Raw genomic sequence first — 72,089 nt, forward strand, 5'->3', positions numbered from 1 at the left:
TGCGGATTACTGTGATTTTTTTTAAACTGAGTGTTTTTGGTTCTAACATGCTCTTTTGTGTCTTCAAGTTTCTTGGTGGTGTGTGAGCATGTTCCTACAGGCTTGTTCACTGTGCGAGTAGCCCATGTGTTCCTGTTTCCAAAACAAATCAGGAGTAGGAATCTTCGGTTCTAAAACAGGTGTTTGAACAATATAATCAGAAATACCCTGTGCCCTAGCAGCAAGCTGGTCTACACGAGAAGCTAATTCCTGAACATTCATGCTAGCACAAGGCTCTTCAGCCACCCAGAGATAAAGAGGGAGGAGAAGACAAAGTAGACTGAAGAAAAAAAAATGGCTCAAGATCTTTCTTGACCTTCTTCTGAGATGCATTTAACTAATTATTGGCCAGTTGTACTGTTATGATCAGGTGACCTTGGAGCAGCATGAAAACTTTCCCTGGAGTAGGTGGTAACTATACTGACCGCAAACCCTGATCTTAACACCGCAACTAGAAGTAGCCGTGGGGTGTGCCTAACAAAACCTAGACACCTCGACACAGCCGGAGGACTAAATACCCCTATAGATGGAAATAGGAATACTATCTTGCCTCAGAGAAGAACCCCAAAGAATAGGCAGCCCCCCCTCAAATAATGACTGTGAGTAGTAGAGGAAAAGACACACGCAGGCAGGAAACAGGATTTAGCAAATGAGGCCACACTGTTATGATCCGGTGATCTTGGAGCTGCATGAGAACTTTCACTGGAGAAAGTGGCCACTATACTGACCGCAAACCTGAACTTAACACCGCAACTAGAAGTAGCCGTGGAGTGTACCTAACACACCTAGACACCTCGTCACAGCCGGAGGACTAAATACCCCTAAAGATGGAAATCGGAATACTGTCTTGCCTCAGAGAAAATTCCCAAAGGATAGACAGCCCCCCACAAATATTGGCGGTGAGTCGGAGAGGAAAAAACATACACAGGCAGAAAAAACAGGATTTAGCACAGGAGGCCACTCTAGCTGGATAGGACAGGATAGGACAGAGTTCTGTGCGGTCAGTATAAAACCCTTCAAAAATCCACAGCAGAATATACAAAAAACTTCCTACATCTAACTAAAGATGTAGGAGCGTATATCTGCAACTCCAGTGAAACCAACCAGACAGAGAAAACACAGACACAGTCTAATCTGGACAAAAGACAAACAAACGAACAGTACTGAAAATAAGCACACTGCATGTGTGCCACAGGAAAAGAAACAGACACTTATCTTTGCTGAACTGGCAGATAAGCAGGAGAGGCCAGGCAGAGATCCAATACTTCCAAAGAAACATTGACAACTGGAAAGGGCTAAAGGATCCTGCACACCTAAATATCCCAGTCAGAATTGTAATTATCCGATACCCCTGGCCAGGACTGCGAGTCAGAGACAACTGCATTCCCACCAACAACCACTGGAGGGAACCCAAGAGCAGAATTCACAACACCACACTAGCTAAATAGGAAAGAATAGGACAGGATACTAAGCGGTCAGTATTAAAAATCCTTCCAAAAAAATCCACAGCAGAAAATACAAAAACTCCACCATCTAACTAAAGATGTGGAGTGTATATCTGCAACTCCAGAGAATCCAACAAGACTGAGAAAACACTGACACAGTCTAAGCTGGACAAGAGAAAAACAAATGAATAGCACGGAATACACGCACACAGCATGTGTGCCACAGAAAAAGAAACAGACACTTATCTTTTGCTGAATTGGCAGCTAAGCAGGAGAAGCCAGAAAGTGATCCAACACTTCACAAGAAACATTGGCCACTGGCAAGGACTAATGAGTCCTGCAAACCTAAATACCCCAGTCAGATTTGCAATCAGCAGATACACCTGTCCAGAACTGCAGGCCAGGGACAACTGCATTACCACCTACAGCCACCGGAGGGAGCCCAAAAGCAGAATTCACAACAAGGTCCATACCTTATATGGCTATAGGTCCATACCTTATATGGCTATGTGTCCATAAGTTATATGGCTATAGGTCCGTACCTTATATGGCTACAGGTCCATACCTTAGGGCTATGCGTCCATACCTTATATGGCTATAGGTCCATACCTTATATGGCTATAGGTCCGTACCTTATATGGCTATAGGTCCGTACCTTATAGGGCTATGCGTCCATACCTTATATGGCTATAGGTCCATACCTTATATGGCTATAGGTCCATACCTTATATGGCTGTAGGTCCGTACCTTATATGGCTATAGGTCCGTACCTTATAGGGCTATGCGTCCATACCTTAGGGCTATGCGTCCATACCTTATATGGCTATAGGTCCGTACCTTATATGGCTATAGGTCCGTACCTTATAGGGCTATGCGTCCATACCTTAGGGCTATGCGTCCATACCTTATATGGCTATAGGTCCATACCTTAGGGCTATGCATCCATGCCTTATATGGCTTCAGGTCCATACCTTATATAGCTACAGGTCCATGCCCTATATGGCTATAGGTCCATACCTTATATAGCTACAGGTCCATACCTTATATAGCTACAGGTCCATGCCCTATATGGCTATAGGTCCATACCTTATATAGCTATGCATCCATACCTTAGGGCTATGTTCACAGTTTTTTTTTTTTTTTGGGGGGGGGGCTATGTTCACACGTTGTGGATTCTCTACATTTTTTGCAGTGCAGAAACGCTGCAGATCCGCAGTTGATTTACAGTACAATGTAAATCACTGAGAAAAAAAAAATGCTGTGCACACTTTGCGAAAAATCCGCTGCGGAAACGCTGCGGTTTAAAAGAAGTAGCATGTCATTTTTTTTGTGAATCTGCAGCGTTTTTGTACCCATTCCATTATAGAAAACCGCAGGGGTAAAAAACGCAGCAAATCCGCAAGAAAACCGCAGCAAAAACGCAACAAATCCGCAGGTGCGTTTTCTGCCAGGAGAGGCAGAATCCGCACCAGAAATTCCTAAGGCGAATCCGCAACGTGTGCACATAGCCTAAGAAGAGATTTTTTCCCTGAAGATTTTTTTTGCCTGAAGATTTTTTTGCTGGTCTTTGGAGATCAGCTCCAAAAAAAATCTCAGTGTGACCTGAGCCTAAGGCGTTGTGTACACTTAGACTTTTCTGTGTTTCTGAAGTGAAAACTTGTAAAGGTATAAATTTCTTGACACCTGGGTGTGACCAATCCTTGCCGAAGGGCACATGGGCCACGCCCCCACCGGGTCCACCCAGTTGATCATTTTTTCATACTGTTCTTGGAGGGATAACAAAGGAGCGTAACAACGCACGGATTTATTGAGAAATGTCTGAACTGGTAAATAACACGAAATCCCAGGAGAAAACACGTTTCTTTGCTTCTTGTGTGATTCCCCCGCTGTGATTACTATTTCCACTTCCCTAAACAAAGATGGCCGCAACGGAAAAAATAGCATCACGTGACGCAATTGTCTTAGCTCCCAAGCAAGTCCCGCCTCTACTTTCATTACTCGCTTTCTGATTGGCTACACTAGGCGGTCACGGAATCCGTTCTTATTTGTCGACTCAGGGCGGGGTTTTCTCCGGGAGCCGGTTGTGATTGGGGAATTCGGCTGCCGGTCAGTGGTGACATCGAGCGACGTGAAGGTGCGCTGTCTGCCCCGAGCTGATGTGTCCCGTACCAGGAAGTGAAGTTTTTAAGGAGCTGAACTGAGAGTGGAGCAGGTGAGACCCGGAGAGGAGGGGAGCGCTGTGTCCGGGGGTTATGGAGGTGTTACAGGGTGGTCGTGTAGAGCGCCGGGGACACAGGCAGTTATCACGATCAGACATCTGTCACGATGGGTCTGTTATTGTCACAACATTCCAGGCATTCCTCCGAGAGATCGTCCTGACAGCGATGTGTCACTAATGGGGGCCTGAGACGTGGCCCTGGCCTCTGGTGGAAATGGCCTAGGAAGAAGCTGGTGGGGGGCCCCCCGGATGCGTGACGGCGTGGCTCCCCGGATGCGTGACGGCGTGGCTCCCCGGATGCGTGACGGCGTGGCTCCCCGGATGCGTGACGGCGTGGCTCCCCGGATGCGTGACGGCGTGGCTCCCCGGATGCGTGACGGCGTGGCTCTTTGGATGCGCGACGGCGTGGCTCCCCGGATGCGCGACGGCGTGGGTCCGCGGATGCGCGACGGCGTGGGTCCGCGGATGCGCGACGGCGTGGGTCCGCGGATGCGCGACGGCGTGGGTCCGCGGATGCGCGACGGCGTGGGTCCGCGGATGCGCGACGGCGTGGCTGATGGATGAGGTCACCGATAGCGGTTGTCCCTCAGATGGATGAGGGCACAGACATTGGAGCTCCCCGGATGGGGGGGCTGTGACCATCCGTCCTCTGGCCCTTTATAAATCCTGAGCATGGAGGAGCCGCCGCTCTAAGCCAGCAGTATGGCCTTGTCACTGATTCTCGGGGTGGATCTGTGCTGTTTCCATTCTATCAGTTTCCGGGGGCAGCTGACGCCTAGTGTTACCAGCACTGTATCTCGGGGGCAGGCGCTCCCTCACATTATCGTACTTTGTTTTGCTACTTAACAACGGGAATTCACACAATTGGGGAGGAGCCGACAACCAGCGGCACCATGTGTCTGACTCCCTGCTTTGTTTCCTTCCTAGAAAGGATGACCACTTTAATTCGGCGCGGCCGACGTGGAGACGAGGGGCAGGAGAAGAGGGCGGATTCCGATGACTCCAGCAAGGACAAAGAGGAGGAAAGCTCGGCGGACTGTAAGGACATGAGGCTGACGCTCATGGAGGAGGTCCTTCTTCTAGGACTGAAGGATAAGGAGGTACTTGGAGGAAATGACATCCCCCTGCTGTGCAGTATTTTTGACAAGATGCAAAATGATATACAGGTCCTTCTCAAAAAATTAGCATATAGTGTTAAATTTCATTATTTACCATAATGTAATGATTACAATTAAACTTTCATATATTATAGATTCATTATCCACCAACTGAAATTTGTCAGGTCTTTTATTGTTTTAATACTGATGATTTTGGCATACAACTCCTGATAACCCAAAAAACCTGTCTCAATAAATTAGCATATTTCACCCATCCAATCACATAAAAGTGTTTTTTAATAACAAACAAAAAAACCATCAAATAATAATGTTCAGTTATGCACTCAATACTTGGTCGGGAATCCTTTGGCAGAAATGACTGCTTCAATGCGGCGTGGCATGGAGGCAATCAGCCTGTGACACTGCTGAGATGTTATGGAGGCCCAGGATGCTTCAATAGCGGCCTTAAGCTCATCCAGAGTGTTGGGTCTTGCGTCTCTCAACTTTCTCTTCACAATATCCCACAGATTCTCTATGGGGTTCAGGTCAGGAGAGTTGGCAGGCCAATTGAGCACAGTAATACCATGGTCAGTAAACCATTTACCAGTGGTTTTGGCACTGTGAGCAGGTGCCAGGTCGTGCTGAAAAATGAAATCTTCATCTCCATAAAGCATTTCAGCCGATGGAAGCATGAAGTGCTCCAAAATCTCCTGATAGCTAGCTGCATTGACCCTGCCCTTGATGAAACACAGTGGACCAACACCAGCAGCTGACATGGCACCCCACACCATCACTGACTGTGGGTACTTGACACTGGACTTCAGGCATTTTGGCATTTCCTTCTCCCCAGTCTTCCTCCAGACTCTGGCACCTTGATTTCCGAATGACATGCAAAATTTGCTTTCATCAGAAAAAAGTACTTGGGACCACTTAGCAACAGTCCAGTGCTGCTTCTCAGTAGCGGACCTTTCCTTTTTGTATCTCTCGGCGGTGGTGTGCTTGCCTTCCTATTGCATCTCTCTGTGGTGGCGCACTCGACTTTCCCTCTACTGCGGCATCCTCCAATCTCACATCCTACTCTGAGTTACGTTAGTTTCTCCCCTCACATCTTCATCCTGGTGTCATGCTTTCCTCTCATCCCTTTGCTGTAACACACTCTTCTCCCATCCCTTTGCAGCACCGTATTTGCCTTTCCTATTTCATCCCTCTGCGGTTGTGCTCTCTCCTTTCCCATCCCTATGTGGCTGTGCATTTGCCTCTCTCTGCTGCAGCACGCTGACTTTTCATTTTTCTGCGGTAGCACCCTTGCCTCTCCTCTCCCATATTTCTGTAGAGGTACGCTCTCTTTTCCTATCCCTTTGTAACAACACTCTCTTCTCCCATCCCTCTGTAATGGCATGCTCGCCTCTGTTCTCCCATCCCTCTGTAATGGCATGCTCACCCCATCTCCCATCCCTCTGCGGCGGCACGCTCTCCTCTCTTCTCCCATCCCTCTGCGGCGGCGCGCTCTCCTCTCTCTCCCATCCCTCTGCGGCGGCACGCTCTTCTCTCTTCTCCCAACCCTCTGCGCGGCACGCTCTCCTCTCTTCTCCCATCCCTCTGCGGCATCACGCTCTCCTCTCATCTCCCATCCCTCTGCGGCGGCACGCTCTCCTCTCTCTCCCATCCCTCTGCGGCGTCACGCTCTCCTCTCTTCTCCCACCCCTCTGCGGCGGCATGCTCACCCCTTCTCCCATCCCTCTGCGGCGGCACGCTCTCCTCTCTTCTCCCATCCCTCTGCGGCGGCATGCTCACCCCTTCTCCCATCCCTCTGCGGCGGCACGCTCTCCTCTCTTCTCCCATCCCTCTGCGGCGGCACGCTCTCCTCTCCCATCCCTCTGCGGCGGCACGCTCTCCTCTCTTCTCCCATCCCTCTGCGGCGGCACGCTCTTCTCTCTTCTCCCATCCCTCTGCGGCGGCACGCTCTCCTCTCTTCTCCCATCCCTCTGCGGCGGCACGCTCTCCTCTCTTCTCCCATCCCTCTGCGGCGGCACGCTCTCCTCTCTTCTCCCATCCCTCTGCGGCGGCACGCTTTCCTCTCTTCTCCCATCCCTCTGCGGCGGCACGCTCTCCTCTCTTCTCCCATCCCTCTGAGGCGGCACGCACTCCTCTCTTCTCCCATCCCTCTGCGGCGGCACGCACTCCTCTCTTCTCCCATCCCTCTGCGGCGGCACGCTCTCCTCTCTTCTCCCATCCCTCTGCGGCGGCACGCTCTCCTCTCTTCTCCCATCCCTCTGCGGCGGCACGCTCTCCTCTCTTCTCCCATCCCTCTGCGGCGGCACGCTCTCCTCTCTTCTCCCATCCCTCTGCGGCGGCACGCACTCCTCTCTTCTCCCATCCCTCTGCGGCGGCACGCACTCCTCTCTTCTCCCATCCCTCTGCGGCGGCACGCACTCCTCTCTTCTCCCATCCCTCTGCGGCGGCACGCTCTCCTCTCTTCTCCCATCCCTCTGCGGCGGCACGCTTTCCTCTCTTCTCCCATCCCTCTGCGGCGGCACGCTCTCCTCTCTTCTCCCATCCCTCTGTGGCGGCACGCACTCCTGTCTTTTTCATAGGCTTCCCTTTTGCATCCCATGAGCTACCCTGTAGGCTAAAAGATGTCTGTCCATAACGCTGATGCCTCTATATAATGCTTCCTCTAATATAACTTCTGGCGCCTCTGATGTCCTCAGCAGGACGTGTATGTGGTCGGCAGATATCGTGATCTTTCCTTTACATTAGAAATCCTGGCCTGGTATGTGCAGGCATAGTGTCATCAGCGTCACGTGAGGAAGTAGGTAGCAATGTAAAACCACTTTAATTTTCCATGCAAATCTGAGGATCAGAAGTAGTAGACGGCATCCCTTTACCATCAATTCACAGCGTGTGTGATCTTGGGTTTAGGAATTGTTTCGGGTGGTGCAAAGTGAGGCCCTTTCTGGAAATAGGTGCAGGTCCCCGAGGTGAGACTCGCACCCACTACTTATTTATGGCATGTCCGACAGATCTAAAGGTACCGTTACACTAAGGGTATGTGCACACGATGTAGATTTAGTGCAGAACTGCAGCAGATTTTTCTGCAGCAGAAACGCTGCAGAACTGCACTGTGATTACAGTACAATGTAAATCAATGTGAAAAAAAAAAAGCTGTGCACATGGTGCAGAAAAATCTGCGCAGAAACGCTGCAGATTTCAAAGAAGTGCACTTCTTTTGTGCAGTTCTGCAGCATTTCTGCACCCTCCATAATAGAAATCCATTGGTAAAAAACGCATCAAAAACACATCAAAAACGCACCTGCAGGATTCTGCCAGGAGATGCAGATTTAGTGCAGATTTTATGCAGAAAATTCTGCACCAAATCTGCATCGCGTGCACACAGCCTAAACGATTTTCCAACGATCACGACCAGCGATACGACCTGGCCGTGATCGTTGGTAAGTCGTTGTGTGGTCGCTGGGGATCTGACTTCGGCATCGTTGAAACTGTCTTCAACGATGCCGAAGTCCCCGGGTAACCAGGGTAAACATCAGGTTACTAAGTGCAGGGCCGCGCTTAGTAACCCGATATTTACCCTGGTTACCATTGTAAAAATAAAAAAAACCAAACACTACATACTCACATTCCGATGTCTGCCGCGTCCCCCGGCGTCAGCTTCCATGCACTGTGTCAGCGCCGGCCGGCCATAAAGCAGAGCACAGCGGTGACGTCACCGCTCTGCTTTATGGCCGGCGCTGACACAGTGCATGGAAGCTGACGTTGGGGGACGCGACAGACATCGGAATGTAAGTATGTAGTGTTTTTTTGTTTTTTTTTACTTTTACAATGGTAACCAGGGTAAATATCAGGTTACTAAGCGCGGCCCTGCACTTAGTAACCCGATGTTTACCCTGGTAACAGGTGAACACATCGCTAGATCAGCGTCACACACGCCGATCTAGCGATAACAGCGGGTGATCAGCGACCAAAAAAAGGTCCTGATCATCCCCCACGACCAACGATCTCCCAGCAGGGGCCTGATCGTTGGTCGCTGTCACACATAACGAGATCGTTAGCAGGATCGTTGCTACGTCACAAAAAAGCGTGACGTTGCAACGATATCCTTAATGATATCGTTATGTGTGAAGGTACCGTACCTTAAGGATTTAAAAGATAAAGGCATCTCCAAGGTTACAGACTACAAACAAACCCTGTGTAGTCTGACCCTCCAGTCCCTTTCATCTTTTGCGGCTACTAATAATAATAATAATAATTTTATTTATATAGCGCCAACATATTCCGCAGCGCTTTACAAATTATAGAGGGGACTTGTACAGACAATAGACATTACAGCATAACAGAAATACAGTTCAAAACAGATACCAGGAGGAGTGAGGGCCCTGCTCGCAAGCTTACAAACTATGGGGGAAAAGGGGAGACACGAGAGGTGGATGGTAACAATTGCTTTAGTTATTCGGACCGGCCATAGTGTAAGGATCAGGTGTTCATGTAAAGCTGCATGAACCAGTTACCTGCCTAAGTATGTAGCAGTACAGACACAGAGGGATAATACTGCATAAAGTGTATGAGAACATGATGCGAGGAACCTTTTTTTTTTTTTTTTTTTTTTTTTTTTTTAATTATAAATAGGCCACACAGGGATCGTTAGGTTAATGCATTGAGGCGGTAGGCCAGTCTACTATGTGGTTAGTAATAGGAGAGGCAGGGTCGGAGGGTTTTCTTGGGAGACTCTTGGTGTGTGCATAAAGACCTGGGTGCACAGATCGACCAGTTAATGGAAGTGTCTTCAATTTCAGAAGCATTAAATAGTAGTAGTTGCTAAAGTATTCAAATCCTTTAATACCATTGTTCCCAGAAGGTCATAGACACCCGGGATACGTGGCTTCTCTTTTCTTTGGCACACAGAGATCCAAACAGGACTTCTCCTTCTGGAGCCTCATGGTCTGATGTGTCTGTGATGGATTTGTCCCATCAGTGTGACCCGGGGCGAGGTGATCCGTGACCTGGACAAACATCCCTGCTGGTGGATGATCTGCGGGCAGGACATGCAATGGTTCATGTCAAGCTTAGTGGTGTGCGGTCATTACCTCTGCTTTTATATCTTTGCTTCTTTGTTAATCTATACAGTGGGCAATTTGAACAGACTACGCTGCAGTGTAAAGCAGGAGGGACGTCGAGCGCTTCTGATGAACACGATTCAGCACTAGGACACTTTGTATACTGCTTTCTTTTACCAAGGTGCGATTGTCCAAACCAAAGGAACTCTGTCAGAACTGACTGTTCAAACAAAGCACATGAGCTTGGTGCACCCTTGGCATGGCTGAATAGTTCAGTGCACCTTCCTTGATCCCGCCGATCTCTGCCCTCTATCAAGCCGGAGCTATTAATTAATGAAGCGGGGTGGTGATAAAGGGGGGAAACCAGAATGCAGAAAGGTACACTTATGTGTTTGGCCACACCAAGAGTGCACGGGCGCCTGTGCTTGGTTTGCACAGTCATTCTGTGCAGATAGATTACCTGTAATGTCAACCTGCAGGCTCAGGAGCTGCTCCGCTACACATAGGACAATATATAAAACCATTGATCAAAATGTAATTCTCCCTATTTCCGGTTTTCCCATCCAAAAATACGCCACTGCGATATCCGTGCGTCCACAAAGTCCAACTTGTTAGAATATATTATTTCAGGCGTGTGGTAAACGTCATCAAAAAAATTAAAATGCAATAAAAAGTCATCAGTGTTTTTGTTTTTTTGTCTTACCAAAAATGGTACTAATAAAAAAGGACTGAGATTAAGGGGTTAACGTGATGATGACTTTGGGCTGGTGACGGAGGACATGGTGTGCCTGTGTGGAGGTTGTTGTCACCCGCCTGGCTTACAGCTTTGCCCCTCAGCGCTTTTCTCTCCGCTGATCAGTAGGGGGCTCCTTTACACTGATGTGTATATATGTATTTCCTTAGAAACAAGCCGCCGATATTTTTGAGAATTTTGGGGGCACCTCTGTGCCCCTTTTAGTGCACGGTAACCTTTTCCTCCTCTGTATCCTGTTGGTAAATGCTCCATGACACAACGTGTCTGCCAGACGCTCGGGTTTCTCATTTAATATTTAACCAGATGATGACTGCACGGCCCTGCGTGTGCTCACAGAGGCCACAGATATCCGGGGATAGGCTGCAAGTAAAGGGCTGTTCCCAGGTGCACAATGCTGTTTACAAGACTGAGCTGTTATACCACACGTGGCCTGTGAACAAGAGTGGCGCTATGTCTGGACAACCTACAGCAGATGACTCCCTGATGTAATAACCAGTGTTTGCATATGGCGGCCGGCTTGGTGTAATCCTCCGTCATTCTGTTATTGGTGTAGTGCAGTATTGAGAAGGATGACGTTAATCTTCTTTATGACATTGTCCTATTAATTGTCTCTCATTAGTTTTGGGATTATGATATAGTATGGCCGCCTTCTCCTAGCTGTGGAACGAGGCCGCTGCTTTACGCCTTGTAATGTCGTCCGACCGGCTGCCAGTGTTCATTCCCCATAAAATGAGGTTATGTGCAAAGTGTGGCTGCTACGTACGAATGCGGGAGGGAGTGGATGTGATTATGTGCGCGAGTATGTGGACATGTATAACCGAGACACAATCACACGTGAATTTCTTTTTTAATTGCATCTACACCAAAGAAATATTCTGAACATAAAAATTAAGTTACTGAAAAGGCAGAAAGTATGTGAATGAGCAAGGAGGAACAATCTTAGAGATCTGAAACCCGCGTGTATGAGAAGACGGTGGGGTCGTGACCTAGTTATGGGTGATCGGTGAAAGGGAATCCCCCAACGAATGCCTCCAACCACCTCGCCCTGTCAGGAGCCTTGTATATCTCAGTCCTGCAGTCTTGTGTGGCTTTGTTTGGGGTAAGGTCCTGGCTGATCCGGCATATTTCTATAGTCAGAGCTTCTTCACAAATAAAACCTGTAGAACCAGATCCTGCAATGTCTGGAAAGTGGCAGGTACTCTGTTATAATCTCGGGACCCACAAAAGAGAAGCCACGTTTTATTGCAGTGTCCACCTTTTGACCTTAAACATTGGGCTCATTAGGCTACTTTCACACTTCCGTCAATACGGGCCCGTCGCAATGCGTCGGGGCGACGTACCGACGGACGTTGTGAAATAACTGCAAGACGTGGGCAGCGGATGCAGTTTTTCAACGCATGCGATGCCCATTCTGCAGTCCAGGGAGGAGGGGGCAGAGTTTCGGCCGCGCATGCGAGGTCGAAAATGGCGGGCACGTCGCACAAAAAACCGTTACATTGAACGTTTTTTTGTGCGTCGCGTCTGCCAAAACACGACGGATCCGTCGCACGACGGATGCGACGTGTGCCCATCCGTCGCGATCCGTCGCTAATACAAGTGTATGGGCAAAAAAAGGTATCCTGCAAGCACATTTGCAGGATCCCTTTTCTGCCCATAAAGACGGATTGCGACGGAGGACAAAAGACGGAAGTGTGAAAGTAGCCTTACAGGGTTTATGGCTCCTTATCTATGCTGCTCTACATGAGGCCAAGCTTTCTTCTCTGGAGAGTTTGCCTCCATAAAACGTGCAGTTGAAGGGACTTTCGCAAACTAATACATATGTGTAGGAAAAGTTTGCCTTTGGTTGTAAGCTGATCCATCTCATTCCTACTAGATAGCTGCCAAAGGTTTTCACTGCCTGTTGACTAGATATGCCATATTGATAACATACACCTCGTAAAGCGGTCATTTTCTGTCTGTCAAACAAGAGTTCAGTCTCCATCTTCATCATCTAATGATTGGAAGAGTAGAGTGATTTAATCCTTTAACACCTTTTAACACAAAATTTAACAGTAATTTAACACCTTTGGCGGCTTGTCTCCCTCAAGAGTAAAAGGATTTGGCGTTGAAATTTGACATGGTTGATCCTTCTCTTCTCCTTGGCATTTGATGACACGAGGTTGGGTGTCTGTGGTTATGCAATAAATGATCCACTGGTCCTAACAAAATCGATAGATTTGGATACCTTTTTTTTTTATTTTATAAGAGGACAGCCATGGGGTCTTAAGTAGGCCCCCAATCACATTGGTGTCTCATTATCACCTTGCAATTGCCGTAAAATGTAACACAAAATTATATATATCTACGGTATCTGATCTACTCGTATTAAAATAGAAAATTAGGAACCCGACAGGTCCCCCATGTCCTCCAACCCGGCACCATTCATTTATGGATCAATAAATTCTCTGCCTAACCAGCCTTGTATAACGGATTTAGGTAAAAATTATGTTTAAAAAAAGCATTTCTATCGTCCCCATTTCCTATGATAATGAAGGCTTTGACTAATCGATAGGACGTTAGTTCCCCCAAACTAGTCAGCACTCTTTCCACGTTATCACACCCCTGTGGCCATAATAACATAATTTGCAGGTGTGGCATCATCGTCAGCCCTTGCAAATCTAGCCATGTGTGCCTCTCATTTTGGCAGCATCACTGCGTCTCTACAGCCAAGGTGTATGCTTCCTGGCTCCAGAGGCGTGCACTGCTGATGTTCAGAAGTTTAGAATACAGGTTCTGCTCATGCGCAGTGCACGCCTCTGAAGCCGGGAAGCATACACCTGGCTGTAGAGATGCAGTGATGCTGCCAAAATGAGCATGAGACTTGCGTAAGCTGCGATGACACCGCTTGTCCAAATTATGTTATCACACCAACAGGGGCGTAACAACATGAGAGGACTGACTAGTCTGGGGAACTAACGCCCCATCAACTAGTCAAAACCGTCATTAGCATAGAAAACGGGGATGCTAGAAATGCTTTTTTAAACCTAATTTTTTACCTAAAATATACAGGCCTGGTAAGGCAAGGAATTTACTGATACAAGGGTGAATGATGATGGGTTGGAGGGCATGGGGACGTGACAGGTTCCCTTTAAGTAAAACTAAAATTGAGATTTCCATTATAAACCGTTATTTAAAAAAAAAAAGTGATTATTAGGCCGTGTGCACCCAAAATGGTAACAATAAAACATCAGATCCATGTGGGAAAAAAAAACAAGCTCCAGCGATAAGAAAATAAAAATTACCGTTGTAGGAAAATGGCGACACAAACCACTTTTAGGGAAGTGATCGGTACCTGTTCCAAATTATATCTAGTTCATACAGGTCTACATTGGGATAGGGCGGTAAAGAGGTTGTACGAAGTTTGGAAGTTTTTTCCTATTGCAGGGGGTCTGTCTGATGGGACCCCCACTGATCCTGAGGAATGGGTTGCAGGTGGAGGATGCACACCTCCATTCGTTCTCAATGGTAGCCCCGGAGATGGTCGAGTGTCTGGCCTCCGGCACAATAACCGCAGAAAAAAAATGTTGCCGCCATTTTCTACAACCCTTAACTTTATCTTTCAATAAATAGAGCTGTGGGAAGGCTGCTTGTTGTTTGTTGTTGTTGTGTGGCGTTATTTTCCCACCCCCTCCCCCCCCTCCCCCCCGTGTCGGGCTCCTGTATTTTTGGTATCAGTTTGAGGTTCATACAATGTTTTGATCGATTGCATAAATTGACTGCAGACCTTTGCCACAAACCTGGACAACCCCTTTAAGGAGTTGATTACAATGTGATAGGACAGCATTATCAGATCGGTGGGGATCCGACACTTGTCACTAGAGATCAGCGAATGTTGTGAAATGCAATTTTGCTACCCTTTTGGAATTTTTCAAAATAATTGGATTTATAGTGAATTGATTTGCCCTGAATCACATTACATTGCAAAGCCTCCTATTGCCCTGAAAAGACATGTGTAGGATTGTATCCAACCCCTTTAAAGCTCTTTAACACCAACACAGCCTTAGTAATGTCACAGATACCTCTGTATCTGGCTAAACAGCTAGTAACGTTTTTCACTGCTGTGCTGTCACACACTATCTGTAATGTTCATTCAGTGTTTTATGGCTTTCTCATTCATCTCACTATCCAGATTCACCTTAAAGGGGCTACTGCATTCCCTGCCTCTGCTTTTATGCAGGCTGTGATAGTCCCTCCTGATGCCTTACGATGTGATGTAATAGCTGCAAGGCATTATGGGGATGCTCAAGGTCACGTGAGCCTTCTCTGGCTGATGCAGTCTTCTGCTTCGTGTAAAATGACAGTGGGCTTTTTTGTGATTTACACAAAATGAACATCAAATTGTTCAAGTAAGGCCGGAGTCACACACAATGTACAAAAATACGGTCCGTTTTTGATGGCCGAGATACGCAGAAAATTTCCTGAACAGTGATCAGTATTCAATGCGAGGATGCAATTTTTTTTTTCTCCAAAAATTATCCGTATGGCATCCGTATGGCGCTTTTTTTTTTTTTTTGCCGGCTTGCAAAATGGTTATAGAATGGATCCAAGGCCTCAAATATTCATAAAAAAATATATATCTATATACATAATTGTCTAAGGGGTACTTCCGTCTGTCTGTCTGTCCTTCTGTCACGGATATTCATTGGTCCTGGCCTCTGTCTATCATGGAAATCCAAGTCGCTGATTGGTCGCCGCAAAACAGCCACGACCAATCGGCGACGGGCACAGTCCGGAAGAAAATGGCCGCTCCATACTCCCCGCAGTCAGTGGCCGGCGCCCGCTCCCTGCAGTCAGTGTCCCCGGCGCTCCGCAGTCAGTGTCCCCGGCGCTCCGCTCCCTGTAGTCAGTGTCCCCGGCGCTCCGCTCCCCGCACACTCCATACTCCCCTCCGATCACCGCTAACACAGGGTTAATGCCGGCGGTAACGCATTCTGTTACCGCCGCTATTAACCCTGTGTGTCCCCAACCTTTTACTATTGATGCTGCCTATGCGGCATCAATAGTAAAAGAAAGTAACGTTACAAATAGTACAAAAACAAAAAAAATGCTATACTCACCCTCCGTTGTCCGCTGAGCCGCTGCCGCCCGCCACAATCTTCCTTTGCCACCGATGCTTTGCGAAATTACCCTAAGACCTAGCGGTCTCGCGAGATATGGGTAATTTCGCAAAGCATCCTGGGAACGCAAGATGGCGGCAGCCGCGCGCCCATCTGCGCAGGATCCCAGGAGGCGGAGAGACGGGACGCTGAGGAGCAGCGACGAGAATGGTGAGTATGTTCCACTACAAGGGGCCCTCGGATCGTTAGGTGAGTATGTTTATTTAATTGTCTAAGGGTCACTTCCGTCTGTCACGGAAATCCCAAGTTGCTGATTGGTCGCGGCAAAACAGCCACGACCAATCAGCGACGAGCATAGTCCGGCGGCAAAATGGCCGCTCCATACTCCCCTCCAGTCAGTGCTCACACAGGGTTAATGGCAGCGTTAACGGACCGCGTTATGCCGCGGTGTAACGCACTCCGTTAACGCTGCTATTAACCCTGTGTGACCAACTTTTTACTATTGATGCTGCCTATGTGGGCTGTGCAATATACTACGTGGGCTGTGCAATATACTACGTGGGCTGTGCAATATACTACGTGGGCTGTGCAATATACTACGTGGCAATAAGCATGGTCCCTCTCTAGGCTATTAATATCTGCCCTCAGTCACTGGCTTTCCCACTCTGGCGGAGAAAATTGCGCTGGAGCCCACGCCAGTTTTTTCCGTGATTTAACCCTTTATTTTAACAGCTAGCGCCCCCAGATTTTACACACAGACACTTCGAACATTACTAGTGAGGAATATGTAATATGTAAAAAATAAGGGATATGAAATGGTTTACAGTATGTAAACCATTGTCTAATATCCTCTCGGGTTTGATAAGGAGATGGCAAAAGCTGCCAATTGAATTACCGGCTTTTCTGCTATCTAGCGCTGTATGAAATATCTATCTAGCTATCTATATATCTATACTATGTGTAGACATTAATTTTATCTGTTCTATTCTAACCTGTCAGTGTGATTTTACTGTACACCGCACTGAATTGCCGGCTTTTTTATAGAACACCGGTGCGTATTTCTCGCAAGTCACACTGATGGTCCGTGTGTAATCCGATTTTTTTTTTTTTTTTTTTTTTTTTTCCTCGCACCCATACACTTGCATTGGCGAGTCTCGGCCGAGATATGCTGACAATCGCAGAATGTTGCAATTTCACTCGGATCCTGAATACGGCCGAGAAAACAACGGATAATAGGACCTGCCCCATAGATTAACATTGGGCCAAGTGCTATGTGATTTTATTCGGACTCCCATGACAGCACCACGAGAGAGAGGGGATCCGCCCCTTAGGAACAGGAAACCCACAGATACAAAAGGGCGGCACCTCTCCCACGTATTAGTTGGTTTCCTGTTCCTAAAGGGACGGGATCTTACAGAATTTACAAAAGGATCGCCGGCCGGCCGACTCAGATAGCGGGGGGGTCTCCTACCTCGGCCGGTGCGGAGATCCTGGAGATGTCACGGTGGTCCTGGCAGGGCTGCACGGCAGTGACATTTCGTCAGGGAGCGGTCACCGGTGGTGTCCTGTCCCTGGGACCAGCGCTAGGTGAGTATGTCCCCTGGGCTCCTCTTCCAGGTAGGATGGTGTGACTGGGGGCTCTGTGTTCGGTGGCGCCACCCGGTGTATTGCAGGCTAGCCGGTGTCCCACGCTGCTCTAAGCACCGACAGGAAGCGCTGGGAGCCGGGGTGACGTCAGAGGCGGAGCCGGCAGTCACTTCCGGGTTTTCGGGGTCCCGCGCATGCGCAGTTATCCAAGATGGCGGCGCCCACCGGTAATTGCACGCCGCTGAAATTCAGACTCCGGAGATGATCTCCTGCACCTGGGGGGAGGCAGGCAGCAAATCAGGGGAGCGCTGGGCATATCTGCTAACCGGAGGAGAGGTTATATGAAGAATCCCTTACTATGGCCGCAAGCCTGAAAGAGATGGTCAGGATGGAAGTTAAACAATCCATAAAATGCCCATCTCAAGCGGGAAGTTCTAAATATAAAGCTCCGTTGTTCTCCGATTGTTCTGCAGATGAGGATAGGGAGGAAGTTTTTTCCGGCTCAGCTGCATCGTCCTCTTCCTCGGACGATGACACCGCTCGCTTCTGTCTACCCCTTGAGAGGATAGATAAGTTAGTTAAAGCGGTAAGAGAAACAATGGGCATAACAGAACCAAAACCCCAACTTTCCAAGGAAGAAATTATGTTTAGTGGCCTTGAGCAAAAGAAGCGTAAGAGTTTTTCCGCTCAATGAAATAATTCAAGAACTTATTAATAAGGAATGGAAAAAGCCTGAGAAAAAAGGTTCCTTACCACCAGCACAGAAACACAGGTATCCCTTTAATGACCCACCCGGCAGTCATCAATTGGGAAAAAGCCCCTAAGTTGGATGCGGCAATACCCAAAGTGGCAATACGGGCCTCTCTCCCCTTTGAGGATAGGGGAACCCTTAAGGGCCCCCTTGACGGGAAGGCGGACACTTTTCTAAAGGGTACATAGGAAATGGCCGGTTCCTTAAGACCTGCGGTAGCTTCAACCTGTACAGCCAAATCAATGATGGTTTGGCTGGATCAGTTAGAGACCCAGTTGAAAGAGGGAGCTTCCAGGGACTCTATTCTTACTGCTTTACCGGTGATTCAGGAGGCGGCTGCCTTCTTGTCGGACGCTTCCATTGACCCCAGTTAAAATGGCTGCTAGAGCAGCGGGACTCTCGAATGCGGCTAGGAGAGCCCTGTGGTTAAAATGCTGGCCAGGTGATATACAAACGAGATCAAAGCTTTGTGCCATTCCGTGCAAAGGAGTATATTTATTTGGTCCCACCTTGGATGAACTAGAGAAAGCAGGGGACGACAAAAAGAAGTTCCCTAATCTATTTGGGTCCTATCGTCGTCCCTTTAATAAGAAGAGATTTGCTCGGGGAAGGAAGCGTGCCTTTTCATCTGTAAGAGATCGGTCTAGATGAGACAATAGACGTAGAAGAAGTACAGGATATATGTTCCGTCGTACCTCAAAGGAGAGAAAGGAGGAGGACAAATGACTAGGAATCCCGGTGGGGGTAGACTATTGCATTTCTATTCAGAATGGTCAGAGATCACAAACAGTGTTTGGGTACAAAACACTATTTCTTGGGGTCTCACGCTTGAGTTTATCTGTTCCCCACGAGATAATTTAAAATTAACTCCTTTACGTTCTTCTCCCCTGGAGCAATCTGCTTTAGAAGAAGAGGTGTGGTCTCTTTGTTCTAAAAATGTCCTTATAGAGGTTCCAAAGACTGATAGAGGAAAGGGATTTTATTCTCCCCTGTTTCTTATTCAGAAGCCTGATAAGACTTATAGGACCATTATAAATCTCAGACATCTTAATAGTTACCTGGTTTAACATAACTTTAAGATGGAGTCCATCAACTCAACAATAAAAATGCTGTTCAAAAATTGTTTTATGTTAGTAGTCGATTTAAAAGATGCCTATTATCATGTGCCCATTCATGAAGATTTCCAGCAATTCCTGAGGGTAGTATTAATGGGGGGAGTAGTTCACCATTTTCAGTACAGAGCTCTTCCCTTCGGTATAACTTTTGCCTCTAGAGTATTTACAAAAATAGTTGCAGAGGTTATGGCTCATTTGCAGGAATCTAATATTCTTATTGTTCCCTACCTTGATAATTTCCTCATAGCAGGGAACTCAGTGGAACACTGTTTGTCTCAATTAGAGGTAACTAAAGTTAAATTGGAACATCTAGGCTGGATAATTAATTGAGAAATCCCGGTTGCAACCCCTAAAAATTCAAAAGTTTTTAGGGTTATTAGATTCAACTACACAACAGTGTCTCCTTCCAGAAAATAAATTAAATCAGATTCAACATCAGGTATTAAAGGCAATCAATACACCCTCTATGACTCTTCGAGAATCTATGTCCCTGCTGGGGTCCCTTACAACATGCATCCCAGCAGTAAGATGGGCACAATTTGATTCTAGGCCCCTTCAAAAAGATGTGTTGATTAATGACAAAATCTTGAGGGGTGTATTAGGGGAAAAAATAACCTTGAAACCGGCAACTATTGAATCCCTAAAGTGGTGGCTGGATAGGGATAATTTATCGGCAGGAGTTCCCTGGGTATTAGATATATCCCGGGTGATAACTACGGATGCTAGCTCCTCAGGGTGGGGGGCTCACATGGATGACATGGTGGTTCAGGGACGATGGGAACCATACACCACATCTTCATCCAATCAGAGGGAATTACTGGCAATTGAGTTTGCAGTTAAAAAAAACTCCTCATGTATCTGAGAGGGCAACCACATCAGGATCCTCTCGGACAACTAGGTGGCAGTCGTCTATATAAATCATCAAGGCGGGACACGTTCCGAGACTCTGATGCAGGTCACAGATCGCCTTTTCCAGATGGCAGAGATGAAATTTCAGTGGTCTCTAAATGGAGACGTCTTCAATCAGTTTGTCTGCCGATGGGGTCGGCCAGTGGTGGACCTGTTTGCTACAAGAGACAACAAAAAAGTAAAAAACTTTTGTTCTCTGAATCCCAGGGAAAATCCGCTGGCAGTGGATGCATTCCTCATAAAATGGGATTTTACTCTGGCATACGCCTTCCCACCATTGAACCGGTTACCTCTAGTGGTGAGGAAAATCAGAGAGGATCATGCGAAGGTCATTCTGATTGTTCTGAGCCATGCGAACCAGGTTCTCCTGGGCAAGAAAAGAGCAATCTTGGTAGGTGATCCCTGGGTGCTACCAGACATTCCGAATTTACTTTTCCAAGGGCCGCTATTCCATCCACAAGTGAAGGGACTCCATTTAACGGCTTGGAGTTTGAACGGTCATTATTAAAAAATAAAGGCTTCTCCCCAAATTTGGTAGATACCCTTTTAAAAAGTAGGAAGCAGATAACCACAAGTATCTACTCCAGATCCTGGAGAAAGTTCCGGACTTTCTCAGATTTTGACATCAATGAAGGGGTACCAATACGCCAAATATTAGAATTTTTGCAGAGGGGGTTGGAGTTAAATCTCTCTACAAGCACTCTGAGAGTACAGGTGTCAGCATTTGGTGCCCTGTTCTCGTGTAATATTGCCAACAATTATTGGGTGTCGAGATTCATTAAGGCAGTCGGTAGAGCTAGACCGTTATATAAAAATAAAATGGTACCGTGGGACTTAAATCTAGTCCTTTCTTCTCTAACAAAAGACCCCTTTGAGCCCTTAAATGAAGCTTTAATCAAAATGTTATCTCTCAAAACAGCTTTTCTGATAGCTATAACATCAGCTCGCAGAATAGGAGACATCCAGGAGCTCTCTAGACTTCCCCCCCATATACAGAATTTTTACAAGATAGAGTTATCCTCAGGCCAAACCCAGCCTACTTACCAAAGGTAGCATACAGTTTCACAGATCGCAGGAGATAGTTTTACCTTCATTTATCCCTAATCCTTCTAACCCTAAAGAAAATGAGCTCCATACATTAGATGTCAGGAGATGCCTTTTACAATATATTTCAGTTACTAATGATTGGAAGAAAGATAATGCACTATTCCTATCTTTCCAAGGTCCTAGGAAAGGGGTTAAGGCCCCTTCAAATTAAAGTCCCCTTCACATTAAGCGACGCTGCAGCGATACCGACAACGATCCGGATCGCTGCAGCGTCGCTGTTTGGTCGCTGGAGAGCTGTCACACAGACCGCTCTCCAGCGACCAACGATGCCGGTAACCAGGATAAACATCGGGTAACTAAGCGCAGGGCCGCGCTTAGTAACCCAATGTTTACCCTGGTTACCATGCTAAAAGTAAAAAAAAACAAACACTACATACTTACCTACAGCCGTCTGTCCTCCAGCGCTGCGCTCTGCTTCTCTGCTCTCCTCCTGTACTGGCTGTGAGCCGGAAAGCAGAGCGGTGACGTCACCGCTCTGCTTTCCGGCTCACAGCCAGTACAGGAGGAGTGCAGAGCGCAGTGCTGGAGGACAGACAGCGGTAGGTAAGTATCTAGTGTTTGTTTTTTTTTTACTTTTAGCATGGTAACCAGGGTAAACATCGGGTTACTAAGCGCGGCCCTGCGCTTAGTTACCCGATGTTTACCCTGGTTACCAGTGAAGACATCGCTGGATCGGTGTCACACACGCCGATCCAGCGATGTCAGCAGGGAGTCCAGCGACGAAATAAAGTTCTGGACTTTATTCAGCGACCAACGATCTCCCAGCAGGGGCCTGATCGTTGGTCGCTGTCACACATAACGATTTCATTAACGATATCGTTGCTACGTCACAAATAGCAACGATATCGTTAACAATATCGTTATGTGTGAAGGTACCTTTAGCGACGCTGCAGCGATACCGACAACGATCCGGATCGCTGCAGCGTCGCTGTTTGGTCGCTGGAGAGCTGTCACACAGACGGCTCTCCAGCGACCAACGATGCCGGTAACCAGGGTAAACATCGGGTAACTAAGCGCAGGGCCGCGCTTAGTAACCCGATGTTTACCCTGGTTACCATCCTAAAAGTAAAAAAAACAAACGCTACATACTTACCTACCGCTGTCTGTCCTCCAGCGCTGTGCTCTGCTCTCCTCCTGCACTGACTGTGAGCACAGCGGCCGGAAAGCAGAGCGGTGACGTCACCGCTCTGCTTTCCGGCTGACCGACGCTCACAGCCAGAGCAGGAGGAGAGCAGAGCACAGCGCTGGAGGACAGACAGCGGTAGGTAAGTATGTAGCGTTTGTTTTTTTTTACTTTTAGGATGGTAACCAGGGTAAACATCGGGTTACTAAGCGCGGCCCTGCGCTTAGTTACCCGATGTTTACCCTGGTTACCAGTGAAGACATCGCTGGATCGGTGTCACACACGCCGATCCAGCGATGTCAGGAGGAGTCCAGCGACGAAATAAAGTTCTGGACTTTATTCAGCGACCAACGATCTCCCAGCAGGGGCCTGATCGTTGGTCGCTGTCACACAGAACGATTTCATTAACGATATCATTGCTACGTCACAAAAAGCAACGATATCGTTAACAATATCGTTATGTGTGAAGGTACCTTTAGAGCATCAAAATACACACTAGCTAAATGGATTAGGGAGGCTATATCTCTGGCTTACATGGCAGGTGGGGGTCCGGCTCCGCAGAATCTGAGGGCGCATTCCACCCGAGCCATGGCATCATCCTGGGCGGAAAGGTCTGGAGTGTCAATCGATCAGATATGTTAAGGCGGCCACATGGTCATCCCCCTTCCACCTTTTTCAAACACTATCGGTTGGACTTGGGGTTCTCCTCAGATCTCACCTTCGGGTTAAGGGTGCTGCAGGCTGTGGTCCCTCCCTAAAATGGCTTACATCTCCGTAAATCTCTTGTGGTGCTGTCATGGGAGTCCGAATAAAGCATTAAGCTACTTATCGGTAGCGGCATTTTTCGGAGGCCCATGACTGCACCCTTAGATCCCTCCCTATTCACGTGGGGGTTGCACATCCTTAGAATGTAAAAAAAAAAAAAAAAATTTCTCACGTGTGATATCTGGATTGTTACTTTATTAAAGATATTGTATTTAACTGTATATAATGTTGTGTTTGCTTGTCATTAACTGCGGTAGTCCTCTCAGGCTCTGTAATGCAACTGATACGTGGGAGAGGTGCCGCCCTTTTGTATCTGTGGGTTTCCTGTTCCTAAGGGGCGGATCCCCTCTCTCTTGTGGTGCTGTCATGGGCCTCTGAAAAATGCCGCTTCCGGTAAGTAGCTTAATACTTTTTTATCGCATTGGACTCGTCCGTATTATGGTCTAGTGTGACTCCGGCCTAAGCCAGTGTCTATAACACATTTTTCTAAAATGTGATACATTCAATTGTTTTATGTGTTGATCTCTAACTGGCCACCCCAGCAATCAGAGCAGCAACAGCACAGCTGCCAGTGGCCACTTCAGCACAACTGTGTAATGGCTGTTTTGGGGCTCTGTGGCTCGGGTCCTATTCACTATAATAGGAGTTTCAATAGCGCTGTCGTTAAACTGCTAAAAGCTTGCTTCATTGGGAATGTATTCTTCCCAGTCCAGAAGAGCTCATTTACCCCTGAAAAAAAGGCGTGTCACTTGCCATCATTGTTGTGTGTGTAAATGCTGCTGTCCTCCAGAATCTGGCGTTGTTTCTGTTTTGTTCCTGCGCCTCTCCATTCCCGAGATATGGCCTCCTTTTCCCTGCGTGTAAATCTGGTCTAGTTACCTCAGTGGGCGTGGTCCTCGGCTCTTCTGTGGGTGTCTTCTTGAGGACCACGCCCAACCACGCCCACTTAGAGAACAAGACCAGATTTACATGCAGGTCAGAGGAGGCCATATCTCCTGAATGGAGAGACGCAGGAACGAAGCAAAAATAACGCCGGATTCAGGAGAACAGCGTGATTTTCATCAGGTGAAAAAAATATACATATTAATTGCAAGCGACATGTCCCCTTTAAGACCTAGCTCAGTAGTAGTGATGAGCTAATATGCTCAGATAAGGTGTTATTGGACCATGTTCTGGTGCTAAGTGACTTCAGCATTCTCATAAAATATGTTCGAGTCCCTTCACCTACATGTCTCACGGCTGTTCAACAGCCACAACACATGCAAGGATTGTTGCGACTGTCGAACAGCTGTGAGATATGCTGCCGCGGGGACTCCACCATATTTTTCGAGCACGCTGAAAATACTTGGCTAGCACCAGAGCATGGTCTGTTAACGTCTTTCCCGAGCATATTCACTCATCACTACTCAATAGGAATCTTAAAGGTATTACACAATTTTCTCATAATTGCTGTCATTGCTGTAGTCCGTTGAACGCAGCTGACTGAAGTTTCGGGATGACGCAGGTCCCTCCTTGCTGACTGACACATCCGGGACAGGTTGGAGTGATCTGTGTGGCTTGGCACATATGAATAGCACAGGGTTTTGCAATTAACACTGGGACTATTTACATAGTAAAGACCAGTCTGTACTGGGAAATGTCCAGTTAACTATTCATCCTCCTGGGTGTAAAATTTTTGCTCCAGTGGTTTAACTCTTTGAACCCTTTAGTAAAGCAGCAGTATAGCCTCTTGCTTGGGAGTTTACAGCTATGATTTCTGAAAAAGATATTTTCGCTAGAGGAGACTGTGCACTAGAAAAAGTAAAAAAAAAAAAAAAAAAAAGTGTTTGTGTCACTATTCTCCAGGACCTAAAACTTTTTTTTTTTTTGTACTTTTTTATGGCATTTTTTTGTGGGGGGATTCTATGTATCAAACTTTTATAGACCATTTTTTTTTTATTAACATTTTTTACAAACTAGAAGATTTGAATCCCCAAAATGAATATTGTGTTAGGAACTGCTTTAGTTTGGCGACCCATCAGCACTTCATAAAGTCATAAATGCAGATTGAGCTTCGGAGCAGGCGCCTTTCTGGTATCGCAGCATGAAGATTCCGATGTCATTGACTGATGGCAGTGATTGGAGCTGGCTCTGATCGCTGCTTATTGAGGCAGGGTCCGCTAATATAACTGTGCGTGGGGGCTTCATACATCCGCTCTACGTGTACGCTGTATGGTAGAAAGGCCAGAGTTACTATTAAAGGAGATCCTTATTTTGGGAGAACGGGGGCCATGTTTGGGGACCCCAAATGTCAATATTGGACAGTCGCATGCTCAACCGTCTCTGATGAACGCTGTCATGTATAGAAAGCTTGGAGCATGTGCTTGCTAGGAATGGGCAAATTGGGTTCACCAAGCCTGGGACCCTGGCCCATCAGGAATTTCATTCTTTAGACCATCCTTTTTAATGCTTCCCCCTTGTCTTTTTGGTGCAGGGCTACACATCCTTCTGGAATGACTGCATATCCTCAGGGCTACGTGGCGGGATCCTCATTGAGCTGGCTCTCAGGGGGCGCGTAACTCTGGAACCAGCTACTTTGCGGAAGAAACGCCTACTGGACAGAAGGGTAAGATCTGCTATTCGGCTCCGTTTTTTTTTTTTCTATTTGTGTAATTTATATGACTTGTGCCATTAAAAACTGCAACTCGAGCCCTTGTTACGGCCATGTGGACGGCAAGAAAAAGAAAAGTTTATTTTAGAGTAACGCAAAATTGCCTGTTCCTTAAGAGGTTAACGGAACAAGCCCCCATTTAAAAGAAATTGTTCTTTGGATAAGGCACGCTTTTTTCTTTAAGTGATACAGTCTCGATATTTCCTGGTACAATGAAACAATCTATGGAAAAAATGGGCAGCGTTCCAGATAGTCCACACCAGAGTGTGCAATCTGCCAAGGTCGCCTTTATTTCATCCTGAGAAGTCACAAGGTTCATGTCACACTTCTTAAAGGTGTTATTCAAAGTCAGCTGCGCAAATACCAGAATCCACTGGAATTCCTTTAATCCGTCATCTGACAATCCAGAAAGTCTAATCGGCACTTGCGTCCACCAATTAAAAATTTGTCAAACTTTTCAGATGGATTATAATACTAAAAGCTTTTGCAAATGACACATTCCAGATAATGACACTTTGGAGATAAAAAAAGAAAAGTGTCGGTGATGTATACACACTATAAACATTAAACACACTATAGTGTATTCTCAGACTCCAGCCCTCCTTCCCCAGGCCCGCTCCCGGAGCCTGCACTACTGTGTCCCGGCTCTGGGTGTGGCAATGTGACCTAAGTCCTGGTATTTACTTGTGTGCACAAAGGAAGGCATAAAGTGTATCCGGCAGCGCAGCCACCTGTCCTAACGACTGCACCCTTCTCCTATCACACACGTACTCTTACCCTTATACAAGGGACCAGGGGGCATTATAACCCTGTATGAAGTAGAAGTTTTAACACCTCTCAAAGTTTGGGACATGCTGATCTAGACGATACAATAACTCCGATTGGAATCACTACTGCAGTATAGGCCTCTTTACATATTACCACCACCACAGTTCCATTTCCTAGAAGTTCTATTAAGGGGGATGGAAGATGGTTCTGCTTAGAGGGGGGCAGGAGGAGAAAGTCTGGCCCTCTTTTCAGGAATGGATGCCCCTGCAAATTCACCCCATGATTAAAATGTGGAATGCTCAGAAAAACTGCAAGAAACCCAAGAGCCACATCTCCGACTCTAAAGGCCTCAGCATGTTAGACGTTGAAGTTCATGATTATACAGATGGTTAAAGGGAACCTGTCACCCCCCCCCCCCAAAATCGAAGGTGAGCTAAGCCCCCCACCAGCATTAGGGGCTTATCTAGATTCTGGAATGCTGTAGATAAGCCCCCATTGTATCCTGAAAGATGAGAAAAAGAGGTTATATTATACTCACCCAGGGGCGGTCCCGCTGCTGTCCGCTCTGATGGGCGTCGCAGTCCGGGTCCGGGGCCTCCCATCTTCTTAAAATGACGTCCTCTTCTTGTCTTCAGGCTGCGGCTCCGGCGTACTTTGTCTGCTCTGTTGAGGGCAGAGCAATGTACTGCAGTGCGCAGGCGCCGGGAAAGGTCAGAGAGGCCTGCGAACTGCAGTACTTTGCTCTGCCCTCAACAGGGCAGACAAAGTATGCCTGCGCCGGAGCCGCAGCGTGAAGACAAGAAGAGGACGTCATCGTAAGAAGATGGGAGGCCCCGGACCGCCCGCCCAGGTGCGTATAATCTAACCTCTTTTTCTCATCTTTCAGGTTACACCGGGAACTTATCTACAGCATTCCAGAATGCTGTAGATAAGCCCTGATGCCGGTGGGCTTAGCTCACCTTCGATTTTGGGGGTGACAGGTTCCCTTTAAAGACTGAGCAAGTATGGATTGTTTGAAAGGTTGGCCGGAGAAAACCATTTCTTTGTGTAATGATAACTGAATCAAGAGAGGGTAGTTATTCTTAGACCCTTTCACAAGTATTGATTACCGGCCATACAAAATGCTCGTTCATCAGCTGCTTGGTTCTTTGATATGCAAAACGATGACCAAACAATGATATTGAACTGCCCATGTCAAGTCCTCTATATAATATTTCAGCTGAGCGTTCATTGTCTGTAGGTGCTAGAACATCATATCTTTAAAGAAACCTTCAATTTACTTCTTAGGTGCTACTAAAGTCAGAAGCCCCAACAGGAGACGTTCTGTTAGATGAGACCCTCAAACACATCAAGGCAACTGACCCTGCGGAAACTGTACAGAGCTGGATAGAGTTACTTACCGGTAAGATTTATGGAGGTGTTGACAATCCCAAGACAATGGGGGTACTTAGATGTGCCAAGGGGTTTTAACAAGTGATTCTTTGCCTGATCATTACAACCACTACTCGGGTAATAAGTATGTAGGTAGGCTGTATGAGTGACCTACCATAAAACAGCTTGGGATACTCCAACCTGCAGGGGACTACATGCATAAAACTTTAAGGCTGGGTAGGACACCTGATGTATATTCAGTGTTTGCTTAGAGTATCACTGGTGCTTTTGTAATATTGGTCTTTTGATTTTTACCAGGTGAAACGTGGAACCCGTTCAAGCTTCAGTTCCAACTGCGAAACGTTCGAGAACGCATCGCCAAGAGCTTGGTGGAGAAAGGAATCTTGACCACGGAGAAACAAAACTTCCTGCTCTTCGACATGACAACCCACCCTGTCACCAACACCACAGAGAAGCAACGACTGGTGAAAAAGCTTCAAGAATCAGTTTTAGACAAGTGGGTGAACGACCCACATCGCATGGACAAACGGACACTGGCCCTCCTTATACTAGCCCATTCCTCTGATGTCCTGGAGAACGCCTTCTCCACGCTGGCGGATGACAAGTATGACATGGCCATGAACCGATCCAAGGACCTCCTAGATTTGGATCCAGATATGGAAGCCACGAAACCAAACTGCACAGAGATGATCTGGGCCGTACTGTCTGCTTTTAACAAATCCTAAGATTTGTGGCTGGCGAGTGGTGGAGTTATAACTGCATTGAAGAATTCACCCATTCTCCAGGACGGTCAGTTGGGTGGGGGAATACAAAGATCGAAAACATTGCTCGAACAATGACTTTGAACCTCCAGCCCCCTGGATATCCTCTCATCCGGTACCCTTTAAAAATAGCTGGTGTCGGTCAAGCACATAGAAGCAGTGAACTGTTCTATATTTCGTTTTGTTTTTTGGAGGGGGTGGAGTAAAATAATAATAAAAAAAAAAATAGGAGTTGCTCAAGAACTGAAACATCTTGGATAATTCTGAAGTCTCTGGTGATTCAAGTACCAGTAATACCATGGCACTGTGCGCTGGTACAAATATCTTCTAGATTAGGCAGTGGAGTACCCACCTCTCAGTCCATCTAGTCTCCAGTCAGTGACCGATGTATGTAGTTTATGTCTCATGCTCACGTTTTCTATGATGAAGAATCAAAAAAAATTAAAATTCTGTAGACTTTTTGAAGGCTATGCTCCAGTTACACCGATGTGGCCCATGAGATTTTTCTTTGTACTTTTTTGTTTTTAGGCCAACCTAATCTCATCAATTATTTACCATGTAGCTTTAATAGACAGGAAAAAATAAACAGATGTCTCCAATGGGACCTTTGTGATTTATTTATGGTCTCCATGAAAGTCTTACCTTTCCAGTCTCTTGTAATGTAGGATTCAGGACCATTTGTTTGTTTATATCCAGAATCTACTAGTTGGCTTCAGTTCCCACCAATTGGACCACAAGTATCAAGTGGTTGGCTTTTGTATCACCCTACTATTGAAAGTTCTACACCCCCATTCTCTTGTGGGCTTTCTATGGATTTCTTACCAGGTTTCTCTATGGTGACCAGTTCCTAGTGGAATTACAAGTATGGATCATCCACTGGTTAGATACATGAATCTTCCTAATTTCCAGCAAATTGAATAGTCACAGCTTCCATAATTTTCTTCTAGACCTTGGCTTGGATTATCTATGTATATCACTGTTCAGGATCACACACAACCCAAGAACCAGGTCATCAACTTTTGGAGGTTATATTCCATTAATGGTCCTTTTTTACCTGCTACTGGAAATAAAATTCGGACTGGCTTCTGAATCATGTTGCTGGCAACTAATGTCTAGAGTAGTCTTGTCCATCCCTGTTTCTGTCTAAGGCCGGGGTCACACTTGCGAGTGCAGTGCGAGAAACTTGCACAAGTCTCTCGCATCAATACCCAGCACAGCCACCGACACTAGGGAACGGAGCGTTCAGCTGCATAGAAATACATATAGCCGCACACTCCGGTCCCGAGTGCCAGCGGCAGTGCCTGGGTATCGATGCGAGAAACTCGCGCGAGTTTCTTGCATTGCACTCGCAAGTGTGACCCTGGCCGAAGACCAACTCTCACTTGCAGCGGGTAGGTTGTTGGGAGACTCTCCCTCTTCCAGGTGGTTGGACTACTCTCTGTGGCAGAGGGTTGGGTGTCTCTCTCTGTGGCCCTGTTGGTCTACCCTCCCTATGTTACTTTATTTTTGGTATCAGGATGAGAACAGAATAACTGGATATTGTCTGATTTCATCACCCTTTTTAAGAATATCAGAATTTACCCCTTAACACCCAACTTGTGACCATCTGACATAGCAGGATCCAGTGTTATGATGCTTCTATTTTTTGGCGATTGACCTGAGAAACATGTGCTACCGCAACCATATATGACTTGTTGCATCGGTTATTATTGTGGTGTAACTTGAAGCTTGTGGGCCCCAGTGTAAAATCTTCAAAGCCCCCATCTATCATGGAGCTTCATTCCTATTAGTTCCCTATATCCCTAATCCCTATATGACCTTTTGGGACTAAAGGTTCCAGGGCCTGGGGTGCAGAACCAACCCCTGTACCCAGTCTAGGTAAACTTCTGGTCTCCTATCATAATAAAGGGTTCACTCTTTTAATTTCCAATGCTCTGGAAGAAACGTTGAAGCTTTTTTGTGAAGCTTTCTTTATCAAACTATTATATCGTTATTGCATCAATTTTCGTTAACTCTTCTGTATATTCTTTTAATTAGATTTAATATTATGTTATGATCGAAAACCTTGAAAAATATTTTGTTTTCTCCTTTTGTAAATCTTTCACACAGTGGAACGAGAAATCATTGCACAAGGATTATTTATGTAGAGTTTTGTGTTGGCTGGCCGGGACTATGCCTATGGAATTCTAAGGCCTAGGTGCCCAACGTGGTGGCCGTTGGCTGATGAGTATGGTTTGGATGATGGCATACGAGGATAATCGTGTACACAGGACCAAAGTGATCATGTATTTGTTGCATCTATGAATTAAGTATCTTTCAAATAAAACTATAATATTTTAACGTCCGAGTTTGGGGTGTCGGTTATTTTACAGTGATATTTTGGTGGTGGTTGTTTTTACTATGCACTATGGGCCTAAACACCTACCTGCCTGTTGTGCCCAGCGCCAATCTCTGCTGGCACAGAGCAGTCACAGACTGCTCTTGCTGCTGAGTCAGTGGCTTCCGCTGACATCTTGTAAGGGCAATGGCTTCTCTTCTGCTCTGTTGACTGGACATGACTGTCGACATCATGCCGATTGACAGCTGGCTCCCTGCTGTCTAACTGCAGAGAGCCAGGTGTCAATCAGCAGGACTTCAGCAGAAACGCCCTGTCGGCTGAGCAGCTCAGAAGTGGAAGAACTGCTCTGTTGATGTTGATCAGCTGAATCACCGGCAGGCGCAGTCGGTGACCAATATATGACGGTGCCGTCTAGAACAGGCACGTAGCTAACCACTACGTTCCTGTTAGTTTTAGGGCCCAAAGTAAAAAAATAAAATGTCCTGGATAGACCCTTTAAAGGGTACTTATTGGAGATGAGCAGATTGCTTCTCGCAGCCATGGTCAGTGCTACCCAGCAGAGAACAGTAGCTTATCGAATTTCCTTGCCCTTCAGGATGCAAGGTTCGATTTATGATTTGCTGGTCGGGCACATCGTCGCTTGTCCCTGGCACGCAAGACCTGACCTGGACATCATATCACAATACAACGTTCTCTCTGACAGCACAATAGAGATGATGAGCATTTGGAATTCAGGTCAAAATTTACATTGCTCAAACCCAAAAATTAGTTGTGAGGAAGTTGGCAAGAAGCTTCTGCTTCTTGACCAACTCAACTTTGCATATGCGACATGGAGGTGTGGAGAGAGTATATTAATGCTATCCTGGAAGAAGAGTAAGTAGAAGACATGGCCAGTGTAAGCTATCCCGACAAATGGTGAGTGCTTCTCTCGGAGCCTGGAGGTCGTTCAGCTTTAAGTTCCCTTAGGGGACAAACAAGTGCAAAAAGTGAAGAAAAAAAAAGTTTTAAAAATATATAAAAGCTCATATCACCCCCTTTTCCCACATTAAAAAGTAAAGAATTAAAAAAAAAAAAACTGCACATTTGGTATCACTGTGTCTTGTACAAGCCAGATCTATAAAAATATACAATAAATCCGATCTGTAAACCGTGTAACGAGAAAAAAAATCCAAACTCCAGAAATTAGTTTGGCAGCAGCCGCAACATTGCAGTAAGGTCCAATCGCAACATCGTATTTACCCAAAAATTGTATTAGTAAAAACATCATCTCGGCTCCAAAAATATTCCTCTTCCCCTAGATCTTGAAAATTGAAACCTTTACAGACTTCGGAAAATGGCGACACAAGAAAAATGTTTGTTTTTTTAATGTCCAATTTTTTTTCACCAATTCGTTAAAAAACATGCGGTAAATATTTGGTGTCGGTGTACTCATACTGACCTGGGGAATCATGTTGGCAGGTCAGTTTTACCATATAGTGAACATGGTATATATGTATGTGTATATATATATATATATATATATTGGAATTGCTCTGTTTTTGCTAATTTGCCACACTTGAAATTTGTTTCTCGCTTTCTAGTGCATCACATGATAAAATAAATGGTCCCACAAAAAACAAGCCTTCATACAGTTATGTGGACGGAAAAATAAAAAAGTTATGATTCATGGAAGGAAAAAAAGAAACTGCATTATACTCCTGTGGTGGGTGCATTATACTATAGGGGGCTGCATTGTACTATATGGAGGACTGGGGTGCATTATACTATAGGGGGCTTTCATTATACTCTGGGGCTATATTATACTCCTATGAGGCAGCATTATACTATAGGAGGCTGCATTATACTATAGAGTGGCTGCATTGCACTCTGAGGGCTGCATTATAAACCTCTGGAGGCTGCAGTATACTCCTGTGGGGGCTGCATTGCACGCTATAAGGGCTGCATTATACTCCTTGGGTGTTGCAGTATAGTATGGGGGGCTGCATTATATTCCTTGTGTGCTGCAGTATACTCCTATGGGGTGGCAGTATATTCTAAGGGGTTACATTATACTATAGGGGGGCTGGATTACACGCTATGGTGGCTGCAGTATACTTCTGTGTGGGGTTGCATTATACTTCTGCGGGGGATGCATTATAGTCTATGGAGCTGCATTATACTCCTGTGGGGGTAGGCTGCATTATACTCCTGTGAGGAGCCGCATTATACTTCTTGGGGGGCTGCATTATACTCCTGTGTGGGGCTGCATTGTACTATATGGAGGACTGTGGGAGGTGCATTGTACTATATGGAGGACTGTGGGCGATGCATTGTACTATATGGAGGCCTGTGGGAGGTGCATTGTACTATATGGAGGACTATGGGGAATATATTATGCTACCACCCCTGGCAAAAATTATGGAATCACCGGCCTTGGAGGATGTTCATTCAGTTGTTTAATTTTGTAGAAAAAAAAGCAGATTACAGACATCGCACAAAACTAAAGTAATTTCAAATGGCAACTTTCTGGCTTTAAGAAACCCTAAAAGAAATCTAGAACTAAAAATGTGGTAGTCAGTAATGGTTACTTTTTTTTTAACCAAGCATAGGAAAAAAATTATGGAATAACTCAATTTTGAGGAAAAAATTATGGAATCATAAAAAACACTCCAACACATCACTAGTATTTTGTTGCACCACCTCTGGCTTTTATAACAGCTTACAGTCTCTGAGGCATGAACTTAATGAGTGTCAAACAGTATTCTTCATCAGTCTGGCTCCAACTTTCTCTGATTGCTGTTGCCAGATCAGCTTTGCAGGTTGGAGCCTTGTCATGGACCATTTTCTTCAACTTCCACCAAAGATTTTCAATTGGATTGAGATCCGGACTATTTGCAGGCCATGACATTGACCTTATGTGTCTTTTTTAAAGAAATATTTTCATAGTTTTTGCTCTATGGCAGGATGCATTATCATCTTGAAAAATGATTTAATCATCCCCAAACAGCCTTTCAATTGATGGGATACGAAAAGTGTCCAAAATGTCAACATAAACTTGTGCATTTATTGAAGATGCAATGACCGCCATCTCCCCAGTGCCTTTACCTGACATGCAGCCCCATAGCATCAATGACTATGGAAATTTGCATGTTCTCTTCAGGCAGTCATCTTTATAAATCTCATTGGAACGGCACCAAACAAAAGTTCCAGCATCATCACCTTGCCCAATGCATATTCGCGATTCATCACTGAATATGACGTTCATCCAGTCATCCACAGTCCATGATTGCTTTTCCTTAGCCCATTGTAACCTTGTTTTTTTCTGTTTTTGTTCTGTTTTCTTCTGATGGCTTTCGTTTAGCTTTTCTGTATGTAAATCCCATTTCCTTTAGGTGGTTTCTTACAGTTCGGTCACAGACGTACAGTTTCCACCCATTCGTTCCTCATTTGTTTTGTTGTCCATTTCCTGTTTAGGAGACACATTGCTTTAAGTTTCCGATCTTGACGCTTTGATGTCTTCCTTGGTCTACCAGTATGTTTGCCTTTAACAACCTTCCCATGTTGTTTGTATTTGATCCAGATTTTAGACACAGTTGTGAACAACCAACATCTTTTGCAACATTGCATGATGATTTACCCTCTTTTAAGAGTTTGATAATCCTCTCCTTTGTTTCAATTGACATCTCTCGTGTTGGAGCTATGATTCATGTCAGTCCACTTGGTGCAACAGCTCTTCAAGGTGTGATCACTCCTTTTTAAATGCAGACTGAGCAGATCTAATTTGATGCAGGTGTTATTTTTGTGTATGAAAATTTACAGGGGAATCCCATATTTTTTTCCTCAGAATTCAGTGATTCCATAATTTTTCCCCTAAAAAAAAAATAACACTGACTACCACATTTTTTGTTCTTGATTTCTTTTAGTGTTTCTTAAAGCAAGAAAGTTTCTATTTGAAAAGACTTTAGTTTTGTGCCATGTCTGTGATCTACTTTTTTTTCTACAAAATTAAACAACTGAATGAACATCCTCCAAGGCTGGTGATGCCATAATTTTTGCCAGGGGTTGTATATGGAGGAATATGGGCTGTACATTATATTATGTTGAGGACTATGGGGTGCATTATGTTATGTGGAAGACTATGGGGTGTATTATAGTATGTGTAGCACTATGGGGAGTGTATTACACTATATGGAAGACTATGGGGCACATTATACTGTATGGAAGACTATGACATGCATTATACTATGTGAAGGACTATGGGGAGTGTATTATACTATATGGACAACTACAGGGTGCATTATACTATGTAGAGGACTGTGGGCAGTGTATTATACTATATTGAGGACTGTGGTGCACATTATACTACACTGCTCAAAAAATAAAGGGCACACTTAAATAACAGAATATAACGCCAAGTAAATCCATCTTCTGTGAAATCAAACTGTCCACTTAGGAAGCAACACTGTTTAAAGGGACACTGTCACCTGAATTTGGAGGGAACAATCTTCAGCCATGGAGGCGGGATTTTGAGGTTTTTGATTCACCCTTTCCTTACCCGCTGGCTGCATGCTGGCTGCAATATTGGATTGAAGTTCATTCTCTGTCCTCCGTAGTACACGCCTGCACAAGGTAATCTTGCCTTGTGCAGGCATATACTATGGAGGACAGAGAATGCACTTCAATCCTATATTGCAGCCAGCGGGTAAGGAAAGGGTGAATCAAAAACCTCAAAACCCCGCCTCCATGGCTGAAGATTGTTCCCTCCAAATTCAGGTGACAGTGTCCCTTTAACAATCAATTTCACATGCAGTTGTGCAAATGGAATAGACAACAGATGGAAATTATTGGCAATTATCAAGATACACTTAATAAAGGAATGGTTATGCAGGTGGGGACCACAGACCACATCTCAGTACCAATGCTTTCTGGCTAATGTTTTGGTCACTTTTGAATGTTGGTTGTGCTTTCACACTTGTGGTAGCATGAGACGGACTCTACAACCCACACAAGTGGCTCAGGTAGTGCAGCTCATCCGGGATGGCACATCAATGCAAGCTGTGGCAAGAAGGTTTGATGTGTCTGTCGGCGTAGTGTCCAGAGGCTGGAGGCGCTACCAGGAGACAGGCCATTACACCAGGAGACATGGAGGGGGCCGTAGGAGGGCAACAACCCAGCAGCAGGACCACTACCTCAGCTTTTGTGCAAGGAGGAACAGGAGGAGCACTGCCAGAGCACTGCAAAATGACCTCCAGCAGGCGACAAATGTGTGTTATGGCTGGCAATCAGGCAACACAGCGTGCAGTAATCAGCGCACATACAGAGATCTGGCAATAACCAAAAACAATAGGACGAGCTCTGAGACGTGGAATCTCTGTAGACTGCAGTACCTGATCTATCCTCACACAACTATAAGCAGCAGTGGATTGCGCCTATCACTACCTATGCAACTCGGCACTGCCTGAGGAGCTGACTAGCCTGAAGATAGAAATACAAGCCTGACTTACCTCAGAGAAATACCCCAAAGGAATAGGCAGCCCCCCACATATAATGACTGTTAGCAAGATGAAAAGACAAACGTAGGAATGAAATAGATTCAGCAAAGTGAGGCCCGATACTCTAGACAGAGCGAGGATAGCAAAGAGAACTATGCAGTCTACAAAAAACCCTAAAACGAAAACCACGCAAAGGGGCAAAAAGACCCACCGTGCCGAACTAACAGCACGGCGGTGCACCCCTTTGCTTCTCAGAGCTTCCAGCAAAAGTTAATAGCAAGCTGGACAGAAAAAACAGAAAACAAACTAGAAGCACTTATCTAGCAGAGCAGCAGGCCCAAGGAAAGATGCAGTAGCTCAGATCCAACACTGGAACATTGACAAGGAGCAAGGAAGACAGACTCAGGTGGAGCTAAATAGCAAGACAGCCAACGAGCTCACCAAAACACCTGAGGGAGGAAGCCCAGAGACTGCAATACCACTTGTGACCACAGAAGTGAACTCAGCCACAGAATTCACAACAGTACCCCCCCCTTGAGGAGGGGTCACCGAACCCTCACCAGAACCCCCAGGCCGACCAGGATGAGCCACATGAAAGGCACGAACAAGATCTGGGGCATGGACATCAGAGGCAAAAACCCAGGAATTATCTTCCTGAGCATAACCCTTCCATTTGACCAGATACTGGAGTTTCCGTCTAGAGACACGAGAATCCAAAATCTTCTCCACAATATACTCCAATTCCCCCTCCACCAAAACAGGGGCAGGAGGCTCCACAGATGGAACCATAGGTGCCACGTATCTCCTCAACAACGACCTATGGAATACATTATGTATGGAAAAGGAGTCTGGGAGGGTCAGACGAAAAGACACCGGATTGAGAATCTCAGAAATCCTATACGGACCAATAAAACGAGGTTTAAATTTAGGAGAGGAAACCTTCATAGGAATATGACGAGAAGATAACCAAACCAGATCCCCAACACGAAGTCGGGGTCCCACACGGCGTCTGCGATTAGCGAAAAGCTGAGCCTTCTCCTGGGACAAGGTCAAATTGTCCACTACCTGAGTCCAGATCTGCTGCAACCTGTCCACCACAGAATCCACACCAGGACAGTCCGAAGACTCAACCTGTCCTGAAGAGAAACGAGGATGGAACCCAGAATTGCAGAAAAATGGAGAGACCAAGGTAGCCGAGCTGGCCCGATTATTAAGGGCGAACTCAGCCAACGGCAAAAATGACACCCAATCATCCTGGTCAGCGGAAACAAAACATCTCAGATATGTTTCCAAGGTCTGATTGGTTCGTTCGGTCTGGCCATTAGTCTGAGGATGGAAGGCCGAGGAGAAAGATAGGTCAATGCCCATCCTACCACAAAAGGCTCGCCAGAACCTCGAGACAAACTGGGAACCTCTGTCAGAAACAATATTCTCAGGAATGCCATGTAAACGAACCACATGCTGGAAGAACAAAGGCACCAAATCAGAGGAGGAAGGCAATTTAACCAAGGGCACCAGATGGACCATTTTAGAAAAGCGATCACAGACCACCCAAATGACCGACATTTTTTGAGAAACGGGAAGGTCAGAAATGAAATCCATCGAAATATGTGTCCAAGGCCTCTTCGGGACCGGCAAGGGCAAAAGCAACCCACTGGCACGTGAACAGCAGGGCTTAGCCCTAGCACAAATTCCACAGGACTGCACAAAAGCACACACATCCCGTGACAGAGATGGCCACCAGAAGGATCTAGCAACCAACTCCCTGGTACCAAAGATTCCTGGATGACCGGCCAGCACCGAACAATGAAGTTCAGAGATAACTTTACTAGTCCACCTATCAGGGACGAACAGTTTCTCGGCCGGACAACGATCAGGTTTATTAGCCTGAAATTTCTGCAACACTCTCCGCAAATCAGGGGAGATGGCAGACACAATGACTCCTTCCTTGAGGATACTCGCCGGCTCAGATAACCCCGGAGAGTCGGGCACAAAACTCCTAGACAGAGCATCCGCCTTCACATTTTTAGAGCCCGGAAGGTATGAAATCACAAAATCAAAACGAGCAAAAAATAACGACCAACGGCCTGTCTAGGATTCAAGCGCTTGGCAGACTCAAGATAAGTAAGGTTCTTATGATCAGTCAAAACCACCACGCGATGCTTAGCACCCTCAAGCCAATGACGCCACTCCTCGAATGCCCACTTCATGGCCAGCAACTCTCGGTTGCCCACATCATAATTACGCTCAGCAGCAGAAAATTTCCTGGAAAAGAAAGCACATGGTTTGAACACTGAGCAACCAGAACCTCTCTGTGACAAAACCGCCCCTGCACCAATCTCAGAAGCATCAACCTCGACCTGGAACGGAAGAGAAACATCAGGTTGACACAACACAGGGGCACAGCAAAAACGACGCTTCAACTCCTGAAAAGCTTCCACGGCAGCAGAAGACCAATTAACCAAATCAGCACCCTTCTTGGTCAAATCGGTCAATGGTCTGGCAATGCTAGAAAAATTACAGATGAAGCGACGATAAAAATTAGCAAAGCCCAGGAATTTCTGCAGACTTTTTAGAGATGTCGGCTGAGTCCAATCCTGGATGGCCTGAACCTTAACCGGATCCATCTCGATAGTAGAAGGGGAAAAGATGAACCCCAAAAATGAAACTTTCTGCACACCGAAGAGACACTTTGATCCCTTCACGAACAAGGAATTAGCACGCAGTACCTGGAAAACCATTCTGACTTGCTTCACATGAGACTCCCAATCATCTGAGAAGATCAAAATGTCATCCAAGTAAACAATCAAGAATTTATCCAGATACTCACGGAAAATGTCATGCATAAAAGACTGAAAAACAGATGGAGCATTGGCAAGTCCGAACGGCATCACCAGATACTCAAAATGACCCTCGGGCGTATTAAATGCCGTTTTCCATTCATCTCCCTGCCTGATTCTCACCAGATTATACGCACCACGAAGATCAATCTTAGTAAACCAACTAGCCCCCTTAATCCGAGCAAACAAGTCAGATAACAATGGCAAGGGATACTGAAACTTAACAGTGATCTTATTAAGAAGGCGGTAATCAATACACGGTCTTAGCGAACCATCCTTCTTGGCTACAAAAAAGAACCCTGCTCCCAATGGTGACGACGATGGGCGAATATGTCCCTTCTCCAGGGACTCCTTCACATAACTGCGCATAGCGGTGTGTTCAGGTACGGACAAATTAAATAAACGACCCTTAGGGAATTTACTACCAGGAATCAAATCGATAGCACAATCACAATTCCTATGCGGAGGTAGGGCATCAGACTTGGACTCTTCAAATACATCCTGAAAGTCCAACAAGAACTCTGGGATGTCAGAAGGAATGGATGACGAAATAGACAAAAATGGAACATCACCATGTACTCCCTGACAACCCCAGCTGGTTACCGACATAGAGTTCCAATCCAATACTGGATTATAGGTTTGTAGCCATGGCAACCCCAACACGACCACATCATGCAAATTATGCAGTACCAGAAAGCGAATAACTTCCTGATGTGCAGGAGCCATGCACATGGTCAGCTGGGCCCAGTACTGAGGCTTATTCTTGGCCAAAGGTGTAGCATCAATTCCTCTCAACGGAATAGGACACCGCAAAGGCTCCAAGAAAAATCCACAACGTTTAGCATAATCCAAATCCATCAGATTCAGGGCAGCGCCTGAATCCACAAACGCCATCACAGAATACGATGACAAAGAGCACATTAAGGTAATGGACAAAAGGAATTTGGACTGTACAGTACCAATAACGGCAGAGCTATCGAACCGCCTAGTGCGTTTAGGACAATTAGAAATAGCATGAGTAGAATCACCACAATAGAAACACAGTCTGTTCAGACGTCTGTGTTCTTGCCGTTCTACTTTAGTCATAGTCCTGTCGCACTGCATAGGCTCAGGTTTACTCTCAGACAATACCGCCAGATGGTGCACAGATTTACGCTCGCGCAAGCGACGACCGATCTGAATGGCCAAGGACATAGACTCATTCAAACCAGCAGGCATAGGAAATCCCACCATTACATCCTTAAGAGCTTCAGAGAGACCCTTTCTGAACAAAGCCGCTAGTGCAGATTCATTCCACAGAGTGAGTACTGACCACTTCCTAAATTTCTGACAATATACTTCTACATCATCCTGACCCTGGCATAAAGCCAGCAGATTTTTCTCAGCCTGATCCACTGAATTAGGCTCATCGTAAAGCAATCCCAGCGCCTGGAAAAATGCATCAACATTACTCAATGCAGAATCTCCTGGTGCAAGAGAAAACGCCCAGTCCTGTGGGTCGCCGCGCAAAAAAGAAATAATAATCAAAACCTGTTGAATAGGATTACCAGAAGAATGAGGTTTCAAGGCCAAAAATAGCTTACAATTATTTCTGAAGCTCAGGAACTTAGTTCTATCACCAAAAAACAAATCAGGAATCGGAATTCTTGGTTCTAGCATCGATTTCTGATCAATAGTATCTTGAATCTTTTGTACATTTACAACGAGATTATCCATTGAGGAGCACAGAGCCTGAATATCCATGTCCACAGCTGTGTCCTGAAGCACTCTAATGTCTAGGGGAAAAAAAAGACTGAAGACAGAGCTAAGAAAAAAAAATGATGTCAGGATTTCTTTTTTCCCTCTATTGGGAATCATTGGTGTGGCTCCTTGTACTGTTATGGCTGGCAATCAGGCAACACAGCGTGCAGTAATCAGCGCACATACAGAGATCTGGCAATAACCAAAAACAATAGGACGAGCTCTGAGACGTGGAATCTCTGTAGACTGCAGTACCTGATCTATCCTCACACAACTATAAGCAGCAGTGGATTGCGCCTATCACTACCTATGCAACTCGGCACTGCCTGAGGAGCTGACTAGCCTGAAGATAGAAATACAAGCCTGACTTACCTCAGAGAAATACCCCAAAGGAATAGGCAGCCCCCCACATATAATGACTGTTAGCAAGATGAAAAGACAAACGTAGGAATGAAATAGATTCAGCAAAGTGAGGCCCGATACTCTAGACAGAGCGAGGATAGCAAAGAGAACTATGCAGTCTACAAAAAACCCTAAAACGAAAACCACGCAAAGGGGCAAAAAGACCCACCGTGCCGAACTAACAGCACGGCGGTGCACCCCTTTGCTTCTCAGAGCTTCCAGCAAAAGTTAATAGCAAGCTGGACAGAAAAAACAGAAAACAAACTAGAAGCACTTATCTAGCAGAGCAGCAGGCCCAAGGAAAGATGCAGTAGCTCAGATCCAACACTGGAACATTGACAAGGAGCAAGGAAGACAGACTCAGGTGGAGCTAAATAGCAAGACAGCCAACGAGCTCACCAAAACACCTGAGGGAGGAAGCCCAGAGACTGCAATACCACTTGTGACCACAGAAGTGAACTCAGCCACAGAATTCACAACAAATGTGCATGTGTCTGCACAAACGGTTAGAAACCGACTCCATGAGGATGGTCTGAGTACCCGACATCCACAGATAGGTTGTGCTCACAGCCCATCACCGTGCAGGACGCTTGGCATTTGCCACAGAACACCAGGATTGGCAAATTCGCCACTGGCGCCCTGTGCTCTTCACAGATGAAAGCAGGTTCACACTGAGCACGTGACAGACGTGACAGTCTGGAGACACCGCGGAGAGTGATCTGCTTCCTGCAAAATCCTTCAGCATGCCGGTTTGGCAGTGGGTCAGTAATGGTGTGGGGTGGCATTTCTTTGGAGGGCCGCACAGCCCTCCATGTGCTCGCCAGAGGTAGCCTGACTGCCATTAGGTACCGAGATGAGATCCTCAGACCCCTTGTGAGACCATATGCTGGTGTGGTTCGCCCTGGACAGTCTGTGGTGCAATGAGGTTCCTCCTAATGCAGGACAATGCCAGACCTCATGTGGCTGTAATGTGTCAGCAGTTTCTACAAGATGAAGGCATTGAAGCTATGGACTGGCCCACCCGTTCCCCAGACCTGAATCTGATTGAACACATCTGAAGCATCATGTCTCACACCATCCGCCAACGTCACATTGCACCACAGACTGTCCAGGAGTTGGCGGATGCTTTAGTCCATATCTGGGAGGAGATCCCTCAGGAGTCCATCTGCCGCCTCATCAGGAGCATGCCCAGGAATTGTAGGGAGGTCATACAGCCACGTGGAGGCCACACACAGTACTGAGCATGATTTCCTTGTCTTGAGGCATTTCCACTGAAGTTGGATCAGCCTGTAACTTCATTTTCCACTTTGATTTTGAGCATCATTCCAACTCCAGACATCCATGGGATATTAGTTGTTATTTGCGTTGCTCATTTTTAGGTTCTATTGTTATCAACAGATTCTACTATGTAATGAAGGATGTGGGATTTTAGTGTTCCCTATATTTTTTGAGCAGTGTATATGGAGGACTATGAGATGCATTATATTATGTGGAGGACTATAGGGTGCATTATACTTAGCAAGCAAAATGCTGGCTATTCATCGAGTGAATGGACTGTTTATTCCGGAACAGAAATCATTGTTCTCGGCAGCACATCACCTGGTGTAAACTGCAGATATACTGCTGATAACATAGTAACATAGTTAGTAAGGCCGAAAAAAGACATTTGTCCATCCAGTTCAGCCTATATTCCATCATAATAAATCCCCAGATCTACGTCCTTCTACAGAACCTATGATACAATATTGTTCTGCTCCAGGAAGACATCCAGGCCTCTCTTGAACCCCTCGACTGAGTTCGCCATCACCACCTCCTCAGGCAAGCAATTCCAGATTCTCACTGCCCTAACAGTAAAGAATCCTCTTCTATGTTGGTGGAAAAACCTTCTCTCCTCCAGACGCAAAGAATGCCCCCTTGTGCCCGTCACCTTCCTTGGTATAAACAGATCCTCAGCGAGATATTTGTATTGTCCCCTTTTATTATTATTATACATTTATTATTATACATTTTTATAGCGCCATTTATTCCATGGCGCTTTACATGTGAATACGGGGCAAATATAGACAAATACATTAAACATGAGCAGATAACAAGGCACACGAGTACATAAGGAGGGAGGACCCTGCCCGCGAGGGCTCACAGTCTGCAGGATACTTATACATGGTTATTAGATCGCCCCTACATGATACTGTATGAGGACAGATTGATATTTCTGTCCCCATAATTCTTTCTCAGCCGCTGTACAGAGGCCGGGAACAAGCGTCGAACAATTTCAATATTGTCGATCACACTCGTTTAGTGGACTGAACTCAACGTTTGTAAATACAACCGAAATGTCTGTGTGATGGGGCAATATGTAAGCATTTGGGGCCGCACTCTAAATTTTTGCCCAGGGCCCCACTTTGAATCGGCTGTCCCCTATATCAGGTCTTCTCTTCAGCGACGGTATATGTATGCGCTGACTACAGTCCACGTGAGCAGCAGGATTCCCGGGAGGCGTTCACTTGCCTTGTATGTAGGTAAATCAATAGCAGGTCTTTATCATTCCAAGCAACTGACGTGGTGGATTCAGCCCTGAACATTTTCATTGACCGCCCGGCAGGAGACGCCATTACTGAGCAGCATGTAAAGATTTCTCAAGAAGATGAGAAATATTACAACTGCGCCAGCAGATCAAAGAAAGCAGCGGCACGGATACAAGCCAGACATGATAATCATAATCATCAGAGGCGTCCTCCAAACTTATTCTGTGCACATCTCCCATGCCTCTGCGCTGCCACCTTTCCAATGGGTTCTGCCTGGTATTACAAAAGAAAAGAGCTGCAATACTGTTCATGGACATATGTGGCGCTGTTTTAGGACAAATATTGACAGAGCCCTTTTTGCTAAGACTAGAAATTCTTTCAAGGAAATATTTGAAGGTTATCCTCTGCAGCCGACCCTCGTAGGCAACTTTACAGGTGCAATAGCATTTGTAAGCAACTTTAAGAATGAGATCCTCTTTGAATATAAATATGATCGCCTCCCCCATCAAAAAATAAAAGAAGCGAAGTCTATTTATAAAATGCCAGCATTATCTAGAGCTGCATTCATAATTCTGCTGCCTATAATTGGAAACAGCTAATGATCTTGTCTTCAACTAAGCTCAGTTACAGATGTTGAATAATGTCGTCTGTGCAGTGTAACAGCACCAGGGGCGAACATACCGCCTGTGCAGCCAGTGCAGCTGCACAGGGGCCCCGGAGGAGAGGGGGCACCGATCAGCTGCTGAAATGTCTTGTTCTCTCATAGAACGAGCGGTAGCATCTCCACTAAGATGAGAAGAAGGTCTTTTGCCGTCAGAGAGGGGTGTGCACTCTGCAGACTATGTCATGATAACACAAGACCCACTGAAATAAAATAAACACACAACTTAGTTATGGAATATAATGGCCGTGGCGTTTTATTTTGGGTTATCTTTAAAAAATTAATCATTCCTATAATAATACATAATAAAACCAACTGAATTGAAACATGACCAAGACATCCAATCCAACCGGGCGATTTTTCCAGAAATTAAATGACACAACATAAAATAAATGGGGAGGAAGGGCGGGATCTTCTTTCCTCCTGACAGGAATGACTCTGACCGTTAGAAACAGCTGCTATTTATAAACAAATTATTTCCCGCATTTTTTGTCTCTGCCAATCAGAATCAAAGAAAAAAGGCGGCAAGCCATCTGACAAAAAACCGGTGTGAACCTGCTCGTGCCCAGCACAGCTTACTCAGGAACTAAATTAACCCTTTCAGAAAAAACCTTGTAACATCATGAATCCATATAACGTAAATTAATTTTTATATTAACCTATAGGGGTCTGTGTTCTCATGAGACCCCCCTTGTATTTGCAAGGGGAGGGCTTCCAGGAGGGGCCCCCTTCCTTTCCTCCTAGTTGACGATGCTCCTGGCTTTATGATGCAGGAGCCCGGGATTCCTGGATGCCCCCGCTTCTCAGCGTTGTTTTGGCTCAGGCAGGATGACAGGCCTGGCAAGTATGGCTGACCTCAGCCACTCCGTCTACTGTCTCCTCACTGCCTCTGACTGCTGCTGGAAATAGCCTGAGTCATACCTCCCAACTTTTGAAGATGGGAAAGAGGCACAAAGTTTGCAGCGCGCAACGCGCGCCGTGGCAAATTTTAGGCCACGCCTCTGACCACACCCATTCATAATTAGTCACACCCATATCCATATCCTAACCACACCAATTTAGCACTGCTGATCACACTGTTTCATATACAAAAATTATAAACAAAAAATATGGCCACACAGTGCTCCATACTGTATAATGGCCACACATGATGCTCAATACTATATAATGGCCACACATGATGCTCCATACTGTATAATGACTCCACATGATGCTCCATACTGTATAATGGCCACACAGTGCTCCATACTGTATAATGGCCACACATTATGCTTCATACTGTATAATGGCCCCACAATGCTCCATACTGTATAATGACCGCACATGGTGCTCCATACTGTATAATGGCTACACATGATGCTCCATACTGTATAATGGCCACACATGATGCTCCATACTGTATAATGGCCACACATGATGCTTCGTACTGTATAATGGCCACACATGATGCTCCATACTGTATAATGGCCCCACAATGCTCCATACTGTATAATGGCCGCACATGATGCTCCATACTGTATAATGGCCACACATGATGCCCCATACTGTATAATGGCTACACATGATGATTCGTACTGTATAATGGCCACACATGATGCTCCATACTTTATAATGGCCCCACAATGCTCCATACTGTATAATGACCGCACACGATGCTCCATACTGTATAATGGCCACACATGATGCTCCATACTGTATAATGGCCACACATTATGCTCCATACTGTATAATGGCCCCACAATGCTCCATACTGTATAATGGCCACACATGATGCTTCATACTGTATAATGACGACACATGATGCTCCATACTGTATAATGGCCACACATTATGCTCCATACTGAATAATGGCCCCACAATGCTCCATACTGTATAATGACCGCACATGATGCTCCATACTGTATAATGGACCCACAATGCTCCATACTGTATAATGACCGCACATGATGCTCCATACTGTATAATGGCCACACATGATTCTCCATACTGTATAATGGCCACACATGATGCTCCATACTGTATAATGGCCACATATGATTCTTTGTACTGTATAATGGCGACACATGATGCTCCATACTGTATAATGGCCCCACAATGCTCCATACTGTATAATGGCTTCACATGATGCTCCATACTGTATAATGGCCACACATGATGCTCCATACTGTATAATGGCCACACATGATGCTTCGTACTGTATAATGGCCACACAAGATGCTGCATACTGTATAATGGCCCCACAATGCTCCATACTGTATAATGACCGCAAACGATGCTCCATACTGTATAATGGCCACACATGATGCTCCATACTGTATAATGGCCCCACAATGCTCCATACTGTATAATGGCCACACATGATGCTCCATACTGTATAATGGCCACACATGATTCTTCATACTGTATAATGGCGACACATGATGCTCCATACTGTATAATGGCCCCACAATTCTCCATACTGTATAATGGCTGTACATGATGCTCCATACTGTATAATGGCCACACATGATGCTCCATACTGTATAATGGCCACACATGATGCTTCGTACTGTATAATGGCTACACATGATGCTCCATACTGTATAATGGCCCCACAATGCTCCATACTGTATAATGACTGCACACGATGCTCCATACTGTATAATGGCCACACATGATGCTCCATACTGTATAATTGCCACACATTATGCTCCATACTGTATAATGTCCCCACAATGCTCCATACTGTATAATGACCGCACATGATGCTCCATACTGTATAATGGCCACACATGATGCTCCATACTGTATAATGGCCACACATGATGCTCCATACTGTATAATGGCCACACATGATGCTTCGTATTGTATAATGGCCACACATGATGCTCCATACTGTATAATGGCCCCACAATGCTCCATACTGTTTCATGACTGCACACGATGCTCCATACTGTATAATGGCCACACATGATGCTCCATACTGCATAATGGCCACACATTATGCTCCATACTGTATAATGGCCCCACAATGCTCCATACTGTATAATGACCGCACATGATGCTCCATACTGTATAATGGCCACACATGATGCTCCATACTGTATAATGGCCACACATGATGCCCCATACTGCATAATGGCCACACATGATGCTTTGTACTGTATAATGGCCGCACATGATGTTCTATACTGTATAATGGCCCCACATGATGCTCCATACTGTATAATGACCACACATGATGCTCCATACTGTATATTGGCCGCACATGATACTTTGTACCGCATAATGGGCACACATAGCTGCTCCTACACATGCGGCTGCGCTCCGTACACTTTGCACACACGGCTCCGCTTCGTACACACGCGCTCCGCTCCATACACATTGTACACACGCGGCTCCGCTCCGTACACCTCGTACACATTTAGCTTCGCTCCGTACACCTCATACACACATGGCTCCTCTCCATACACCTCTTACACACACGGCTCTGCTCCATACACCTCTTACACACACGGCTCCACTCCATACACCTCGCACACATGGCTCCGCTCCGTACACCTCATACACACATGGCACCGCTCCATACACCTCATACACACACGGCTCCGCTCCATACACCTCATACACACACGGCTCCGCTCCATACACCTCATACACACACGGCTCCACTCCATACACTTTCCACACATGGCTCTGCTCAATACACCTCGTACACACACGGCTCCGCTCCATACACCTCGTACACACGCGGCTCCACTCCATACACCTCATACACGCGGTTCCGCTCCATACACCTCGTACACACGCGGCTCCGCTCCATACACCTCATACACACGCGGCTTCGCTCCATACACCTCGCACACATTTAGCTCCGCTCCATTCACCTCATACACACACGGCTCCGCTCCATACACCTCATGCACACACGGCTCCGCTCCATACACCTCATACACACATGGCTCCGCTCCATACACTTCGCACACACGGCTCCGCTCAATACACCTCATACACACACGGCTCTGCACCATACACCTCGTACACATTCAGCTCCGCCCTATACACCTCATACACACACGGCTCTGCTCCATACACCTCATACACACACGGCTCCGCTCCATACACCTCATACACACACGGCTCCGCTCCATACACCTCGCACACACGGCTCCGCTCAATACACCTCGTACACACACGGCTCCGCTCCATACACCTCATACACACACGGCTCCGCTCCATACACCTCGCACACACGGCTCCGCTCAATACACCTCGTACACACATGGCTCCGCTCCATACACCTCGTACACACGCGGCTCCACTCCATACACCTCGTACACACGTGGCTCCGCTCCGTACACCTCTTACACATTTAGCTCCGCTCTGTACACCTCATACACACACGACTCCGCTCCATACACCTCATACACACATGGCTCTGCTCCATACACCTCGTACACATTCAGCTCCGCTCAATACACCTCGTACACACACGGCTCCGCTCCATACACCTCGTACACACGCGGCTCCGCTCCGTACACCTCGTACACACGCGGCTCCGCTCCATACACCTCGTACACACGCGCCTCCGCTCCGTACACCTCGTACACATTCGGCTCCACTCCGTACACCTCGTACACACGCGGCTCCGCTCTGTACACCTCGTACACACGCGGCTCCGCTCCGTACACCTCGTACACACGCGGCTCCGCTCCGTACACCTCGTACACATGTGGCTCCGCTCCGTACACCTCGTACACATTTAGCTCCACTCCGTACACCTCATACACACACGGCTCCGCCCCATGCACCTCATACACACAGGGCTCCACTCCATACACCTCATACACATAGGTCTCCGCTCCATACACCTCGTACACACACGGGTCCGCTCCATACACCTCATACACACAGGGCTCCACTCCATACACCTCATACACACACGGGTCCGCTCCATACACCTCATACACACATGGCTCTGCTCCATACACCTCATACACACATGGCTCCGCTCCATACACCTCATACACACATGGCTCCGCTCCATACACCTCGCACACACACGGCTCCGTTCCATACACCTCACACTGTGTCCCGGCGGCGTGCCTAGGGTGTGTGTGTGCGCACGCTCTGTTGTTTTAAAACAGCTGGGAGGCATATAGTTAAATGTATGTTCACTTGCAAAGCGTCTCCAATATCTTGGAGACATCTTGTATAAAAGGCATCCTCCCAATAAGGAGATGCCTGAGCAATCCCTAAAGTTACGTTAGGTGGTTGGTGTGTATGCAACTGTATGCTGCCAGGTCCCCCATCCCCAGACTGATATAGTATCCCATATCCCAGACCCTGTGTCCTGTTATTAGTGCTCACTTCCTGTGACCGGTGTCTGAATCCTGAAATCGCGTCTGCGGTACCGGTACCCTCCCGTGTCTTTTTACGTTACATCCTCTCCATTCACATATGACACCATCTTTTATTATATAGCGTCCTGTTTTGTGGAGCACCGTCCATTATTACATAGTATCATCTCTTGTCATTTACAGCAACGTCCCTTACATTGAGTATTCTCATTGTTTTTGTTATTCACAGCGCCTTCTCTTTATTACATAGAGTCCTCTCTTGTAAAATGACGGCTCAAGGGGCAGCATCTGACTAGAAGACCAGTCCATGAGCCGCATCAATCACAAAAGATGCTTTCCCATGCTCCATCAGCCATCATTGCATTATATTATCTAACAAAAGCGAACGGTATGTAATAAAGAACAGGGAGCTGTAAATAACAAAAATAACGAGAATCTTGTATGTAAGGGATGGTGCTGTATATAACATGAGGGAACTATGTAATAAGGGACGGCGCTATACATAAAGAGAGGGTGCTGTGTAATAAGGGATGGCAATATATATAATGAGAGGAGACTGGGAAAAAATATATGACTATATGTAGCTTGATTGCCGTAAAAGAAGGGGGGCCTAGACACAGTTCTTGCACAGGGGCCCCAAGCTATCTGTGTCCGACCCTGAACAGCACCTGGAATAAACTACAGGGAGGGCACATGCAAATCACTAAGATATCAGTGCTGAAGCCTTCAGAATAGAGAGTGCAGTCCGGAGTAAAATACAGCATGTAGCTCAGGATCAGTACAGGATCAGTACAGGATCAGTAATGTAATATATGTACACAGTGACTGCACCCCTGTGTGGGGTCGGCCATGAGGTCGGCGATCTTCTGATCTGGAATCGGAATTCCGATACCGAGTTCCAATATGTTTAAGATATCGGGAATCGGTATCAGAATTCATATTTAAGTGTAAAATAAAGAATAAAAATAAAAAAATATTGCTATACTCACCCTCGGACGCGCCCTGGTGCTCACCTGCAGCCCTCCTTCCTAAGAATGAGCGCCTAAAGGGCCTTCGATGACGTCGCGGCTTGTGATTGGTCGCGTGAGCGGTCACATGGGCGTCACGCGACCAATCACAAGCCGCGACGTCATCTAAGGTCCTTCAGGCGCTAATTCTATAGGATCGGCCGATTTCACTCGACCCGACTTTTGAAAAAGTCGGGTTTCGTGAAACCCGACCCGATCCTATAAAAAGAAAAGTCGCTCAACCCTAGTGAGTGCAGCTCTAGGGTATACAGTGCCTTGCGAAAGTTTTCGGCTCCCTGGAACTTTTCAACCTTTTCCCCCATATCATGCTTCAAACATAAAGATACCAAATGTAAATTTTTGGTGAAGAATCAACAACAAGTGGAACACAATTGTGAAATTGAACGAAATTCATTGGTTATTTAAAATTTTTGCATAAATTCAAAAACTGAAAAGTGGGGTGTGCAATATTATGCGGCCCCTTTAACTTAATACTTTGTTGCGCCACCTTTTGCTGCGATTACAGCTGCAAGTCGCTTGGGGTATGTGTCTATCACTTTTGCACATCGAGAGACTTCTTGCCCATCCTTCCTTGGCAAACAGCTCGAGCTCAGTGAGGTTTGATGGAGATCGTTTGTGAACAGCAGTTTTCAGCTCTTTCCACAGATTCTCGATTGGATTGAGGTCTGGATTTTGACTTAGCGATTCTAACACCTGGATATGTTTATTTGTGAACCATTCAATTGTAGATTTTGCTTTATGTTTGGGATTATTGTTTTGTTGGAAGACAAATCTCCATCCCAGTCTAAGGTCTTTTGCAGACTCCAACAGGTTTTTTTCAAGAATAGTCGGTATTTGGCTCCATCCATCTTCCCATCAATTTTAACCATCTTCCCTGTCCCTGCTGAAGCAAAGCAAACCCAAACCATGATGTTGCCACCACCATGTTTAACAGTGGGGATGGTGTGTTCAGGGTGATGAGCTGTGTGGCCTTTACGCCAAACATATCGTTTGGCATTGTTGTCAAAAAGTTAGATTTTGATTTCATCTGACCAGAGCACCTTCTTCCACATGTTTGGGGTGTCTCCCAGGTGACTTGTTGCAAACTTTAACCCCTTTACCCCTAAGGGTGGTTTGCACGTTATGGACCGGGCCATTTTTTACAATTCTGACCACTGTCCCTTTATGAGGTTATAACTCTGGAACGCTTCAACGGATCCTGGTGATTCTGACATTGTTTTCTCATGACATATTGTACTTCATGATAGTGGTAAAATTTCTTTGATATTACCTGCGTTTATTTGTGAAAAAAACGGAAATATGGCGAAAATTTTGAAAATTTCGCAATTTTCCAACTTTGAATTTTTATGCAATTAAATCACAGAGATATGTCACACAAAATACTTAATAATTAACATTTCCCACATGTCTACTTTACATCAGCACAATTTTGGAACCAACATTTTTTTTTCTGGGAGTTCAGGGAGTTATAAGGGTTAAAAGTTAACCAGCAATTTCTCATTTTTACAACACCATTTTATTTTAGGGACCACATCTCATTTGAAGTCATTTTGAGGGGTCTATATGATAGAAAATACCCAAGTGTGACACCATTCTAAAAACTGCACCCCTCAAGGTTCTCAAAACCACATTCAAGAAGTTTATTAACCCTTCAGGTGTTTCACAGGAATTTTTGGAATGTTTAAATAAAAATTAACATTTAACTATTTTTCACAAAAAAATTACTTCAGCTCCAATTTGTTTTATTTTACCAAGGGTTACAGGAGAAAATGGACCCTAAACCTTGTTGTACAATTTCTCCTGAGTACGCCGATACCCCATAAGTGGACACATGACAGAGCTTGGAAGCGAAGGAGCGCCATTTGACTTTTTAATGCAAAATTGACTGGAATTGAGATGGGACGCCATGTTGCGTTTGGAGAGCCACTGATGTGCCTAAACATTGAAACCCCCCACAAGTGACACCATTTTGGAAAGTAGACCCCCTAAGGAACTTATCTAGATGTGTGGTGAGCACTTTGACCCACCAAGTGCTTCACAGAAGTTTATAATGCAGAACCGTAAAAATAAAAAATGATTTTTTTTTTCACAAAAATTATCTTTTCGCCCCAATTTTTTATTTTCCCAATGGTAAGAGAAGAAATTGGAACCAAAAAGTTGTTGTACAATTTGTCCTGAGTACGCTGATACCCCATATGTGGGGGTAAACCTCTGTTTGGGCACATGGGAGAGCTTGGAAGGGAAGGAGCGCCGTTTGACTTTTCAATGCAAAATTCACAGGAATTGAGATGAGACGCCATGATGCGTTTGGAGAGCCACTGATGTGCCTAAACATTAAAACCCCCCACAAGTGTCACCATTTTGGAAAGTAGACCCCCTAAGGAACTTATCTAGATGTGTGGTGAGCACTTTGACCCACCAAGAGCTTTTTTCCACAAAAATTATTTTTTAGCCCCCAGTTTTGTATTTTCCCGAGGGTAACAGAAGAAATTGGACCCCAAAAGTTGTTGTGCAATTTCTTTTTCACAAAAATTATCTTTTCGCCCCCAATTTTTTATTTTCCCAATGGTAAGAGAAGAAATTGGAACCAAAAAGTTGTTGTACAATTTGTCCTGAGTGCGCTGATACCCCATATGTGGGGGGAACCACCGTTTGGGCACATGGGAGGGCTCGGAAGGGAAGGAGCGCCATTTGGAATACAGACTTAGATGGAATGGTCTGTAGGCGTCACATTGCGTTTGCAGAGCCCCTAATGTACCTAAACAGTAGAAACCCCCCACAAGTGACCCCATATTGAAAACTAGACCCCCCAAGGAACTTATCTAGATGTGTTGTGAGAACTTTGAGCCCCCAAGTGTTTCACTACAGTTTCTAACGCAGAGCCGTGAAAATAAAAAATAAAAATTCCCCCCAAAATTATTTTTTAGCCCCCAGTTTTGTATTTTCTCGAGGGTAACAGGAGAAATTGGACCCCAAAAGTTGTTGTCCAATTTGTCCTGAGTGCGCTGATGCCCCATATGTGGAAGGGAACCACCGTTTGGGCGCATGGGAGGGCTCGGAAGGGAAGGAGCGCCATTTGGAATGCAGACTTAGATGGAATGGTCTGCAGGCGTCACATTACGTTTGCAGAGCCCCTAATGTACCTAAACAGTAGAAACCCCCCACAAGTGACCCCATATTGGGAACTAGACCCCCCCACGAACTTATCTAGATGTGTTGTGAGAACTTTGAGCCCCCAAGTGTTTCACTACAGTTTATAATCTTTTTTTTTCCCACAAAAATTATATTTAGCCCCCAGTTTTGTATTTTCCCAAGGGTAACAGGAGAAATTGGACCCCAAAAGTTGGTGTCCAATTTGTCCTGAGTACGCTGATACCCCATATGTTGGGGTAAACTCCTGTTTGGGCACATGGGAGAGCTCGGAAGGGAAGGAGCACTGTTTTACTTTTTCAACGCAGAATTGGCTGGAATTGAGATCGGACGCCATGTCGCGTTTGGAGAGCCCCTGATGTGTCTAAACAGTGGAAACCCCCCAATTATAACTGAAACCCTAATCCAAACACACCCCTAACCCTAATTCCAACGGTAACCCTAACCACACCTCTAACCCAGACACACCCCTAACCCTAATCCCAACCCTATTCCCAACTGCAAATGTAATCCAAACCCTAACCCTAACTTTAGCCCCAACCCTAACTGTAGCCTTAAACCTAACTGTAGCCTTAACCCTAACCCTAGCCCTAACCCTAACCCTAGCCCTAACCCTAGCCCTAACCCTAGCCCTAACCCTAAAGGGAAAATGGAAATAAATACATTTTTTAATTTTTTTATTTTTCCCTAACTAAGGGGGTGATGAAGGGGGGTTTGATTTACTTTTATAGCGGGTTATTTAGCGGATTTTTATGATTGGCAGCCGTCACACACTGAAAGACGCTTTTTATTGCAAAAAATATTTTTTGCGTTACCACATTTTGAGAGCTATAATTTTTCCATATTTGAGTCCACAGAGTCATGTGAGGTCTTGATTTTTGCGGGACGAGTTGACGTTTTTATTGGTAACATTTTCGGGCACGTGACATTTTTTGATCGCTTTTTATTCCGATTTTTGTGAGGCAGAATTACCAAAAACCAGCTATTCATGAATTTCTTTTGGGGGAGGCGTTTATACCGTTCTGCGTTTGGTAAAATTGATAAAGCAGTTTTATTCTTCGGGTCAGTACGATTACAGCGACACCTCATTTATATAATTTTTTTATGTTTTGGCGCTTTTATACGATAAAAACTATTTTATAGAAAAAATAATTATTTTTGCATCGCTTTATTCTGAGGACTATTACTTTTATATTTTTTTGCTGATGTTGCTGTATGGCGGCTCGTTTTTTGCGGGACAAGATGACGCTTTCAGCGGTATCATGGTTATTTATATCCGTCTTTTTGATCGCGTGTTATTCCACTTTTTGTTCGGCGGTATGATAATAAAGCGTTGTTTTTTGTCTTTTTTTTCTTACGGTGTTTACTGAAGGGGTTAACTAGTGGGACAGTTTTATAGGTCGGGTCGTTATGGACGCGGCGATACTAAATATGTGTACTTTTATTGTTTTGTTTTTTTTTATTTAGATAAAGAAATGTATTTATGGGAATAATATATATATTTTTTTCATTATTTAGGATTTTTTTTTAAATTTTTTTTACACACTTGTAAAAAAATTTTTTTAACTTTTTTACTTTGTCCCGGGGGGGACAGTACAGATCGGTGATCTGCCAGTTTGCACAGCACTCTGACAGATCACCGATCTGTCAAAGAGCGCTGCAGCGTTACCAAGTGCCTGCTCTGAGCAGGCACTTGGTAAGCCCCCTCCCTCCCTGCAGGACCCGGATCCGCGGCCATCTTGGATCTGGGACTTGCTGCAGGAAGGAAGGTAGGAGACCCCCGGAGCAACGCGATCACATCGCGTTGCTGCGGGGGTCTCAGGGAAGCCCGCAGGGAGCCCCCTCCCTGCGCGATGCTTCCCTATACCGCCGGCACATCGCGATCATGTTTGATCGCGGTGTGCCGAGGGTTAATATGCCGGGGGCGGTCCGTGACCGCTCCTGGCACATAGTGCCGGATGTCAGCTGCGATAAGCAGCTGACACCCGGCCGCGACCGGCCTCGCTCCCCCCGTGAGCACGGCCGATCGCCTATGACGTACTATTCCGTCCTTGGGAAGTAGGGCCCACCCCACATGGACGGAATAGTACATCTAATGGCAGAAAGGGGTTAAACAACACTTTTTATGGATATCTTTGAGAAATGGCTTTCTTCTTGCCACTCTTCCATAAAGGCCAGATTTGTGCAATGTACGACTGATTGTTGTCCTATGGACATACTTTCCCACCTCAGCTGTAGATCTCAGCGGTTCATCCAGAGTGATCATGGGCCTCTTGGCGGCATCTCTGATCAGTCTTCTCCTTCTTTGAGATGAAAGTTTAGAGGGACGGCCGGGTCTTGGTAGATTTGCAGTGGTATGATACTCCTTCCATTTCAATATAATCGCTTGCACAGTGCTCCTTGGAATGTTTCAAGTTTTGGAAATCATTTTGTATCCAAATCTGGCTGAAGGCTGTGTGCACACGTTGCGGATTTGATTGCAGATCCGCAGCGTTTTTTGCAGCACAGAATTGCATCAGATCCGCAGTGTAGTGCACAACTAATGTAAGTCTATGGGAACCGCAGACTTGATGTGCACATGCTGCGGAAAAAGCCACACCGAAACGCAGCTTTTTTTCCCTGCAGCATGTCACTTCTTTTGTGTGCGGCGCTGTGCGGATGTGTGCGGCGCTGTGCGGGTGTGTGCTGCGCTGTGTGGGACTGTTCGGGTGTGTGTGGGGCTGTTTGGGTGTGTGTGGCGCTGTGTGGGTGTGTGCGGGACTGTTCGGGTGTGTGTGGGGCTGTTTGGGTGTGTGCGGCGCTGTGTGGGTGTGTGCGGGACTGTTCGGGTGTGTGCGGGACTGTTCGGGTGTGTGCGGGGCTGTTCAGGTGTGTGCGGGGCTATGCGGGGGGTCTTTGGGAGTGTGTGTAGGCATCGTCCAATGGGACTACAAGTCCCATCGGGCTATGCCTGCTACAGTGACAGTGACTGACACATTAGCCAATGATGGGACAGTAGTAGTCCCATAATCCGGCTAATGCGTTGAATGTAAAAAAAACAAAAAACAAACAAACACATATACACATGTACAGTACATACACCATGCAACATGCACCATACAACTTGCAACATGCAACATACAACATACACCATACAACATACACCATGCAAAATGCACCATGCAACATACACCATGCAACATACACCATGCAACATACAGTACATACAATATGCAACATATGACATGCAACATACACCATGCAAAATGCACCATACAACATGCACCATACAACATACACCATGCAACATACACCATGCAACATGTACCATACAACATACACCATACACCATGCAACATACACCATGCAACATACAACATACACCATGCAACATACACCATGCAACATACACCATGCAACATACAACATACACCATACAACATACAACATACACCATACAACATACACCATGCAACATATACAACATACACCATACAACATACACCATTCAACATATACAAAATATACCATACAACATACACCATGCAACATGCACCATGCAACATACAATATGCAACATACACCATACACCATGCAACATGCACCATGCAACATACACTATACAACATACACCATGCAACATACACCATACAACATAAACCATCCAACATACACCATGCCACATACACCATGCAAGATACACCATACAACATACACCATGCAACATACACATGCAACATACACCATATAACATACACCATGCAACATAAAACATACACCATGCAACATGCAACATACACCATGCAACATGCAACATACAACACACACCATACAACATACACCATACAACATACAACATGCACCATGCAACATACACCATGCAACATATGCCATGCAGCATACAACATACACCATGCAACATGCAACATACACCATGCCACATACAGTACATACAACATACAGTACATACATACAGTACATATATACAACATACGTATAGACATATAGTACATACATACAGTACATACAACATACAGTAGATACATGCAGTACATACATACAACATACATATAGACATACTGTAGATACAACATAGAGTACATACTCACCATCACCTTGATCCCCGAAGCCATTGTCACCTGTAAAAAATATTAAAATAATAAACAAACAATATACTCTCTGATCCGCAGATATCCAATTAAAACGAGTGTTCCACAACGATCTCCCGTTGAGAGCTGCCACATCAGCTGATGTGACCGCTCTCCAGGGGCTCCAGGAATAGAATGACGGAAGGTATCATTCCGTAATGTATTCCTCCACCGCTGTGAGAAATAGACCCTACTCTCACTTGTGGCACTGCTGTGTGGGAAAATTCCCATGCAGTTTTGCCATAAAGTGAGACCCTGAACTACAGTAACCTCTTCAGTGATGCACTGCAGGAGCCATTGTTTCCTGTCAGTGTGTCACTGGAGGCCTATAGAGCAGTGACATCACCCGATGTCACTGTTCTATAGGGAAGATCGTCGTGGGACACTCGTTATTAATTGGACTGCATCGGGCAGGGAATATACGGTTGATTTATTATTTTTTATTTTTTGCAGGCGATCGAGTATGGTAAGTATGGTGAAATTAAGAATATTAAAATACTTTTTTCTGGCTGTGTCTTTATTTTTTTAACTCTTTCACTACTATAGGATTAATAATGGATAGGCGTCTTATTGACGCCGCTCCATTATTAACCGAGCTTAATGTCACCTTAAAATAGCAAGGTGACATTAACCCCTTATTACCCCATATCCCACCGCTACAGGGGAGTGGGAAGACGGGTTAAGTGCCGGAATTGGCGCATTTTACAAATGCGCCATTTTAGGGACAGCTGGGGGCTGGTATTTGTAGCCGGGGGGGCAAATATCCATGGCCCCTCTCTAGGCTATGAATATCAACCCGCAGCTGTCTGCATAGCCTTTCTGGCTATAAAATGTAGGGGGACCCCACGTCATTTTTTGGGGGGGTCCCCCTATTTTAATAGACAGTAAAGGCTATGCAGACAGCTGTGGCCTGATATTCATAGCCTGGTAGGGGGCCATGGGTATTACCCCCTTCCAAGGCTAGAAATATTGGCCCCCGGCCATCGGCTTTCACCCTCTGGCGCAGAAAATTGTGCTGGAGCCCACGTTATTTTTTTACCGTTTTTTTTTTTAAATTAAACGTTCATTAATAAACATTGGCCTTGCTATTATATATCTATGGATAATCTATCTATAGATATATTTATAGATATATCTATAGATACATAGACAAAAAAATTGGAACAGCACAATGCTCACTGGTAGGTACCTGGCCTCCTGGGTAGAATGGTCCACTCATCCACCCAAATTTTATACCAAATAGAAAAAAGAAGGCAGCACTCCAAATCCTTTTCAAGGTGAAAACATGTGTAGTTTATTCAAACCCACATCTCCGTGCGACGTTTCGGCTCACACTGAGACTTTCTCAAGCCAATAGTGCTGCCTTCTTTTTTCTATAGATACATAGATATATCTATCCATATATCTATAGGGTATGTGTCCACGGGCCGGATTGCCGGCGCTTTGGACGGAGCGGAAAACTTGCTCTGCTCAAAGTGCCGCCCCCTTCTGTACACGCAGTGATTCCGGATGTGTTCATTGCACACATCCGGAATCTCTGCAACCTATACATACAGGGTTGGACTGGCTCACCGGGACACCGGTGAAATGCCCGGTGGGCCCCGCCCCGGAGAGGAGAAGGAGGAGGAGGAAGGAAAAAAAAAATACGCGGGCCTTTTAAATCTTCGTGTGGCGCCGACCGTCGCCACGACCAGGAGCCCCCCGGTGCCAGTGCTGGCATCGGGCCCCCCTTCTAATACTCACCTCTCCTCGTTCCGGCAGCAGGTGCAGACGTCTTCAGCGCCCTCTGACTCTGCGATGTCTCAGGGCAGAGGGTGCGATGACGTCATCACTGCGTGCTCAGCCTCTCTGTCCTGAGCGTTGCAGAGCCAGAGAGATGCTGAAGACCTGGGGGGCATAATACTGTGTGGAGGAACTGGGGAGGGCGTAATACTGTGTGGAGGAGCTGGGGGGTATAATACTGTGTGGAGGAGCTGGGGGGGCGTAATACTGTGTGGAGGAGCTGGGGGGCATAATACTGTGTGGAGGAGCTGGGGGCCCATAATACTGTGTGGAGGAGCTGGGGGGGGGCATAATACTGTGTGGAGGAGCTGGGGGAGCATAATACTGTGTGGAGGAGCTGGGGGCATAATACTGTGTGGAGGAGCTGGGGGGGCGTAATATTGTGTGGAGGAGCTGGGGGCCCATAACACTGTGGAGGAGTGGGGGGCCCATAATACTGTGTGGAGGAGCGGGAGGCCCATAATACTGTGTGGAGGAGCGGGGGTCCCATAATACTGTGTGGAGGAGCGGGGGCCCATAATACTGTGTGGAGGAGAGGAGCGGGGGGTGCATAATACTGTCTGGGGAGCGGGAATACCATAATACTGTGTAGAGGTGTGGGCTCCCATGATACTATATGGAGGAGTTGTGGGGCATAATACTGTTTGGAGGAGCGGGGGGGCCCATAATACTGTATCGAGGAGCGGTGGGGGCATAATACTGTGTGGAGGAGTGGGGGGCATGATACTCTATGGAGGAGCGGGGGGCATGATACTCTATGGAGGATCGGGGGGGCATAATACTTTATTGGCGGGCGGGGGGCATAATACTGTGTGAAGAGCGGGGGGCCCATAATACTCTGTGGAGGAGCTGGGGGGCGTAATACTGTATGGAGGAGTGGGCGGCCCATAATACTGTGTGGAGGAGCGGGGGGACCATAATACTGTGTGGAGGAGCAGCGTCCCATAATACTGTGTGGAGGAGCTGGGGGGCATAATACTGTATGGGGGAGCGGGGATCCCATGATACTGTGTGGAGGAGTGGGCTCCCATGATACTGTATGGAGGAGTGGGGGGTATAATACTGTTTGATGGAGCGGGGGGCCCATAATACTGTCTGGAGGAGCGGGGGGGCATAATACTGTGTGGAGGAGCAGGGGGGCATAATACTCTATGGAGGAGCGGGGGCATAATACTCTATGGAGGAGCGGGGGGGCATAATTCGGTGTGGAGGAGCGGGTGGCATAATACTGTATGGAGGAGCGGGGTCCCATAATACTGTATGGAGGAGCGGGGGGGGGGGGGCATAATATGGAGGAGCCAGGGGGTATAATACTCTATGGAGGAGCAGTGGGGGGGCAAAATACTGTGTGGAGGAACGAGGTCCCATAATACTGTATGGAGGAGCGGGGATGCATAATACTGTATGGAGGAGCGGGGTCCCACAATACTGTGTGGAGGAGCTGGGGGGCATAATACTGTGTGGAGGAGCACGGAGCACACAATACTATATGTAGGAGCAGGGGGCCCATGATGTGCTGTATGGAGGAGCATTATATGGGGTCCATAATACTTTATGGAGGACTATGTGGTTGGCCATAATACTGTATGAAGAGCATTATATAGGGCCAATAATACTGTATGGAGGAGCATTATATGGGGCAATAATTCTGTAATACTGTATGGCAGACTATGTAGTTGGCCTTAATACTGTATGGAGGACTAAGAGGTACCCATAATACAGTATGGAGCTCTATGTGGTTGCCCATAATACTGTATGGAGGACTATGAGGTGCCAGTAATACTGTACGGAGCACTATGTGTTGACCATAATACTGTATGGCTCACTATGAGGTGCCCGTAATACTGTACGGCGGACTATGTGTTGACCATAATACTGTATGGAGTACTATGAGGCGTGTTGTGAATTCCGCTCTTGGGCTCCCTCCGGTGGTTGTAAGTGGCACTTTTGTGAGTTCTGCTCTTGGGCTCCCTCTTGTGGTTTCAAGTGGTATGGCTGCTCCTTGGAGTTAGCTGTCATCAGCTGCCTCCACTTATCTTCTCTTCTGCTCGGCTATTTAGGTCTGGCTGTTCCTTCAGCTAGTGCCACTTGTAAATGGTTTCTGGTTGGATTCACATCTCTTTGGATTTCCCTGTTTTCCTGACCAGTTCAGCAAAGCTAAGTTCTTACTTGCTCTGTTCTGTTCACAGATTGTGGACTTATCCGTTCAGTGCTTTCTATGTTTGTCCAACTTATCAGTATGAATTAATTCTGTCTTGCTGGAAGCTCTGGGAAGCAGATTTACCCTCCACACCTTTAGTCAGGTGTGGAGATTTTTAGTAAACTCTGCGTGGATTTTTGTAGTGTTTTATACTGACCGCACAGTATTCCATCCTGTCCTATCTATCAAGCTAGACTGGCCTCCTGTGCTCATCCTGGTTTCATTCTGTGTATGTCTTCTCCCTCTCCACTCACAGTCATTATTTGTGGGGGGCTGATCTATCCTTTGGGGATTTTCTCTGAGGCAAGATAGTTTTCCTGCTTCTGTCTTTAGGGGTAGTTAGCTCTTAGGCTGTGACGAGATGCATAGGGAGAGTTAGGAGCATTCCACGGCTGCTTCTAGTGTTGTGTTGAGCTTAGGGACTGCGGTCAGTACAGTTACCACTTCCTTCAGAGCTCGTTCCATGTTGCTACTAGACCACCGCATCATAACAGAGGTGCCCGTAATACTGTATGGAGGACTATGTGGTTGCCCATAATACTGTATGGCGGACTATGTGGTTGCCCATAATACTGTATGGCGGACTATGAGGTGCCCATAATACTGTATGGAGCACTATGTGGTTGCCCATAATACTGTATGGAGGACTATGAGGTGCCCGTAATACTGTATGGAGCACTATGTGTTGACCATAATACTGTATGGCGTACTGTGTGGTGCCTATATATTGTACTATATCTGTTTTTTTATCTGTGCATCAGGAATCGTGGCATGTGTTATAGGGGCCCAGTGATACTCTTTCGCCCGAGGCCCATGAAAACCTGGAGCCGACCCTGGCGACAACGCACATCAAGATGAATGCCGGCTGCAGCTGTGACAGTGCGCTCTGCTCTGTGACAGGCCATGTGTTGAAGTCACATAGCAGTTTTGTTAAATGACTCCTGCAGCCTTTGATAGGCCAGCGGCCTTTCAATGTTACTGCTATGTGATGTCAGCACGCGGCCTGTCACAGAGCAGAGTGCCCTGTCACAGCTGCAGTCGGCAGCCATTGTAACGACCACGCCGAATATGAAGCCACAAGCGGATGCTGGGAGCGCAAGAAGGTGAGAAGAATCCCCCCCTCTGTAGTTGGGCAAGGTAGTGGCCATAGGGACGAACATAGGGGCCCAGGGAGGGTACATTAAATAAAGGGGCCCAGGTTGAGGACATTTATTACTGGAAGGGGCCCAGGATAGGGACCTTATTAAGGTGGACATTGGGGTCCAAGATGGAGACATTAAATAAAGGGGCCAAGGATCTGGCACCTTATTAAATAAAGGGGTGACATAATTACTGTATTGAGGTGAGGATGAGGAACATACATTATTGGTTTATGTTGGCAAGTGGGGACATAATTACTGTAAGGGCCAATCAGGGGACATTATTACTGCTGTAATTTACTTTTGAGCTTACTGTCTTCCATGGGGAGAACAAAAGGGGATCCTGCTACTGTGCAGGGTGGCACTATGTCTTTTTTTTTCTTCATCTGACATAGTATAGAAGTCGAGGAAAATAGTGGGGAATGTGCTCTGGAAGCGATCAGCTATAGCTAACTGTGTTATTTTCTGCAGAGAAGAGTCTTTGCTGGAAGAAGTAATGGCGGTCTGCACTGGATGAAGAAAAAAGACTTCAACTACAGATGTCACCGGTGAGTCAGTGTGTTGCTTGTTCACTTACGCTATATACTGTATACTGTGTACAGAGCTCCTTTGTATATTGTCACTGATGATCACTGTATTATGTGTACGCTGACACTATATACAGAGCTCTTGTGTATAATGTCACTGGTGATCCCTGTATTAGCTGTACACTGACACTGTATACAGAGCTCCTGTGTATAATTTCACTGGTGATCACTGTATTACCTGTACACTGACACTGTATACAGAGCTCCTGTGTATGTCACTAGTGATCACTGTGTTACCTGTACATTATACACTATACACTATATGCAGAGCTCCTGTGTATAATGTCATTGGTGATCACTGTATTACCTGTACACTGACACTATATACACAGCTCCTGTGTATAATGTCACCAGTGATCACTGTATTACCTGTACACTGACACTATATACAGTGCTCCTGTGTATAATGTCACTGGTGGTCACTGTATTACCTGTACACTGACACTATATACAGAGCTCCTGTGTATAATGTCACTGGTGATCACTGTATTACCTGTACACTGACACTATATACAGATCTCCTGTGTATAATGTCACCAGTGATCACTGTATTACCTGTACACTGACACTATATACAGAGGTACTGTGTATATTGTCACTGGTGGTAATAACAGTGTTGTTAGTATTGTGGTTTGTATTCATAATCAATATTGTAGTATTCGGTCACTATGTGTTGGTAATTTGTGGTCTGGTCACGACGTGGCAGTATATCTCCTTGTATGAGATATCATTTGGTCCCTATAAGCTGGTAATATTTATTTTTACTCATTTATATAGCGCTAATAATTTCACAGCGCTTTACAGACATTATTGCCACTGTCCCCAATGGGGGCTCACAATCTAGATTCCCTAGCAGTATGTCTTTGTAAATGTGGGAGGAAACCAGAGTACCTGGAGGAAACCCATGCAAACACGGGGAGAACATACATTGCAGATGTTGTCCTTGGTGGGATTTGAACCCAGGACCCCAGCGCTGCAAGGCTGCAGTGCTAACCTCTAAACTGTGCTGCCCTAATATGTAATATTATTCAGTCACTATGTGGTGGTAATATGTGGTCTGGTCATGGTGTGGTGGTGTTTGTCCCTTGTATGTAGTATTATTCGGTCACTATGTGGTCTGGTCATGGTGTGGTGGTATTTCTTCCTGTATGTAGTAATATTGGTCTTGGTATAGTGTATTGTGTTGTGTATGGAGGTCATTTGTTCTCTCTGATATTAATTAGAAGATTCTTTATTTCCATTAGAGTTTTAATGCTTTGTACACAGCGGCGGAGATGCACTTACCTGTGGAAAAAAGTAATCACCTCTTCACAGGATAAGTGATAACGTATTGATTGGTGGGGGGGTCTGACTGCTTGGACCCATTCAGCAAAATGTGGAACTTTTTATCCCCATTAGACTGGAGTGGCATGTTCAACTAGATCACTGATCCATTCATTCCCTCAGTGGCTGCACTTGTTTTTTTCTGGAAGCCCCAAAGAGAATGAATAGAGCTGCAGTCAGACATCCCACCTGCCGCTGCATTTTAAAATAGGGATAAAAGTGTCCTGTCAGGGATAAAACTTCCCCATTCTTCCAATCGGTGCAGTTTCTAATGGTCGGACCTAAGCGATCACCTATCCTGTGGAGCCCATGCATCAGTGATAACGTGTTTTAACCAAGAACCCCATTAATGTAAACTATCGTGATTATACATCTCAGTTATGGGGGCACACAGTAGATGTGCAGCAGCCGCCTGTATTTTACAGCTGATGTGAGTCGCCCCACGGGCTAGGGGTACTCGGTACCAGGTCCTGCTATTTCACAGGGGGATGTCACGGTGGCTGCGACCCGGTCTGTGGCCCTGGGTGCCCATATAAAAGGGGAAATGTCTTTAAAGGGATAAAGTTTATGTTCGTGACGCCACCTGTGGTATTCGGTCAGGGTGACCGATGCTGCTTTAAGGGGTCCGCTGGAGTGATGTTATGGCAGCTAGATGGTATACCCTCCCACAGGTGAAGTATATCCCCAGGGCTTCCCAGTGTGTAGACGGTGGATGGTGCGAGCTCAGAGAAGAACGAGGACACAAGGTTGCAGTCTCTTTACCTTTACTGAAGACTTCAGCATCCACAGTCCAGAGCACCAGACCACAGGGTAGGCAGAGTTCGGCCGGTTTGGAGGCAAGTCCAGAGTTTGCTTGTCCAGGTGGAAATCAGTAGCCTTCCTTTGCGCTGCAATGGTCTAGTCCCTTACTGCCTATGGCTTCACATAAGGGTCTCACGGATGCGATGTCTCTCTCTCTGTCCCCCATATAGGATAGGACAAAACTTGTATGACTGGTGACTTGAGCCTGTTTATAGGGTCTCTTAGATAACCCGGCTCTATAGGTGTCACCATGCCTCCTGGGTGTAGGTGCGGACAGGTAACCTGCAATTAGCTGTCCAGCCGGTCTCTGAAATAAGGCGTAGAAGTCCTTACTGGCTACCAGGGTTTTGCGCCTCAGAAGGAGGCAGCCTGAGTGGGGCTGGTCCCCTTCTGGTATCCTCTCCTTTGCTTTGACTTCCTTCACGCTCACTGCAATACAATTCTGCCTTTCAATGTCTCTTTCTGGGAGCTGCAGCTCTGAGGGCATGCACAGCTCCGTGGACCCTCTATCCTCCTCAGACTACTGTTTGGAACTGACCTCTACAGAACCCCTGTCTGGAGCTCTGTCAGGAACTAACTAACTTTCCCTACAGACTATCTTTCTGGACAATAGCATGAGGTTTGGTATATACCTGGAAAGATTTTTAGCACCCTCTGTCTTCTTTTGGTGCTGCTTTTTGTTTTCTTTTATATATATATATATATGTATATATATATATAGGAAGTGGCCTGGGGTGTGAATGTGTGTTGCGTGTTTGTGATGCCTGGATGCAGTTATCCTTCCTTGCCTCCAAACGTAGCATCACTCTCCCTGAGAGCAAAGCAATACCACTGCGTTGACCAGGACCCTGGAGCGCCGCAGATGCTCAGCTATAATGACAGATATTTGCATATAGCTGTAGGGTGGGCCCCTAGAGTTCATTCCCCTGGTGGGCCCCAGACACCCCAATCCAACCCTGTATACATAGGACCCTGTGATTTACCTTGCGGCGACGGAGCATCGCCGCAAGGTAAACAGACATGCTGCATTCTAAAAAGACGTGCCCCATGTCCATAAACCCAGGGCCGCCGGATGCATGTTCGCATGCATAGTGCAGACAGGATTTCATAAAATCCCCTCCACTATGCGGTAACATCTGGACGCTGCGGATTGAACGCTGTGGTTGTATGCAGCATCCAATCCGCAGCTAATCCGGTTGTAATCCGGCCCGTGGACACATACCCTACACTATCCATACATCTATCAATAGATCTATCTATTCACCTCATTCCTTTTATCTGTCTGTCTGTCTGTGTGTGTGTGTAATGGAGTGTGGGTTGAACAAATGTAAAAGAGGAGGTTGGACAATAATGACATCACAAATCTTTTTTTTAATTCAATAATACATCTTTATTTAGCTTTCAAAAACGCATTAAAAACGCACAAAAAACATACAAAAACCGCACAAAAAAATGCATAAAAAACGCACCAAAAAGCGCATTAAAAACACAGCTGCGTTTTCTGCCAGGAGATGCAGATTTTGTGCAGAAAATTCTACACCCAAATCTGCAACGTGTTCACACAGCCTTAAGCTTCTCCACAACAGTATCACAGACCTGCCTGTTGTGTTCCTTGGTCTTCATGATGCGCTCTGTGCTTCAAACAGAACCCTGAGTCTATCACAGAGCAGGTGCATTTATACGGAGACTTGATTACACACAGGTGGATTATATTTATCATTATTAGGCAATTAGGACAACATTGGATCATTCAGAGATCCACAATGAACATCTGGAGTGAGTTTGCACTGACAGTAAAGGGACCGAATAATATTGCACGCCCCACTTTTCAGTTTTTGAATTTCCACAAAAATTTAAAATAACCAATAGATTTCGTTCAACTTCACAATTGTGTTCCACTTGTTGCTGTTTTCTTCACCAAAAATTTACATTTGGTATCTTTATGTTTGAAGCATGATATGTGGGAAAAGGTTGAAAAGTTCCAGGGAGCCGAATACTTTCGCAAGGCACTGTAATACAGGATGTAACTCAAGATCAGTAATGTAATGTATGTAGACAGTGACTGCACCAGCAGAATAGTGAATGCAGCTCTGGAGTATGATACAGGATGTAACTCAGGATCAGTACAGGATCAGTAATGTAATGTACAGTGGGGCAAAAAAGTATTTAGTCAGTCAGCAATAGTGCAAGTTCCACCACTTAAAAAGATGAGAGGTGTCTGTAATTTACATCATAGGTAGACCTCAACTATGGGAGACAAACTGAGAAAAAAAAATCCAGAAAATCACATTGTCTGTTTTTTTAACATTTTATTTGCATATTATGGTGGAAAATAAGTATTTGGTCAGAAACAAAATTTAATCTCAATACTTTGTAATATATCCTTTGTTGGCAATGACAGAGGTCAAACGTTTTCTGTAAGTCTTCACAAGGTTGCCACACACTGTTGTTGGTATGTTGGCCCATTCCTCCATGCAGATCTCCTCTAGAGCAGTGATGTTTTTGGCTTTTCGCTTGGCAACACGGACTTTCAACTCCCTCCAAAGGTTTTCTATAGGGTTGAGATCTGGAGACTGGCTAGGCCACTCCAAGATCTTGAAATGCTTCTTACGAAGCCACTCCTTCGTTGCCCTGGCGGTGTGCTTTGGATCATTGTCATGTTGAAAGACCCAGCCACGTTTCATCTTCAATGCCCTTGCTGATGGAAGGAGGTTTGCACTCAAAATCTCACGATACATGGCCCCATTCATTCTTTCATGTACCCGGATCAGTCGTCCTGGCCCCTTTGCAGAGAAACAGCCCCAAAGCATGATGTTTCCACCACCATGCTTTACAGTAGGTATGGTGTTTGATGGATGCAACTCAGTATTCTTTTTCCTCCAAACACGACAAGTTGTGTTTCTACCAAACAGTTCCAGTTTGGTTTCATCAGACCATAGGACATTCTCCCAAAACTCCTGTAACAACTCTGCTGGCATCACAGCATGGCCTCACATCTCTCACACAATCTTACCCACTGCTCCAGGCCATGATGTGCTCTCTCTTTAATGCCAGCTCCATGTTCTGTGTCTCTGCTCTCTGCATGCCTCATGGCTATGTGTATAGGGGGCCGGCGCCTGAACTCTCTGGTTCTTATAGGAATCAGGTGCATCTGTCTAATCAGTTTCTGACCAATGACCAAGAGGCCTCCTGTATATAGTGCAGCTCCACCCTGTGCTCTGGGCCTGTGCAATGTGTTAGCTCAGTTAGTGTTTAGCTGCTGAGTTTGCCTGGCCTTGCTCTGAGTTACTCCCTCTGAGCTTTTCTCTGTGCTTTTGCCTTGTTCTTGTAGTCCGCCCTCCAGGAGGCAGAATATCCTGGTCCCTGTGTCTTTGTCCCTGTGTCTTGTTCTATTGCCTTGTCTGTACTTTGTCTTTTCTCGGTCTCCTTGTCTGTGGCTTTCTTCCCTGCTTTCTTTCCTTGTGTTTTCTGTTTGCTTACACTCCGCACTCTTGCGGCTCTGCACTCAGACTTTACTTTGCACTCTCTGGCTTTGCTCTGTGGCTCCGCTCTTTGCGGTTCTATTTGGCTCCGCTCTTTGCGGTACTATCTGGCTCCGCCTCCTGTGTTTCTGCACTTGGCTGCGTCTCCGCTCTTGGCTCCGCCTCCAGCGTTTCCGGTCTTGGCCCCGCCTCCAGCGTCTCCGCTCTTGGCTCCGTCTCTAGCGTCTCCGCTCTTGGCTCCGCCTCCAGCGTCTCCGCTCTTGGCTCTGCCTCCAGCGTCTCCGCTCTTGGCTCTGCCTCCAGCGTCTCCGCTCTTGGCTCCGCCTCTAGCGTCTCCGCTCTTGGCTCCGCCTCCAGCGTCTCCGCTCTTGGCTCCGCCTCCAGCGTCTCTGCTCTTGGCTCCGCCTCCAGCATCTCCGCCCTTGGCTCCGCCTCTTGCGGCTCCGCCCTTGGCTCTGCCTTCTCCTTCTCTTCTCTTAGTTCCACCTTCTACTTGTTACTTTGTCCTCCTGTGTGAACAGGTCCCTACCTGTTTCTTCATACCTCATTCCTTTCTGCTTGTTTCCGTACCTGCATCTTCTGTGTGTACAGGTCCCTACCTGTTCCTTCATCACACTCACAATAGGACTGCACTCGGGTGTCATCTGAGTGCAGCCTGATTCATACACCACATCACCAGTCCTGTGTATCCTGTGTTCCTGCCAGTCCTGCCGTCCCTGCCTTCCAGTCCTGTGTTCTCTGCAGTGCCTCCCAATCCTGTGTTCCTGCCAGTCCTGCCGTTCCTGCCCTGCCTTCCAGTCCCAGGAGAAGGCTCAACGTTTCGCTAATCGCAGACGCCGTGTGGGTCCCCGACTTCGTGTTGGGGATCTGGTTTGGTTATCTTCTCGTCATATTCCTATGAAGGTTTCCTCTCCTAAGTTTAAACCTCCTTTCATTGGTCCGTATAGGATTTCTGAGGTTCTTAATCCTGTGTCTTTTCGTCTGACCCTCCCAGATTCTTTTTCCATACATAACGTATTCCATAGGTCATTGTTGCGGAGATACGTGGCACCTATGGTTCCATCTGTTGACCCTCCTGCCCCGGTTTTGGTGGAGGGGGAATTGGAGTATATTGTGGAGAAGATTTTGGATTCTCGTGTTTCAAGACGGAAGCTCCAGTATCTGGTTAAATGGAAGGGTTATGCTCAGGAAGATAATTCCTGGGTTTTTGCCTCTGATGTCCATGCTCCCGATCTTGTTCGTGCCTTTCATGTGGCTCATCCTGGTCGGCCTGGGGGCTCTGGTGAGGGTTCGGTGACCCCTCCTCAAGGGGGGGGTACTGTTGTGAATTCTGTGGCAGAGCTCCCTCCTGTGGTCACAAGTGGTACTTCGGCTGATTCTCTCTGGGAGCTTCCGTTTGTGGAGGAAAGTGGTACTGCGGCTTCTGAGTTTCCTCCCTCAGGTGATCTGGTGAGGTCGTTAGGTGCTTCTCTATTTAACTCCAACTAATGCTTTGATCCTGGCTTCCTGTCAATGTTCCAGTGTTGGATCATTCCTGTGGCCTGCTGCTCTGCATAGCTAAGTTCTTCTTGCTATTTGTTTGCTATTTTTTCTGTCCAGCTTGTCTAATTGTTTTGCTGGAAGCTCTGGGACGCAAAGGGTGTACCTCCGTGCCGTTAGTTCGGTACGGAGGGTTTTTTTGCCCCCTTTGCGTGGTTTTCTTTAGGGTTTTGTGTAGACCGCAAAGTTATCTTTCCTATCCTCGCTCTGTTAAGAAAGTCGGGCCTCACTTTGCTGAATCTATTTTATCCCTACGTTTGTCTTTTCATCTTAACTCACAGTCATTATATGTGGGGGGCTGCCTTTTCCTTTGGGGTATTTCTCTGAGGCAAGGTAGGCTTATTTTCTATCTTCAGGCTAGTTAGATTCTCAGGCTGTGCCGAGTTGCATAGGCAGAGTTAGGCGCAATCCACGGCTGCCTCTAGTGTTGTTTGGAGAGGATTAGGGATTGCGGTCTGCAGAGTTCCCACGTCTCAGAGCTCGTTCTATTATTTTGGGTTATTGTCAGATCACTGTATGTGCTCTGACCTCCATGTCCATTGTGATACTGAATTGCCTTTCATAACAGCCATGGTCCCCGCTGAGTCCCATGTGCCTTCGCTCTCGGAGCAAGATGAACTCTCTTCTTGCCAGTATTGGCCTCCGAGGAAAATGTTTACCCAGTCTGAAAGCCAGTCCTTCACTGCTCCATCCCCAATTGTCATCTCTAATGAGCTGTTTGATCGACTTCAAGCCTGCGCTCCTAATGACGAATCCAAGCCAGCAGATCCTCCATGCTACTATGGAGACCCAAAGCAATGTCGTGTGTTCCTGGAGCGGTGCTTGCGTTATTTCAAGTGGCATGCTCCCCAATTCCCCACTGACTGGTTGAAAGTAGGTTTCTTAATGGCCTACCTTAGAGGAGATGCTTTGATGTGGTGCGACCCCCTTTGGGAAGCAGGGGACCCCATCATCTCGAATCTGCCG

The 72,089-nt window shown here is 46.2% G+C and overlaps 1 protein-coding gene across 2 annotated transcripts; it reads left to right on the forward strand.

Moving 5' to 3' along the window:
• Window positions 1-3,586: 3,586 nt before the first annotated feature.
• Window positions 3,587-30,989, forward strand: GOLPH3L (golgi phosphoprotein 3 like). 2 transcript variants are annotated; one of them, XM_069726994.1, is made up of 5 exons: window positions 3,587-3,696; window positions 4,630-4,802; window positions 25,552-25,683; window positions 27,784-27,898; window positions 28,186-30,989. In XM_069726994.1, the coding sequence occupies exons 2-5, from the start codon at window positions 4,635-4,637 to the stop codon at window positions 28,611-28,613; spliced, it is 843 nt and encodes a 280-aa protein (XP_069583095.1). In that variant the 5' UTR covers window positions 3,587-3,696; window positions 4,630-4,634; the 3' UTR covers window positions 28,614-30,989. The 2 variants fall into 2 exon arrangements, with proteins under 2 accessions (XP_069583095.1, XP_069583104.1); XM_069727003.1 differs by having other exon boundaries at window positions 3,595-3,696; window positions 4,634-4,802.
• Window positions 30,990-72,089: the final 41,100 nt, after the last annotated feature.

This window comes from Ranitomeya imitator, chromosome 1 (genome assembly GCF_032444005.1).
Source record: "Ranitomeya imitator isolate aRanImi1 chromosome 1, aRanImi1.pri, whole genome shotgun sequence".
In the NCBI taxonomy this organism is placed as follows: Eukaryota; Metazoa; Chordata; class Amphibia; order Anura; family Dendrobatidae; genus Ranitomeya; species Ranitomeya imitator.

Excerpts from the sequence above, each read along its gene's own strand:
- GOLPH3L (XM_069726994.1), top strand. The coding sequence starts at position 4,635 with ATGACCACTTTAATTCGGCGCGGCCGACGTGGAGACGAGGGGCAGGAG. Across the intron at positions 4,803-25,551 it reads TAGGACTGAAGGATAAGGAG|GGCTACACATCCTTCTGGAA; the intron begins GTACTTGGAGGA and ends TTTTTGGTGCAG. Across the intron at positions 27,899-28,185 it reads CTGGATAGAGTTACTTACCG|GTGAAACGTGGAACCCGTTC; the intron begins GTAAGATTTATG and ends GATTTTTACCAG.